Here is a 72089-nt window from a genome sequence, read left to right as displayed (position 1 = left end):
TCTCTGAGTCAAAGTATTCAGTCAGTTTTCAGTTCAATTCAGTGATGGGTGAGAAGAGAGCTGAGTACTGTTCGTGAGCAGTGCAATCTGTTATTATGTCACGTATCCTGGTAATGCAACAAGTAATTAATGGGTTCTGGATTAGATGAAGCATTTTATTGGATAGGGTGATTACAATTACTCAAAAATAACATCATACACACGACGCAACCTGATTAGTTTGTCGTCTCTTCAATTTCATCATCACTCTGCTATTCTGTATTCAACTGATATTCTCTCTTCCACTGCTATTCTTGTTGGCATGTCTTTGCTGTTTCTTCCTTAGTTCTTAGCTCTGCTGGTTTCTTCTGCTCTCAGCTATGCTCTGTTCGCCTCTGTTCAGTTCTGTTCTGTTATATATGACAGTCAGACAATCTAGAAGAAATGTTGTTCAAGGGTTCTGGTTTTCATTTCTGTGGTAACAGTCTGTTATGTATGCATTGTTGCTTGAATGTGTTTGTCACCCAGACAGTGATACGTTTACTGCTCTTACTATAGCAGCAACGTGACTACTGAGCCATTGTCTAGCAATGGACGCGTCATGTCACAATAATTTTCATGATTCCTTGCTTAAAATATTAGTGTACCTATTAACAATGTCATGAGACTTAGGGTTTTCACATTGTTTAAGATTAAGATTAAGATTGTGATATTGTGGGTTATGACGCTGTGTACAAAGTGTGACAATTCCCAGAATGGCCGCAGCATGTCGCTGGGGTGTTGTCTCAGGCATACTCATGTACCGAAGCACATTTGGACATGTTCCAACTTGCATTTATATGAGCCACAGATCAAATGAGTCATTTGTTCCAAGCAGGAGAGGAAGTAGTACGTGTCCGTGGTATACTATTGGCAGAAAACTGAGTAACATGAATCTGGAGCAATTGATGAATATCAAGTTTTGTGTGAAGATTGGCAAAAATGCTAGTGAAATGATAGCCCTACTAATTGTGGCTTAAGGTGAATATGCTATGAAGAAATCAAGTGTTTTTAATGGCATAGGGGGTTGAAGAAATGGGCAGCAAAAAATGCAAAGGACAGATGCAAATGTGTAATGACCTTGATGTGCTCAGATCGAAGATTAAATGTGAGACTAATAGCAGAAGAATTGAATATGAATAAGGAAACATTGCGGCAGATTACTATGGATGATCTGGGAATGAGAAAAATTTCCACAAAGATGGTGCCTCAAATCTTGACAGATGACCAGAAACAATGTCAGCTTCACATTTCATTTGATCTTTTACACAGTGCAGAGATGTTTCATAGGGTTATTACTGGTGATGAAACGTGGTGTTTTCAATACAACCTGGAAACAAAATGCCAGAGCATGCAGTGGAAAAAACAGAATTCAGCTCAGCCGATAAAGCATGTGTGTACCACTTGCAGTTGAAGACTATGCTTGTGTGTTTCTTTGAGCACAAGGGGACAGTTCGCTATGAATTCATTGCACAAGGACAGACGGTGAATCAGGAGTGTTATTTGGAAGTGATAACAAGGTTACAGGAATCTGTTCTGAGGAAAGTACCTGAACTCTGGCCTGACAAGTGGATTCTCTAACATGACAGTACCCTTGCAATTGATGCGTTAATATTTCGCGAGTTTGTGGCTAAGAAATCCATTACAGAAATGGACTGTCCACCTTATTCATGTGACTTAGCCCCCTGTGATTTTTGGCTCTTACCAAAATTAAAAAATGCCATGGAGGAATAAAGATTTGCTGACATTCCTGACAATATTACAATATGACAATGTTACTGCAAGGTATTTTGGAAAATGGTTTTAGAGACTTTCTGGCAGTGGCACCCTCATCTCACGAAGTGCATAGCTTCAAAAGGAGAGTATTTTGAAGACGACAGCAGCCACTAGTGCACAGGTGAGCAAATTTTGCTTTCACAAGGCCATTCCGGGATATAAATTGTCACACCTTGTAATTTGACAGGTGGTTACCAACATTTGGGAGGAAATTGCTGCCTCCATGTTTAGGGTGGAAACCAAATCTAGATCTTCATCACTGTGGATACTTGATCTTATGTAGGTAATATCTGTATAGAGGCAACATTACACAATCTGTAAATCACTTCTGCCATGAAGATGGAGGTGTTATGTAACCACTTACTAGATTACATGGTGTCAGTACTAAGTGAACTGCAATCCAAAAGAACACAATTTAATACTATTGTTTATGTCATAATGCTGTAAGATAAGGTTATTAATATAGTTGTGTAGATGGAATAATTGATACTCAGTACTGACTGCATAACATCACACCCTCAGGAAGTAAACTAGGGCCTTGTGATTTTTGAATTGCTGCATACTCATGTTCTTCTGAAAACTCTGACTTCTTTTAGATTACCCAGTTGAAGTATGTCACAACATTAATAGATTGCTGTAGCACTGACATCTGTTTTTCTGTTACAGGTTCCTGATTATCATCTAATTATAAAGAGGCCAATGGACTTTGGGAAAATGAAGTACAAATTAAACATGTTGGAGTACAGAAACAACAGTGAGTTCATTGCTGATGCTCTCCTGGTGTTCGAGAACTGTCAGATGTATAATCAAGTGGATGCTCAAGAATATAAGTAAGCTATGAGGCAAAATCATCCAGCGTTCTTTAATTTTTTAGTAATACACTCTGAATAATTTATTCATATTATATAAAAAATATGACAGTACAATGTATTATTATTTACTGCCAGAATGTTATGTTTATGAGTAGTTTGAAGTCCTTGTTTAATTTGAGTTATGAACATTATTAATTAAGAATATGATTTCATAGAAGAGCAATAGTAAAGGAAAATGGGCCAAAAAATAACAGAAAACTTAATTGAAAACTGTAGTAAGTTTTATACTCCGACCATTTGCCTAATACCAGTCATCCCTTGAGTTGACAGCTCACACACTACAAGCGACAGTGTAATGGGTGGAGAAGTCTTGAGAATGCTGCTGGCTATGGTTTGCTGTCAACAGGCCTTTACATTTCTGAGGCTTTGAAACTGCTGTATCCAGAAAATTAATTTGGACCTACCAACTTTAAAATTGTATTTTGTGGTTCCTTGATCTTCCAGATTTATTATAAATGTATGTGACTACCTCGCAGTGAATGTTAGACTGAATGATATTGTTAAGTTCGTAGACGTCTTTGTTCTTGGCAGCAAGAATAGCTTGTTCACTCAGCCAATCGTTGATTCTTATAATTGGTTTGAATATTGGGAAATACTTTTTCAGCCAATTCTTCTTTTGACATCACTAAATTGCAGAAGTTATGAGGCAACAAAATTCGTCCTGAGGTCAGATCAACCGGCACCTTTCTGTTCCCAATTTCCAGCAATTTATGTGAGAATATCTCAGCTGATCAATCGTTTTGCAGCTGAACACACATATTTGTAGTTAATTTTAATGTCTTTACGTGTCGCCACAAAGTAGAGTATTTCAGGCAAGTATTTATTTCGTCCGCTGGTGTCGATCGAGGAATTACAGGTAATGTTTGCCTGAAATCTCCTGCAAGCAATATTAATGCATTCCCAAATGGTCTGATGTTTCCACGCAAATCTTGCAATGATCGATGAAGAGCCTCGAGCAATTTTTTGTGCGCCATTGTGCATTCATCCCAAACAATAAGTTTGCATTTCTGCAATACCCTTCCCATGCTTGATCCTTTGGAAATGTTGCACGTGGGAGTTTCAGTGAATTGCATGTTCAGTGGCAATTTCAAAGCAGAATGAGCAGTTCTTCCACCCGGTAGCAATGTCGCAGCTATTCAGGACGACGCAAGAGCTAAGGCTATGTGATTTTGGGATCAAATTGCTGCCAGAATCAATCTAATTAGGAACGTTTTACCAGTTCCTCCTGGTGCATCTAAGAAGAAGAATTCTGCAACCCCATTATTGACAGTTTGCATTATTTGATCGTAAATGCCTTTTTGCTCAAGTGTTAGCTTAGGAATATTTGATTGCACATATGACAAAAGATCACCTGTGTTGTAATTTTGTTCACGACGCAGTTCTACATTGAACGAAGCAGCAGCAGATCAATTCAGTGATGGCGTTTCCAATTGATTGAGAACTTTGTTCACGATTTCTAAGCACAAATCTTCAATCATTATCAACGCTTCGTTGCAGATTTCTGCTGTGAAATCCATGTTCATATTGGAATTTTCCTTGCGTATTCGACGGAAAATATCTTCAGTCATGTGCAATTTATATTTCTCCCATAACTCTGTTGGAGATGAAGGAGAGCAGGCGGTCAATATGATTGCAAATAATGCACGAATTTGTTGTGGATGTGACGTGTTGCACGAGTCAGTAATGCATGTAGCGTGTTTGGGTATGTCACACTACAGATAACTGTACGCCGTATTAATTATAGCGAATCTTTATTGTAATTCACTTGCACGCTTTACAATTATCGCCACTTGCAGTATTAGAGTCACTGGTTACACAATCTCTCAGCTAATACTTCGGTATCTCTTGGCGTCTAGGTTCCAACCTTCTTCAACGGCAGCTGTTCCAAGACTGACTGGGCAAATGAATTCAACCCCCTTTTATACCCTAGGCCGCTGCTATGCAAATGAGCCTTTGTCATAACCGCGGAAATGCTGCTTTGTTGATTCCGCGATTCCTACGCAACGACCCATTGTTATTGCATTGTCTCTGTAGGAACGCTCCGTGTATTCATCGTAACCGTGGAGATTCGATACAGTATCGCTATTGTTACTTCCTATGCAACGGTCTGTTCTAGCGTTTCCATGGGGGTGACTCTTCTGAATTCCAAATTCCAATTCTGTTTTTCACAGGTGTGACATCTGTATAATAGGTATATAAAAACGCGTGCATTCAAATGCAACGTTGTGTCAAAATTTCGAAGCAATCGGTGAAGAACTTTCGGAGATTTAGGATCCTGAACAAACGAACATTTACATTTTTATTTATATAGATAGTCACAGTAAGCCCTCCACTCCCCCAAGTCCATTGTGTCTTATAAAGCAGTTACTGTATTCAGTATTCAGTTGAGTGCCCCCTGGTAATTATTAGTATTCCATTTGCACATTTATTATCTAGAGAATCTTCATTGTTCAGTACTTGAAGAAAAATCTTGTCATATATGCTATAGATCATAAGCAGAACATAGCCTGAGTAACGGATATTTCCATCCTGTTGCTCTGTATATATCTGACTTTTGGAAGTTTTATGCCGTCTATATGCAATGTCGGTCACTATTCTTTCTTCGTATTCCTTTATTGGACACTACATGTTTCAATGTTTCAGCCTAACTGGCCATCTTGAGATGTACAGGTTGTTATGGTTAAGCATTCTGCTGCTCACTGCAATGCGTTTTTTTTTTCTTCCTCCTGTTGTAGTTGCCTGTGGTTATTTTGGTTATGTGGGTTACCATCAGTTTTATTTGGGTGTCCTTGGGTTGCACATGGTAGGTTTTGGTTTGTTGGTCATGGCTGCCTTGAAAGTTCTTGCTGGGGTGGGACCAGCACACAAGAGAACTCCTGCCTCTGCAAAATCATTCAAGGCAGCCACAACCAACAAACCAAACAGAATGAAAAGCAATCACATGCACCCCAGCAAGAACATTCAAGGCAGCCATGACCAACAAACCAAAACCTACCATGTGCAACCCAAGGACACCCAAATAAAACTGATTGTAACCCACATAACCAAAATAACCAGAGGCCACTTCAACAGGAAGAAAGAAAACTGCATTACAGTGAGCAGCAGAATCCTTAACCATAACAACCTGTACATCTGAAGATGGCCAGTTAGGCCGAAACATGTAGTGTCCAATAATTTTTTTTTATTCTTAGTTTGGGTAAGACTGAGTCCACTTGTACTGCAGCCACTACTGGCCTATTGTACCAGCCCCATATGATAGATGATGGTGACTGTGGAATGAAGATTGCCAGGGGAAACCAAAGTACTCAGAGAAAACCTGCCCCAGCGCCACTTTGTCCACCACAAATCCCATGTGACCAGACCCAGGCTGTTGTGGTGGGAAGTCAGTGACTAACCACTTGAGCTATGGCACAGCCAAGTGTCCAGTAAAGGAATGCGAATAGTGAACAACATTGCACATAGATGGCACAAAAGTTCCAAAACTGGATTAATGAGTTAATTATTTTGTAGTGCTAAGATCAGGACACAGTAGCTGAATATGAACTTCTTAATGAAGGGAAGGGTGGTCATGCAGCAGATGTGTATCCAAGTCAGATGTACTTCAGGATGCCAGTTCCCTGATCTTAAGAAAATCTGGGGGTTAAACTCTTCCTCGTACATAATTTAAAACATAAATAGCACTGTCTAAGTATGGAGGAACTGAGTGACTTAGAGAAAGAATGAGAGCGTAATGCAAGTTAAATGTAAAATTAATAGTTAGGAGCCAGGATATTGTAGTCAGTATAGTGATTGGCTACAGGCTGGATGACCAAGGGTTCAGAGTTTGAGTCCTGATAGGGTCAAGAATTTTCTCTTCTCCATGTCATCCAGACCAGCTCTGGGGCCCACGCAGCCTCCTATTTAGTGGGAACTGGGAGCCCTTCCTCCAGGGGTAAAGTGGCAGGGGCATGAAGCTGACCACTCACCTTCAGCTAGTGACAAGGTCAAGAAAATGTGGATCTCTATATCCACTCCCCCATATACTCGTTCATGGCATAATGCTTAATTAGTTAAGCACAGGGACAACTTTTAAGGAGTGCAGTTACAAGGATATGCAGGTATTGCTAAGTTTGTCATGAATGGTTACTGGATTAAATTCAAAGGCGAAGGTGTATATTAGAATAATTATTTATGCAATATTTGAAATGTTTTAAAGTTCATTAGTATTTATTATTACAACAGGAATTGATTGTTTGCAGAGCTGGTGTGCGGCTTGGTCGTTACTTTGAGAAGCGCTGCAGAGAACTTGGATTACAGCTGAAAGAAGAAGAACTTCGACCACCCGAAGCTAAGAAAGCAAGGTTTAGTTGAAGTGGTCTGCAGTAACAATGGAGTGCAATGATGTCTGGAGTAGCTGGGTGAGCAGTTACAGAGTTTGTGAACAATTCACCATTGCCTCTTGGTACCTTAGGTTTGTGTTGTGGACAACTGGTTGTACGTAACATGAAGCTGATAATTTTAGAATAATTTACCAATTATAAGTATGTGGAGGAATTTCCAGTGGTGGTAGCTACAAGTTACCACCATCACCACCACCGCCACCGCCATCACCACCACTGCTACTACTACTACTGCCGCGCGCCACCGCCACCACCACCACCACCACCACTACTAATAATAGTACTACTTCTACAATTTTTTTAATTGAATATTTTTATGTAGATGAAGATAGTCACACTTTCTGTCAAATGTCATATGGGAAGGTCTTCTATCTCAGATCATGCCTTCAAATTCAATATGATTATGTGATGGTGTACTTTCAGAAAACATTATCTGCTGTACTTTGGTGCTGCAGATACATGGTCCTGCACCTTGATGATCTTTTATTGGGAGGTACTGGTTGTTTTCCATGGGACCAGCCTTAATGCATCGATGTAATATTGGTATTACTAGGCTTACGTAATTTCAATATTGTAATAGTGGGAAGTATAAAAAAGGTATCCATGTAAGAGGTCCATAAATAGTGCTAAGCACATTAAATAGAAAGCTGGATATTTCACGTTGCTCCATTCTTTTTGTTCTTGGAAATGATGCATTTATAAATCCTTTTATCAGTGTCCTTCCTTAGCTGGTTCTCCTTTCATGATAAATCATAGTATTTTTGTGCATATCACACCAGTATGTTAGACAAAACTTTGTGATCCTGCATGTTTGCCCCATTGTTATATGACTTCTCAGAAGTTTAGTATTTTTACATTTTCTGTTTCATACAGGTTATGTTTTGCAGTGAAGGATGCTGAAGAGATGTTCGGCCATAAAATGATGTTCATGTGTAGCATATGTGAACTCTATGTAGGAAAGGAATGTGGTTTAATTGAGAAGTTACTTGCACCATCATGAATGCAAACAATTTGAGTTTGTATTTGTTTATGACTGAAGACATTAGATTCTTTCAGATTCAGTGGGTATCAGATATGTCACAGTATTAACCCTTTGCCCATTCTATTTAAAACACTAATGAATGGTGCTATCAAATCATTTTTGTGGTGGGGGGATATTTAAATTTGAATGACATATATATGGGAGAGCGCTGCTGTACACAATCACAGTATCTGAAAAACATGAAATTATTTCACTGTGAAACATATATGGCATGTTACTAAGATGCTATTTTTTGTTGTTGTTTTTACAATTTACTTTCTTCAGTTTTGCACTTCCCTTTTAGGCTTTCATATTATAAGCCATTTCTAAATTATGGTAACATTCGATGAGAGACGTATGGGTCATTTTCATTTGTAGGCATATTAATCATTTACAAAGCCTACTTTACATAAATTCAAAAATTAATTTTTTCATATATATGTTAAAAACTATTAATAAAAATTTGTTTTATTTAAAATGAAAGATCTGTGAATAATGTTAATCAACCATTTTGAATTTTACCCATATTGGACAACTGTAAAGCCTACTTCATGTAAGGCAATTAATGGATGTTTCCATGTAGCCCGTAAACTGTTTTGCAGATATCATATCATAATTCCATGTTGTGTAATGTCATGCTGTTGAAATATGACGTATGCTCATTCTGTGTAATACATTTTGTGTTTTGCTGAAGTGTCATTTATAAACCAATCACAAATAAGCTTAATAAACTGAAAAGAATGTTAGTGGGAATTATTTATACTACATTGTGGAGTACATTCTTTCCAATTTTATTGGATGATAAAGTGAGGAAGCAGTTAACATGGCATAACAACAGACCATATTGTTTACATGTGTAGGCTACAACTCCCACACCTCCATGGGGTTTTCACTTTCTTTTCATGCACTTGGCACAACTTTTTGGGGGCTGTGAAGTGTTTTGAATGATGTGTACCTCATGGCTAACTTCACTTGTTTCTCTTCACTGTCTTAAAGTGATGAAAATTCCCCTCACCAACTTATTAAGCTTATACTGGATTTGTGCGTTGTGACATGATATGCATGCATTTTTGTTGACTTTGTCATAGAAAGTAAAACTGTTCGCTATTGCTACATTCAGAATAAAACATATTTCCACCACTTGGATATCCACCAGAGTCCACAATACAGAGTGGTTATATTTTATGCAAGGGTGCGTTCCTGAATACCGCAACATAATTCAGGACAAGTTTTGAAACACATATGTGATTCTGGCTGAATTGATTTGGATTCACATTATTTCAAACTGTACATAAAGTGAGACTTTATTAACATCTTTATATCACGCTATTTCAAATTAGCATAAAATTCGGCTGCACTGTATTCTGTCTTGGTCTGCAAAATGAGCATCTCCCATCCTCCTTGTGTATTTTATGATAGGTTTTAGGCAAGGAATATAAATTCATTCCCTACCATTTCCTGTGGTCACCATAACATGAGTGAGAGGATCTGAATTGATGAAAATTAGTACAGTAGCAACATCCTCATTGCTGTTCTGCATTCATCCCCCTTCAGTTCTAGTGAAGCATGATTCTAGAACTCTTGGAAAATCATTTCTTACAGCTTGGGCTGTCCTACAGACCCCCGTGCCCCCGAAAGCATCATCAGTTTTGTGAGAATGTCAAAATGTATTTGGTGATTTTTTCCAGTGTAATCCTCGCACAACATCAAGAACTATTTGCTTTCCTAATAAATGTTTTCATTTCTTATCTGTCTTTTGCCTAGCTGAATGTTACAATGGGTAATAACCCATGAAATCAACCAATGACTTGTCCACTGCCAAGTCATGCCCTGTGTTGTAAACTTCCTTTTAGCTTGGTCCTATTTGTCATACTTTGTAAAGAACATCACATTTTTCATAATCCTTTACTGCCATATTCTTTTCATCATTGAGGTGCAAGTTCTTCATATTGTTAAGAGTTGTCCCTAGAATAGGGCATTAACAGATCACACAGCTTTGTCCTTCCATATGTTGGGTTTGTGGGATACCAATGTTGGGTGAGGAGAAGGTATGATGGGTGTTAATTTTTGTACACCAAGAGATGATGTCTTATTTAGTCCTTCCCTTCCTTTGTGTGTTGTGGTTACTCAGCTTGCATGTAGAACACTTGACACAATCTCAGCATATTTGTATTGGCAATAAATTGGGAACAGGAGACTACTAGTCATGTAACTGAATAAAGCAGGTCTTCATTAGAAGAACACTTACTTACTTGCTTGTTATTGTAAATTAATGGTGGTTAATTATGCATATAACAAGTATGGTCTAAACTGTTTACTGGAAGAGATACATTGTTTAGTTTGCGCAAGTTGCACTCTTAGAATATATCACAAATGTTTGAGAAACAGCTGATACTAATGTGTCTCTGACCCCAACCACTGACATATGACTGACTGCCTCATGACTTAATTTTATCTTAATTTAAAATATGTAGACCTTGCATCACTCAAACTCACACTACTTTCTAATTGGTTCATTGACATTATATGGGTGGATATGTGAACCGTGTGCAATCCAATCACCATGGACCCCGAACTGTCAGTTTTAAATGACAAGTTGTCCATCTCCACATCTGGACGCCTGGTGTATTGAGTACTCCTGGGAAACATTTGTACTTTCATACTGGCAGTGATAAATTTATGTCTCCTTAGTCCTAACTAACAGCATTTTTAGAGTAGATTCTAAAGGGTTCTGAAGATGGCATCCAAAACCCCAGTAATTCTGAACATTTTTAGAGTTTAGGAAAGTACTGTTATGTTCATACTACTCCAGGTGTTTTATAAACCAAGCCTTCATCTGTTTGCTACATCAGCACAGACCCTTTCTGAGTCTGCTATCTGCCTTAAGAACCTTCCGATATCTTAGGGGTAACTGAACATGTGTTTGCCTGGCGTTAATGAAAGAATTAAAAATCTCTATTAAATTATATATGAGGCATATGGATTCAACTGGCATAGCATACTTCAGTGTGTCCTTGATATTAATGATTTATTACAGGTGTTGCACTCAAATCCACATAAATCATACACCAACAAAGGCTTGACATTCCATAGCCTAACTACTCAATTTGAATCAGGTCTGTGTTTCTGGCAGTCAGGATGTCAAGGGGGGGAGAAGAGGAATGCATGTAGGATATTGATGGGAAAGACAGAAGGAAAGAGACCACTGGGAAGACCAAGGTGTAGGTTGGTGGACAGTATTAAAATGGATCATAGAGAGATAGGATGGGATGATATGGATTGGCTTGATCTGGCTCAGGATAGGGACCAGTGGAAGGCTCTTGTGAACACGGTAATGAACATTCAGGTTCCATAAACTTCTGGGGAGTTCTTGAGTAGCTGCACAATTGGTGGCTTCTCAAGAAGGGCTCTGTTCCATGAGTGAGTGAGTTTCTGGCAATAGTTTCTTGGATAAGCCATATATAAAACTTGTCATGAAGGAAGAGATAAAGGTAATCGTTTTCAATAATCAGATGAAATGTTATGAACAGGTGTGACAGAGGGCAATAATAATAAAATCCATGAGCTTTGTCTTACTGCCTAACTAGTACAGCTGGAGCATCTTAGGAATATATTGGTTCCTGTAACTCAACACATATATGGACATGATGCAAGACAGTGCCGTGGCTTTGGTTTGGCTTTGATATTGGAGTTGTGTTTACTACATCAGAAGAGGCGGGGTCCTTTCAGTTTTACTGTTCTGCTGTGTTTGGAGGAGTAAAGGGTTAATGGACTAAAAGATGTCTCAATAGTTAAGTATGTCACTGATTACAGAAAATTGATCACCTTCACTGAGCAAGAAACTGCTTTAATAGTTTGGTGCTGTCCCACATTCCGGATTGTGAGACATGAACATTACAAGACGTGGAAGTTAAAATAAAATATTATCATTGTGTAATCTATTTTAAATTATGTATGTGCTATTCACAAGAAGGCTCTTGGACAGGTTTATATGACATGGCACTTTAGTGCCACTCAGCAGTTACTGTAGAACTGAATTTTGTAATCACTCATACATAAAGTTTAAATATATTACAGATAACCTTGGCCTTTTTATTCCTCTGTAATGCTTAACATGCAGTGAAATGTCACTAAAGAACCTTTCATGTGATAAATGCAATGTGTGAAATTAAGCTTTATGATGAACTTCTGTCCTTGTCTCCTTTTACTTTGATATGACATGGACCTCATAGAAAATTAAAAAGTTTGGGGAATACACAGATATACTCGCTGGCTGGCTGGGCGGGACTGATGGTAAGCACCAGTACCGGTAGGATATAGAGACTGGTAGAAATCATAGAGGGAAGCACAATGGACCAATACAGGTCTCATTGCATGGGGAAACCCACCCTCTCCAATAACTAACTACACAGATATACAGCAATTGATCTCATAAGCCTCCTTTTATTTTTTAAAAATCAGGAAAGTAGGCTAAAAATAATAATATTCCAGTTTTAGATTGTGGTCTTCTGGGTTATGATGTCTATCTCACAATTCATGACTCAACATCACAGTCTGAATTGATCTCATAAGCCTCCTTTTATTTTTTAAAAATCAGGAAAGTAGGCTAAAAATAATAATATTCCAGTTTTAGATTGTGGTCTTCTGGGTTATGATGTCTATCTCACAATTCATGACTCAACATCACAGTCTGAATTGATCTCATAAGCCTCCTTTTATTTTTTAAAAATCAGGAAAGTAGGCTAAAAATAATAATATTCCAGTTTTAGATTGTGGTCTTCTGGGTTATGATGTCTATCTCACAATTCATGACTCAACATCACAGTCTGAATTGATCTCATAAGCCTCCTTTTATTTTTTAAAAATCAGGAAAGTAGGCTAAAAATAATAATATTCCAGTTTTAGATTGTGGTCTTCTGGGTTATGATGTCTATCTCACAATTCATGACTCAACATCACAGTCTGAATTTTCACCACCAGTTGAATTCCCATCCTTTCAGACATTTTGTGTCATCTGTTTGTGGGGGGACAGCCTGTGAGAGTTCTTTCTTCCATGTGTGTCTACAGGTTCTTTAATACTGTATAAAGTTTGTGATTGGTGAAATTTGCTATTCTGTAAATAACAAAGATCAGCCAGTTAAAACTGAAGAGACATTGAAAAGATTAATTCAGGAAATGTATTTTGTTATAGGCTGTTTTAATTCCAAAGGAAGATAAACCTTAATAAAACGATTTTCTACCCTAAAAGTAATGATATCAAATATCACAAAATTCTTAACAAATTAAAATGCTGCCAGATTTACAATTAATGGACTGTAAATGTAAAGGAAGACTAATCCAGAACATGTTTTCTTGAGATTTGTTGCCATGTAGTCGGGTAGGTAGGTACCAGCATTTTGGAAGAACCTGTTGCTTCAGTCTTTGGGTTATAAGTGAATCAGATCTTGTATGCAGGAAAGGCAGTTTCTGGTAGAGTCTGAAACGGTGTATTCTTTATTTTGTAGTGCAGAAATCCTTGCCAACTGTAGAAGTGGCATATCTAGTTTTTCCAGCATGGTATTTATTTTTATGTACTCGCAGAAAATAGTTCACACCAAGAGATCAACGTTTACTTGCTGTAGGGTTGTAATGACATTTGAAACCATGTTTATGTCTTCCAGCAGTTTTATTGTAATTTGTCTTTATTTTATTTTATTTTTTTGTTTTATTATATATATATATATATAGTGAAGGAAAAGGCAACTTGGATTGGTTTTGATTAGTGTTATCACTGAGTCACCATACCCAAAACTTTCAGTTTCTGATAAGGCTTTGTGGTCTTGCCAGCTATGAATTTTCCAGTCAGTGTGATTTTCAGGAAAGCAGCCCCCCATAGCTGAGTAGGGATTGCTGTTCTATTGAAGTGACCAGTGACACTGCACATGGTGCATGAATAATTGAGTATATTATTTTGTTACTGATCATGCATGGCACTCAGAAAAGGTTGGTTTGAACTTGTTTTATTACCTTCACCATTAAATTTTCTGAGTCCTATAAAAAATCACCTCTGCCATTTTTCATAAAAACTGCCCATGATGGTTCAGAAGTATAATTTTATTCAGACTGACTTGGATTGTTTGGTTTGTGTTTAAAATTCAAACAAGAAGCTCAGCTTCACAGTCCATGTACGTACACAAAAATGATATACTCAGATGACTAAATGATCATGGAATTGGCAGGCAACCATTTATAAATTGTTTTACATACCATAATTTGAGTGCACTTTGGATACTTTTGTCCCTGTTCTTAAGGAAGCATGACACCATGAAGATACAGGAAGGTGTGGAGGTATAGCTACACATATTCTTAACCTCAACACTGGATTGAGGTGAGTGGTTAGTTCATGCTCAGGCCACTTTACCCCAGGGGGAAGCCTCTGATAACCCTTGGTTAGAAGGCTTGGTGGACCTCAAAACTGGTCTGGTGACTGGAGAAGGGAGAAATCTCTGCCCTGAACAGGAGCTGAACCCTGATTCCCTAGTTGCCCATCCCATAGCCTAGTCACTATACTGATCAAGCTGTCCCAGCTGAAAATATAGCAAGGCTACATATGAGTACAAAGTTCCAAACCCTTCAGGGACAAAAGCCATTAATAAGGGAATCGGTACTGTAGTTGGTTGAGGCAATATGCTACAAACCAGAAGGTCATGGGGTTGATTCCCAATGAGGTCACCAGATTTTTCAGTTGACCTAATCCTTCCAACTGCATTATGGCCCTGGAGTTGACTCAGTTTCTAACAGAAATGAGTACCAGGAATTTTCCTGGGGGGTTAAAGGGTGGCTGGAGCATAAGATTGACAACCTCACCCCCATCTGTGAACCGACTGTCTATAAAATGTAGGAGCCTAGACTTTTCACAGCCCTATAGGCTTCCATGGTCTGTTATATAGCTTTTATCTTTCACAATTATGATCTTCCTGGATGTGGTGTTTAGTTCGGTATATGGATACCAACATTTCAAGGGAATCTGCTGTTTTCATCTTTTATGTAGAAGAGAGACTTCCATCTGGAAGGAGGAGGTAACATATTCCCTCTGAAACATTATGACCTAGAAATAAGTAGATGCTCCTAATGTGTAGAACCCAGGGAATAGCAAACGTGTCATAATGATATTATTATGATATATATTCAGGAACTCAAAACAGCTTCATTAAGAAGGATGCTCTGAAACTAAGTAGACAGTGCATACCTTCATCTACATCCATTCCTAGTCCTAGTACCCATCAAACTATACAGCATCACATCCCAGAAGATGGCAAGCTTGGTACAGCTGTGAGAACCTCAAATCTCCCAAAGTGTTCCATTTTTATTTCACTATAATTATGTTTAATGAATCGGAATTATTCCAGGCAACATTTATGCAAAGGGTATAAATGTTTTATGCCTACACATTTCTTCTGACTTAGATATGTAGAAATTTGACATATTAACGTTTTTAAAAACATGGTTGTTTCACTTTTCATAATACAGGCATTTAAACAAGTAATTTCACTTGAAATTACCTTGAGAACATTGTAATATTCAAAACTTAAAATGATGTTCCATAAATTTGTGCTGCTCCAGTACCAATTTGTGTAATACTGAAAATTAAGCAGGAAAGCTTTGATGAATAAAAGGACAATATGTCTTGCCATTTTAGAAATTCAGTCTTATAGGAAGCACACTGGGCATTAAAATGTGTATTTAATTTCTAGCTTCAACTTTTGTTTGAAACAGATTCTTTCAGACTACACAGAAATGCATGTGAACAAATGCTGGTAAATATTCCTCAATATTAAGCTTATTGAAAATATTATACTTTAACTCTGTTGCACTGATCATTCACTCAATGTTTATTCAGGGTTACTAATACGACTTGTTTTGGACTTTCCATATCTGTGTGGCTATGTCACATTCTGCTCACTTGTCACACTGTTCATATGACATGTTTCAGCCCATGTATACTATATATATGTATACACACACAGAAATGAGTGTCATTCAGTCCAGAACCGTTTGTCTTCTCATCTGCTCTCTAAAAACATAAAAATCACAATATATAAAACTATAATTTTTCCTGTGGTTCTATATGGGTGTGAAACTTGGTCTCTGACATTAAGGGAGGTACATAGACTGAGGGTGTTGAGGAGAATATTTGGACTGAAGAGAGATGAAGTGACAGAAGGTTGGAGAAAATTACATAATCTGGAGCTTCATAACTTGTTCTCTTCTCCAAGTATAATTAGAATGATCAAGTCAAGGAGGGAGAGATGGGCAGGACATGTAGGATGAATGCAGGAGAAAAGGAATGCCTATAGAGTATTGGTGTGATAGCCAGAAGGAAAGAGACCACTAGGAAGACCAGGACATAGATGGGTGGACAATATGGAAATGATCTTAGAGAGATAGGATGGGATGGTACGGATTGGCTCAGGATAGGGACCGGTGGAGGGCTCTTGTGAACATGGTAATGAACCTTCGGGTTCCATAAAATTCTGGGAAGTTCTTGAGTAGCTCACAATTGGCAGCTTCTCAAGAAGGGCTCAGCTCCATGAGTGAGTGAGTACCAGGAATCTTCCTGGGAGGTAAATGGCGGCCAGTATATAAGGCTGACGACCTCACCATCATCTGTGAACCAATTGTCTAGAAAATGTGGGAGCCTTGACCCTATGGGCCTCCACAGCCTGTGTTACAGGGATAGCTTTACCTTGCACTTGTTTATGTAACAGCAATGATACAAATGCCATCAAGACTTGTGTGTTTTAAAATACATATGAGAGGGGGCTAATTATATGTAGCTCAACTTTAGTAGTGAAGTCAGAATGCAGTAAACCTAGAACTATAGGAATGGTGAATTTTAAAGCCAGAATAACATCCAACCTGCTCCCCCCCCCCTGCAATTCTCTTACACCTTTTTCATGTATAATGGGGAGAAGTTTAAAAATCAATTTGAATCTAAATATATGCAGTACACACTAGGTTTGCTGCTTAAACTTATTTTTACTACTGCCTTTCAAATCAAATGCAAAGTTTAAAGTTGTTATATGAACTTTGCTGGAGAAGGGAAGCAATGTGGGTTTTTAACTTCATGTTCACAATATTTTAAGTAAGGAATTTCTTACACGCTTCACTTTCGAGCTGCCTTGGAGAAGTACAAGTATTTCTTGTCAAAGGAGATGCCATTTCTTGCTCTGATAGCATTTTTCCACTTCACTGCAATGTGCCTGGTGGTACTGAAAAACTTTCATAGCAGTGACTGCTTGAGAAAAGTTTTTGTGGATATCAGGCCACATCAAGCACATGACAAATGGTGCCATGGGGGTAAAACAAAATATATGCTACATTCTTAAAGTGCTTTTATTGACTCATGTCATTCCAATATTACATAAATCACATTTAGTATTTATCTTCATTACACGCAAATTACCAGTTTCCGAAATGTCTAGAAAATCTATCTTCTCCAAGACTGATGATTAAAGTCAACTTTCTAGTCAGTGGTGTTCTTCTGCTTCTCTCTTCCTTATTTCTGCCCACTTTGCTTTATTTGCTGGTGAATTCGCTATAATAAAGACAGTAAAATATAATTTGCAAAAATTCTAAGGGAAGACATGAAAGTGAAAATATAACTCTAAAAGTATACAGTAGACACAAAGAAGGCACATTCTGCTAACATCTCTGTTCTTCAGATTACTAAATAAACAAATACACAGGGACAGCAGTATTCTGTGATCCCATGGGTGCCTTATTTTCAGCAAACCCATAACAACTCTTCCCTTATGATAAAATGCATATAACTTCATGTGCCATCTGTTTGCTGTTAGTTAATATTTACTGAAACCAGCAAATGTCAAACTATATACTGACTGAATAAATGATCAAGAGTACGGTGTCACTGTTCAGTTTAATATACATCCATGCTTCAAGGCCATATTGCAATAGAGCACTACATGGATTGGAGGTGGGAGGCCATTTTTAATACAGTCAGAACAAAATGGGGACTTTCTTCTCTTTATCCTTTCATTGCCACGTTCAGCTGCAATAACTGAAGCATTTATTTTCTCGTACAGTGAACTATCGCCAATAAACAGCTTCAGTAACACAGCCAGTAATATTTTAATTCAGTTTATATTGTGACATGCTGTCTGAAAGCCAGACTATAAGACGTCCATCACTAGTCAACGGCTAGCAATTCTTAGGCAGTGAAGCCTAGGAAATTGTTGCCCCAGAGATGAAAGTCTAACAGTGGGGATTCTACCGTTCCAAATGAATTGTTTGAGGCAGACATGTATTCCCACATTCATTGCATAGCAGCGGGCGAAATTAACCCTACAACAAGGTATTCCCTATTCAGTCGAAGTGCAAGATATAAGAGTTCTCTGACAGGGGACCAAGGACAGTTGAGCTCCAAGTAGAGCAGAAGACGCTTCACCAAGATCAATGGTGCAAGTAATTGTAATAGGGAAGACAACATTATAAGTTAGGAATAATTGTACTTATGAGTGTAAAAGTGACTGTCCAATAATATATTGGTTCAAATCCAAGAACCCGCACATATTTCTTGTCGTGTTACCTAGCAAACACGGGACAATATTTATATACATACAGACCTATAAATTCAGTTGGGTGGAAGCTTCATTTAATTATTATTAGGAATAAGAGACTTTGGTAATCTTTGCATGCATCTGGAACACTGCTGACTCTTTTATATAAAAGACTTGAAATGTACACATACCATCACTTTTAATTATATAAAAAAAACTGGACTTGTGGAAAAACTGTATTGGGTATAAAATTGGTTTAATTTTCGTCTACAACTTTTGATTCACAAATGAGTTATTCTCAACATAGCAGAACTACATGTAGGTCTTCTGGTACGGTCTTTGTTACTTCTGTCCATATTTTACAGGAACTGGACCATGTTATTGACATTGCTGTATGTGTACAGATTGGCAGACAGAGCAACTTAATAGGAGCTCCATATGGTTGTAAAAATGCCTAAAAACTTAAGAATTAAGCAAAATCAATGACTATTAACCAACTTACCTAATTTACTAATAGAGTAAAAGACTGGTGCACACAATACCAAGGAAATGAAGTAATATCTCCAAATCCACTGATTCTGGAAGTAAAACTTGATTGGAAACTGTGCAATTTTTGCAGAAAATGTGTAAGGATATTTCATTGGCCGTGCTGGTGGATCAGATTCAGGCATCTATAAATAAAATAAAGTAACTAAATAAATAATTTGTTCCAAATATATGGAGAGTACATGAACAATTATTAAAAGATGCTGCCAAAATGTTAAATAAAATATATTTTCTGCACAATTACAAATTGCAAGTAATGTTCACAAAATATTAGTATGATCTGTTAGTATGTTTACACTCTCAGAAAGTAGAAATAGAATGAAGACCAGTGTAAATGGAAGATGTTCCAAGCTCAACGATTTAAAAAATTAATGATTACTAAAATGTCTTATTTGTTGTTGGAATGTCCTCTCAAGACAGAATATGATACCACAGTAGTAACAGGAAACTTATGTCACTCCAGTGAAGTTCTTAAATCTAACCAGAACTGTCTGCCAGAAATGCCACGGCTGCTTGTAATAAATAGCCACACAGTGAAATCTATTAACAATCACATTCATGGATAAGTGGAAAGCCTGTTATTTCCTCTAAACAACAGTATATCAAACATGATGCCCCATACTGAAAGAAATGCTGTGACTAACACTCAGCCAATCTCTATGGCTGTGGCAGTATTAATGCAACTATGCTGAATGAATATATCAAATTGTTAATATTCAGAATTAACTTGACTTGTCATATATCATGTACAATGATCTACAGTGACGAAATAAATCAATCAATCAATCGAATCATGTGCAAAGTGAAAGCTAAAACAGCATTTCTTGTTATACATCAATTGTCATGTGTCAGTCAAGCGGATGAAGCGCCCTGTCAATTCCTATAGTGTTCATGACGAATGAAGAAAAATACATATAATACACAGTTACAAGCATTAAGTAAAGTTTATTAAATACATGTGATATAAAACATAAGGAATTTCATTATTTCAAAAGAATTTATTTTCATAAGACCCAGATTAATGAGTACTTTTGCATAAATCACACTCGTAGAAACATACTGTATCACCCTGTGATTTATACTATCTAAACTTAAGTCACACCATTATCATCATCATCATGAACATTACAATCAGCATTTCATGTCCTAACGGTCTGTTACAGTCTCAGGCGAGCATTTGTAGGTCCCCCGAAGACCTTTTTGATTCAGACTGGGATTCCTGAGCAGACAACCAGAATAACACATGTCCTTCCAGTTACATTTGTAATTTTATGTAAATTCCATGACCAGTTGTGTACTCAATTCCTTCATTACTTATAAATTCATTTCATAGCCCAAAAAGGGTACCATGCTTTTCTCATGAATCTCATTTCTGCTGGCGTCACCATAAAAGCAGATAAAATTGCTGATTAGGACAGGCCTCTAAGCATGTCCATACAAATATCACAATCTACCTGTCTGTAATGAATTTCCCACAGAAACTGACAAAGGTTGAGGTATCTGCAGCTGTATATTTTAAACAATGCTCATACCTAGTGTATTTTTATGCATAACTTTCAGATGAAATACATGATACAATCATTTTGTTCAAGAATATTGTGGCAACCAAACACATTGTGCATATTTAACACTTGCAGAGTACACTGTTACATTATAGGAAACATATAGTTATTAACTACCTAAATGGTAAAGTTCTCCCTGTGCTTATCTAATTAAGCACTACACCATGAAGACATATAGGAGAGTGGATGTATAGATCCACATTTTCCTGACCTCAGCACTAGCTGGAGGTGAGTGGTCAGCTTCATGCCACCAAATTCACCAATATTATCTCAAAGGCCGCGCCACAGCTTAAGCCGTTAGTCGCTGGCTTCCCACCGCTGCAGTCTAGTCAAGTGGGATTTGTGATGGACAAAGTGGCGCTGGGGCAGGTTTTCCCCGAGTACTTCGGTTTCCCCTGCCAATCCTCATTCCATCAAATTCTCCATAAACATCACCAGTATAGGTACAATAGGACATATGAAGCTGACGTGCCGAGGAGACCTAATATGGATTCCACCTCACACTATGTGAAATCTTAACTATTGTAATCCACTGTAATCTACTGTAAACAATTTTAAGTATTGAAACTTTATTCTCTTATTGTAATCAACCAATGTACAGTAACTGACTTGACCTATATCATGTAACAATGATCTATAGAGACGAAATAAATAAATACATACATACATAGTTTACCCCCAGAGAACAAGACTCCAGTACCCATTAGGATAGGAGGCTGGGTGGGCCCCAAAGCCGGTCTAGATGATATGGAGAACAGAAAATTCTGACCACACCAGGAATCGAACTCTGACCACTCAGTCATCCAGCCTGTAGGCAGTCACTATACCAAATGCGCTACCCAAGCTCTCCCAAACTACCCAACATCTATTAAAAAAGACTGACCCCTCAAACTAATAACTTTTGTCCATGGTATCAGAGTACAGGACTATGTGAAGGCAGTGACCTACTGAATAAATTCATCCATTCATTTTTAACATAAAAGTGACTGTTCCCCCAACCTTCACCAACTGCTTTAAAATTTTGGTATTTTCTATAATAATGACAGGGTTTGGAGCAGAAGAATGGGCGGCTAGATGCATCATAAATGGACAATTTTAAAGTCTGGCATAGAGAGCAGTCACAGAAAAAAACTGGCTGGGAGGATCTGTGGTAATTATAAGCAGCCATTTCCTTACACAATCGCAAATATCTTAAGTTAGTATTCATCTTTCTTTATTACTACCTCAACTTCTAAATCATAACTCATCCTAATAGATTTTGCTATACTCAAGGTTAATTATTTATTTCGTCTCTATAGATCATTGTTACATGATATAGGACAAGTCAGTTACTGTACATTGGCTGATTAAACAAACGCACACACACAAAATTATATAAGATTTACAAAACACAACAGCTGCCTCCATAAATATACCTTCCTCATAAAATAATTCTTTTTTTTTTTTCTAAAATTAGCTGTTAATTATACAATTCTACCTCGGGAAGGGGTGCCAAAGTATCTGAACATACTAACGAATATTTTATTTTCAACCAGTACGGTTTTAGACTATTTTTCTTGCACGGTTCTCGTTTTGCCTTTTCACAATACTTCATCACGCAGACTCTCCGAAATATTTGTCGATCCACCCATAATATACCTTCAAAATTTTCGTCACATCCTATCCCCTTAACCTAGTATTTTTCGTCCCCGATAGCCGATACGTAATAAGAGTTTGCTTTCCCACGATTTTAGTACTTATAGATTCAAAATTATTACTTATCGCCAAATATACAAATATTTTTTTTACCTTGCAGCTCTTTCCGTACTACTTAACTACACGTAAAATTTCCGTTCGAGCAACACCTACTCCATCTATCGTCTGAAATTAACTCCTCATGCACAACCACTGATGCAAACCTAACTCTGGATAGACAACATGCAATAGTTGAATATCTTATGTAAATAAAACTTCCTTTATAAATGCACAACTGATATCTGAAATACTGTTTCTATATTCAGATTCCGGAATGTAACGATCGTCGTGATTGCATTTCAGTTGGTCATGATCGGTCATGATGTTTCCTGTGCAGACGATGAAAATTCCCTCCAATTCAGAGAATATCCCCCATTGTACCCAATTCACGATTTCTGTTCATTAGAACGGATCTCTAACTGTAGATGGGCAACGGGACGACGTACATGGATTACTAAAAGTTATACTCAGTGACAGATTAAACCCTCATTCAGGAGGAAATTAAGAGGAGATTAAACCCTGGTAATGCTTGCTACCATTCCGTCCACAACATTTTGTCTTCTCGTCTGCTGTCCAAAAAAAAAATAAAAATTTGAATATACAAAACTATGATTTTGCCTGTGGTTCTGTATGCGAGTGAAACTTGGTCTCTGACAGTAAGGAAGAACGTAGACTGAAGGAGTTTCAGAACACATGAAGTCTTCTAGGCACAGTCTAATCACCTTTGACTGCCATCTCTAGAAAGTACTCGTACCAGTTCTCTTCCGACTAGTGTTCTGTACTCCATACAACTGCCACTCCGCTGTTATGGCTATTATTCTGCTTCTCAGGGTCGAGTTACTTTACGACTAGCAGCTTACCGTCAATCAGTTCCCACGACCCGCTCAGCTGAACCCTTACGGTGATAGTCCTTATGTACATCCTCTTTGACGAGAAGATGCGTTTGTCTCTTATGAATATGCTCGGCCCTTCGTCAAATGTATATTTCGTATATATATATAGCATATTATTGAAAAATTATTTCTTTTGCACTACATACAAGTCGTCTGTCAGTACAGGCTTTGCAGAGCATGTCATGTCTAGCTTACATATATTATGCTACGACGACAGCTTTAGTCACTTGAACGCTTGCAAGCTTGACCACTGCAAAGTTTGAGCCTCTTATATATTTTATGTATGGTTTCACCTTGTCGTATATCACGAACATATCAGTTCTTATGATTTTGTGTGAACTGGTTTTCTAGGCAGTCCGCAATCACATTGACTTTCTCGTTCAGATGATATGTTATTCATAAAGGTCCATGTACAGCAGTTGGTACTTTTGGTCCATCCCTTTTCATAAGCAATTTCTTAACAGGTCACAACGCTTGAGGTGTGACCTCACAGTTCCCTACTTTGGTTCGTCACATTCTAGTGCCATCATACAGGTCATTCGTCTGACGATTTTCGCGGATCAATTAAGTGTCACTTTACATGCTGAATCCCAGGTTACTTGCCATAGTTTCCTGAACTTCCGCGTATGTTTTAACAGACTCTCCAGACCAGGTATTTCCTCATTTAAGTCCGAGAGTTTAAGTTGGCCTGTCAATAAGCCGACGCGACAGAGGTAGTGAAGTAGCGGGCCACTTTATCGGCATCTTCCCCGTTAACTAGCAGTAGACGTCCAATCGTTCCGCGTATTTGCTTCTGCTGGAGTTTGTTTACTACCCCGTTGCCTAGTAATGGGTATAAACGTTACAATAATATACCCATGAACCTTTGCGCCAGGAGCTGACGTCATGTACTAAACATCGTCACCATCGTCACAGAAGTAGTGTATCCGTGGAATAAGGAAGGTGCAGTTGATATGCGGACTTTATCCGATTAAGTTGAACAGTAAATTTATTAGTTAAAATTTAAGCGTCCTCCCGGTAGTGTCGGAGGGAGATTCTTTTCAGTTGTTCCAGAATTATGGATTCAGAAGAGGAGACACTTTACGACGATGTTGACTCTGGGAACGAATCAAGCGGGGATGATGTTGACTTTGCAATGGAAGTTGAGACTAGTAACCCAAGAGAAAGACAAACCGAAGTAGAGGAATATCCATTTGAAGTTTTGTCAACGGAAGAAATTGTACAGCATATGGTAGATTCTATCAAAGAAGTAAATACTGTAGTGGAGGTAAGATAACATTCAGTTTGTTATAAACCTACATGTAAATCTTGTACAGCTTTGAAGGGTTAGAAGGTAATTTGTCAAGGCCAGTTAAGTGAAGTTCTGAAGTAGATGTGACGTTAATTCTTGTGTACGGAAAGTAATTGTACCACCAATTTGACATACAGATTCCAGCGACCACGACACGAATTCTGTTGAACCATTTTAAATGGGACAAAGAAAAGTTAATGGAAAGGTTTTATGATGGAGATCAGGATCAGCTGTTCTCAGAAGCGCGTGTTATAAATCCTTTCCGGAAGCCAGCTGTAGTTAATAGACCAAAAGTTAAGGTATGTACAGTCGTCTTGTTTAATTTTACAAGAAATCAAGTTTCAGAGCTTATGCAGGCTATAATAAATTTTAAATGTTTCATTAATGATTATAAAATGTGTTTTATTATAGCCACCAAGAAGAACATCAGCAGCTGACACTGAAGAATGTGAAATCTGTTTCATGGTTCTCCCCTCATCTGTAAGTGAAGTGATTTGCTATATAACAATATGTGGCCCCCCAGTGTGTTTATGAAATAAATCAGCTTTTCATTATATTTATAAAAGTGAAACAGTAACACAAGCTTGTGTACCTTGGTTTAGAGCTCATTATGCTAGCACTTTAGAATGTGCCTAACAAATGTTTTCTAAATGGTGTCTCTTTTTGTTCGCAAGATGATGACTGGGTTGGAGTGTGGACATAGGTTCTGCACACAGTGTTGGGGTGAATACCTTACTACAAAAATTATGGAGGAAGGTGTAGGGCAAACAATAGCATGTGCTGCTCATGGATGTGACATCTTGGTTGATGATGCAACTGTTATGCGTCTTGTCAGAGATTCCAAAGTGAAGCTCAAGTACCAGCACCTTATTACAAACAGCTTTGTTGAGGTGAGCAGTAGTTTATCTGTGTCTCGTATATGCCTTTTATGTCTCCAATATGAAGCCCTAGTAAGTCACCATTTACTCTAGAATAAGTGCTTTGACAGTTTATCTTTATGGTTTAGTTAATGAAGCGTTCAGCTTAATGTAAAGTGAATGGTACTCTGTGGACAGAATTTCCAGCTTTGATTTCTACATGTAAATGATGTTCTTTTTTGCAGTGCAATCGGTTGTTAAGGTGGTGCCCATCTCCAGACTGCAATAATGCAATTAAAGTGCAGTATGTGGAAGCACGGCCTGTGACTTGCAAGTGCACTCACACGTTCTGCTTTGCCTGTGGTGAAAACTGGCATGACCCAGTCAAATGTCATCTACTTAGGAAGTGGATTAAAAAGTGTGATGATGATTCTGAAACTTCCAACTGGATAGCAGCTAATACAAAGGTCTGTAAAATATAGTTGATGCCCTAATTCTGTTGCAGTAATTTACATGGAAGAATGAAAGGAAATTAATTTGTTTAAGATTCTGATTGTCTGCAAAATGTTGCAGCAAAGGAAAGAATCAATAATTGTCCCTGTTTATGAAATAAAAGTGACTGCAAGTAATACCAAGTAATCTCATTTTTGTTAAATTTGTATGAAATTTCTTCTTTTCTCTTAATATTCTTTGGACAGTTGTCACTATTTGTGAATGAAATTATTTTTGACTGTCAATGTACTTCATAATAATTGTGAAGTGTTGCTCAGATCTTTTGCATTTAACATATATTAAGAGAGAAAATGAGAATGTAATGGATCAGAACATCAGCTATGTATAAATTTCAAGAAAGCCTGTAAACTAATAGGTGAGAGTACTGTACCATGTTGGATTTGACGTTCTCGTGGCTGTGATTGTGAATGGTACTGTCTTCTGGGATGTATTACTATGTGGTTCGGTAGTTTCAGAGGAACATACTGCATTCATCTTCAAGGTTGAAGAGTAAGCAAGCAAGAGCATGCTGGAAGCAGACCTCTGCTTACCATGTGCTTCTGGCTGGTTTCTTACATGCTTCATTCCTTCATTCATTCATTATTGGAGGGGGTGGGTTTCCCCATGCACTGCGACCAGTTGTTGATCTATTGTACGTCCCCCTTTGATATTCTACCACTTGCCACACCCTTCTGGTACTGGTGCTCGCTATCAGCCCCATTCAGCCAGCGAGTTCGGCCCCTCTACTGGCAGTGGTACCCAATACTTTCCCATCTACCAGAGGCATTGGAAACTACTTGGGCGGGAAACTTTTTACCTAATTTTGCTCAGAGGTCTCCTAGAGACATGAGGATCTTTACGTGCTGTAAATCTGTGACACGGGACCCACAGCTTAAAGTCTCTCCCAGAGGACTTGTTCCCTGAATTTTTCCGCCCTTAAAAATTTCATGACCTCCGCCAGATTTTAACCCGCGTGCCTTGAGTCATGAGGTGGGAATGTTACCCCTAGATTACGGAGGCTGCTTTCTTACTTGCTTACACTTCGACCTGGAAGATGGAGGCAGTATGTTTCTCACTCACGTTTTTGAACATCTAAACTACACAAGGAGCCAAGATAATATAGTTACTATAGCTATTAGCTGCGGGCTGGACAACCGAGGGGTCAGAGTTTGAGTCCTGGTAATGTCAAGAATTTTCTCTTTTCCGTGTTATCCAGGCCAGCTCTGGAGTCCACCCAACCTCCTATCCTAAGGGTACTGGGGGCTTTTTCCCTGGAGATAAAGCGGCCAGAGCGTGAAGCTGACCACTCACCTCCAGCAAGTGCTGAGGTCAAGAAAATGTAGATCTATGCATCCACTCCCCCATATGTCTTCATGGTGTAGTGCTTAATTAGTTAAGCACAGAGACAACTTTACTTTTTTACCTACTAAACTACACAGTGTTACAACCCCCCAAAAATATACTGTTCATATTTTCAAAATGAGTATGCGTAAGGTTCCTAATATTTCATATAGGGAACCTCTGATTGTTGTTCTTTGGCTTTCATGGCTGATTTTGGTACGTACGAGTAGCTTTGTCTCTGGGGACTAGGCCATGTCAAATGTTATGGATTCTCCAGTATTAAGCTGACCTTGCTGTTGCTGTCCTCAGGATTAATGATGTGGAGTGTTTTGGCAGTTCTCATATAGTTCTTGCATTTATGCAGTGAGTAGGAGGTGAAGCCTTGATTGGTTGAAGAGAGCAGCAAGGTGCTAACCAACAGGGAGCTACCATGTGGTTAGTGAAACATGGTGATAAAGTATATTTCTGCTGACACATGGTTAATGAAAAGAGGTGATTAAAAAAGTTCTGGATCAAGTGATCCTGAGAAGAGGTGGGGGAAATGTTTTGGTGGTATGATGTTTATGATGTGGTGTTGAAATATTTTTTATTTTATTTTCCCTTTTCTTATTCTTTTTCTCCCCCTCACCTGGATAGGAAAGGGATAAAAGCGGTTCAGTGGTGGATTTTAGAGAGAAGAGGTGAGACCTCCTTTACTACATCTATATTGTGGTTAAAATTATGGAGGGTGATTTATTACTTCATGGGCTTCCCTGATGATGAGCGGATGGTACATTTGGATTTTGGCTATGACCTCTGTTCTGGGTGTTTTTGGCTACCAGCAATTGATGATTCTCCAGATTGGTGTCTTTAACGCCTTCCAAAATCCCGGTTAATATATTGTCACGTGTTTAGTGTATAACGTGACAAATAACTTCACACCTTATTGGATATAGCGAATTTATTGCACATTCACTCTTACAACCACACAGTTTACAGATTCACAACTACTGCTATCTACAGTATCACCAATACTAGACTGCATACTCTTCCCTGGCCAACTTGTAACTCATAACTTGAGAACTGTCTTCGGCGGCTGTGTAGTTCCCTTATAAAGCCTCAGTTGGACAACGGGGAAATGGTTACGTAATAGGCACCACTGTTGTCTGGCGCCATGTTTACAGGTGTTACTGGCAACACTGTCAGGAGTTGTTTATGGCTGCATAGCAACCGCAGCATCCCTTGACCACGTCACTGCTGGCGGGGTAGGGGAAGGAGTGTTGACTTGCCTATTACCCTAGTACCGACAGCACTCCAATGGTGTTATGTCACCGCTGGCGGGGGGGGGTGTCTGCATAGCGCAACACGTCACAATATATTGGCCTATTTTTCTGATGTATACCTTGCCACATGAGGTGGGGATCTTGTGGGCTCCAGATTTTTGGGTTGGGGGTTGTCTCCTTGGTAAATCTGAAGTGGGATGTCATTTCATTTAATTGTTTCTGGATTGCATGAATGCCATTTTTCTTCAGTAGTCTGGAGATGCTGCTAGTGATGAACACTCATTGTTTTTACACTAGTGCTTTCTTGACTTCATGTCACATTTTGTCTGCGATGGATAGCAAAATCAAGGAACATGTATGCATCAAGTTTAGCATGAAGCTCGGTAAATCCCCTACCAAAACTCCTGAAATGCTTCGCATGGCTTTTGGAGAACATCTTTTAAACTGGACTGCGGTTTTTGAATGGCATTCACTTTTCAAGGCCTTCAAGTGTCATTTGAAGATGACAAATGTTCAGGGCGACCAGACACCAGCAGAAAGACAGAAAATGTTGAAAAAATACGAAAACTCATTGACGAAGACCGTCACCGAACAATCCATGAGCTTGCAGACACCGTTGGATCAGTTATGGGATTTGTCAGGAGATCTTAAAAGAAAATTTGAACATGTGCTGCATTGCCACAAAGTTTGTTCCCCAACTCTTGACAAAAGATCAAAAGCAGCAGCGTGTTAACTGTGTCTTGAACTATGAGAGATCACTGTATATGTGCCAAAGGAGATGACAGCAGAAATGGAGTAAATGAAGCCAGCATTTCTTTTTTGACCTAGTCCAGGAACATTCCAATAGCATCTCATAGTAAAGCCCATATAGGTAAATATTTGTCTTATACCTTTCCTGTCCAGGATAGTTTAAAACAAGCCACTTTATTGCCATTGATTTTCAGCTTGGTTGTAGAATGTGCCATTATGAAGGTCCAGGAAGATCAGGTGGGTATGAAATTAAATGGGACACATCAGCTGCTGGTCTGTGCTGATGATGTGAATCTGCTGGGTGATAACATAGACACCATAAAGAAAAACACACAGACTTTAATTGACGCTAGTAAGGATGTTGGTCTAAAAGTAATCACAGAAAACTAAGTATATGTTGCTGTCTCATCACCAGAATGCAGGACAAAATCATGACATAAAGATAGATAACAGATATTTTGAAAATGTGACACAGTTCAGATATTTTGGAACGACTATAACAAATCAAAACCTGATTCAGGAGTAAATTTAGAGAAGGCTGAATTTAGGTAATGCTTGCTACCATTCCATCCAGAACCTTTTGTCTTCTCATCTGCTGTCTAAAAACATAAAAATTATAATATCCAAACTATAATTTTTCCTGTGTCTCTGACATCAAGGGAGGAACATAGATTGTTTGAGAGCAACGTGTTGACAATATTTGTATCAAAGAGAGATGAAGTGAAGAGAGGTTGGAAAAGACTGCATAATGAGGAGCTTCATAACTTCTGCTCTTTACCATGTATAATTAGAATGATCAAGTTGAGGATGAGATGGGCAGGACATGTAGGATGAATGTGGGAGAAGAGGAATGCATATAGATATTGGTAGGAAAGCCAGAAGGAAAGAGATGACTAGGAGGACCAAGACTTAGGTGGGTGGGTAATACTAAAATGGATCTTAGATAGGTTGGCTGGCCACGCCATAGCTCAAGCGGTTAGTTGTTGGTTTCCCACCATTGTGGTCTGGGTTCAATCCTGGGTCTGATCAAGTGGGATTTGTGGTGGACAAAGTGGCGCTGAGGTGGGTTTTCTCCGAGTACTTTGGTTTCACCTCCAATCATCATTCCACAAAATTCTCCATCATCATAATCGCCCGGGGCAGGCTACAACAGGCCAGTCAGTGGCCGCCGTGGCAAGTGGACCCAGTTGGACTCCACCCCCACTAAGCGAATTAAAAAAAAAGGATAGGTTGCCTGGTATATACTGGCAAAGATCATGGGTTTGGGCCAGAAACATCTGCACCTGAGAGAGAAGATTATTATGATTTGATTGTGGCCTTATGCAGTGTGAAAATGAAAAGATATTTTTTGTAAGGACAATTTTCCAACAGACCTGAAGACAAGAAGTCTCACGCAGACATAAATTAGCAGGCTGCAGGAAAAGTGATTCTGAGAATTGCAGAAGGGTTTGTCCAACTAACGGTTTGTAAAGTTCATGAAGGACAAACTATTGTATTTCAGAAGGTTAACGCACTAAAATCCGCACAGCTTCACCACCCCAAGTATTTCCAAGAATCCCTTTTGGAGGCGCAGTAAGAATACAAGGAGGGTGGCAACTGACAGACAAGTGCAAGTGATTTCTACCTTCAAAACTAGCTTGCAACCCCAAGCCATTGTCTAATGGGCTGCTAGCAAACTTTCACTTTTATGACCATTGAGACGAGATACACTTTCCTACTAGTCCGGTAGTTTCTTGTACATTGTCATTCAGTTCATTTTCACACAGCGACAGGTGCTGATGTTACATTGTGATGAATGTATAAAGGTTATAATTAAACATTAAATTATTAAGAAAGCAGTCTTCTGGGATTTGGCACCGTGTATATGTGGTGTTAACCGACGTTTCGGAGGAACGTATCGCCCCCATCTTCAGGGTTGAAGAAAAAGTATAAGTAAATCTGCAAGCGACAACACCGTGAGACACGGTAAATTATTAATTACGAGTATCAAAATCTAACATATATTTCTATTTTGAAGTGTGGCCCTGGAGTATTATTTACAGGGCTTAGGTGGCCCTCTGTACAAGATGAGTTTGACATACCTGCTTTAGATGTAAGTATGGGAAATTGGTGGTGTACTAAATTGTGATTTGGACTTAACTATTTGGGTAATTGCCACCATACACAGCATTGAATCTCATATAACACAAAGAAACTAAACTAGTTTATGAGCTGTAAAGGTACTAAAAATTGGTAAGATTGTCCCTGTGCTTAAGAAATTAATCACTATCCCATGAAGGTATATGGAGGAGTGGATGTATAGATCCACATTTTCTTGACCTCGACACTAGCTGGAGGTGAGTGGTCAGCTTCACTCCCCAGCCACTTTACCCCCGGGGTAAGAGCACCCATACCCATTGGAGAGGTGGTTGGGTGCACCCCAGAGCAGGTTTTGATGACTTGGAAAAAATAAAATTCTTGACCCTACTGGAACTCAAACTCAGACCCCTCAGTCATATAGCCTGTGGCCAGTTGCCATACCGACTATGCTATCCCGGGCTTCCACTAAAAATTGGTAGGACAGTTTATTTTATACTAACCTCTATTTTGGTTACAGTCTTCTGTGCATAATATCCATTAAAAATTATAATTACTGAATTTTCAGGAATGTCCAAAATGTAATGTGACCATTGAAAAAGATGGTGGCTGCAATCATATGGTGTGCAAAAATCAGAATTGTAAGGCCGACTTTTGTTGGGTTTGTCTTGGTCCGTGGGAACCACACGGCTCATCTTGGTAAGTATATGTGCATTAACATTTATCTTAGTTTTAAAACTTGATCACAAATCGCACATTCACTCACATGAAAGCTACCAGCTGCATAACTGTGCTCTAACACTTTACAGTGTTCTTTTAACTTTTATCGTCTGGGAATAGGGGATTAAAATCTCTTGCTACTGCAGTGTTGCCACGGGGTATTACATGAGTGGCAGTGGGATTTATGGGTATATTGCAAACATTGGGATCCTACACCAGCCATGGTATGCTAGACCTGTGCATGTGCCATCAGTAGTACAATGTATGACCATTAAGGTTAACCTTTAGAGGACACTAATATAAAAGTATTTATGTTCAGTTCTGTATGCCTCTTTGCAGAGGCCATGTCTGCAAATAAATTTATTCTTATAAAGGGTAAACCTGCTGTTATATAGCCTAATGTGGGACCCTCATTGTCTGCAGCATCATAAGAGAACAGAAGTTTTGTATATAATTGGAGAGTAACATGTTTTGTTCTTAATCCTTACTGCTGTATTGAACGATGTTTGCTCATATGTGAGATATAGATGACATACGGATTAAAGGTTACAGGATAAGGAGCAGTACTGCTGAAAATAATGGTTATGAGGTAGAGAAGAGAAAGGCCACGCCATAGCTCAAGCGGTTAGTCGCTGGCTTCCCACTACGGCAGCCCGGGTTTAATCCCAGGTCTGGTCAAGTGGGATTTATGGTGGACAAAGTGGCACTGGGGCGGGTTTTCTCCAAGTACTTCGGTTTCCTCTGCCAACCTTCATTCCACCAAATTCTCCATCATCATAATCACCCAGGGCAGGCTACAATAGGCCACTCAGTGGCCGCCGTGCCAAGTGGACCCGGTTGGACTCCACCCCCCCACTAAGCAAATTTAAAAAAAGATAGTGAAGAGAATGCAGCAAGGTCAAGGAACCTGCTAGATTAAAGACCCAATTCTTCATCGTTGTTCAGAATTTCAAATTTGTGGCTCTGTGGGTGTCACAGTTTCAAAAGTATTAAATTTTTCATTCGGGCAAACTCTGTTTCTAGTACTCTTGTAATGTGCAGTTTCCATGGAATACTAATTGTAACAAAATTCTGCAGATTTTCCTCCAAATGTTGAAAATGGGAATATAAGCTTTTAGTAAGATAGACAGCTGTTTCATTTTATGTTTCAGCATTGAAATGAAAGTAAATCAATAAAATTAAAACAAAATATCTTTGATTTCTGTTTTGAATAATGAAGTTTCTGTCTCTAACCATACTTTATGGTGACTGGCTATGGGGTGGATGACTGAGGAGTTGGGAGTTTGAGTCCCAGTAGGGTGAAGAATTTGCCTTTCTCCATATCATCCAAACTGGCTTTGGGCCCACGCAGCCTCCTATCCAAAGGGTACCGGGAGTTCCTTGCTGGGGGTAAAGCGGTTGGGGCATGAAACTGACCACTCACCTCCAACTAGTGCCGAGGTCAAGAAAACGTGGATCTGTACATCCATTCCCCCATATATCTTCATGGCATATTGCTTAATTAGTTACGCACAGGGACAAGTTTACCTTTTATTGAAATATAAGAAGTCAGTGTAGTTTCATGAATGTAAGTAAAAAATAAAAAATAAATCTATCGCTGTACCAGGCTGTGAAGGCCCATAGGGTTGTGAGACGTTGAGGGTCCCACGTTATCTAGGCAATCGGCTCAAAGATGGCGGTTAGGTTGTCAGCCCTACATGCCGGCCGCACTTTACTCCCCAGGAAAATTCCTGGTACTCATTTCTGTTAGAGGCTGAGTGAACCCCAAGGCCATAGTGTGGCCGGAAGGATTAGGTATTATCCTATTTACATAAATTCATGCCTGTGTGTACCTGTGCACATACACTCGCACATTTACATATACTGTATACAAGCATCGTGACAGTTGAACTGCCTAAATTGTTGTAAATATAATCAACTTGAATATTTTGTTTCTTTCTTTCTAGAACATTTGTAATTCTGCATCTCCTGTATTTCAGAATTTTTAACTTTTTCTTATTGTGTTTCATAACATTCTACAATTAACATTAACGGATTTTCCTTTCTTTCTTAGACCATCTCTCACTATCTTGTAACTCTGAAATAACACCAGTAATACTTCAGCCATTATTTTCTGTTACATTACAGTATTGCCATTCTAGCATAATTTTCCTTTCTTAAGAAAAGAAAGGTTTAGATCACCATGCAGTTTGTGCGTCTCCATTTTGAAATCTTGAACGAATTGGTCAGTTTTTAAGAAACTTGGTATGAACATTATGTCATTGGAGGTCACCAAAGTAGCCATACTTTCTAACATCCTACAATGGGTGGCAACGACACTGCAGGCATATGAGCTTGGGAGGTGGGAGCACCACTAGTTCATGTAGTTGAGGGTCCTAAGATGATGTATGATAATAGATGTTGGAAAAACATGCAGCCTTTGTTAAGGGATTTTTTCTTTTTTGTGAAATGTAAATGTTTACATGAAAAATATATAGAAATATACAGAAATTTTCTTTAGCTTTTGACTTATCTAATGAACTATAGGGGCTAAACAAACAAACTCCATGATTTTTGTCCGCAAGCGAACTATACCAACCGAGCGACAGCTGCGTGTCGGCGAAGTTTAGTGCCAACTTTTGCGGATAGAGGGTGTCGCATGGTCAGCGCAACAAATCTCCACAGCCGTTTCTAGACCTGAGCTGATATTTCCTTGAAATAGCTCCTCAATTATCCTCATGAGGCTGAGTGCACCCCGTGCCAGAGCCACTACTTCTCAGAAAAAATCTGGTAGCGCCGGTAATCAAACCCTGACCTCCGGATCTGTAGCCAGGAAGGCTGACTACTAGACCACAGAGGCAGTCCAAGAACAGAATATTGCTAAGCATGTGAAATTTGATGTGGAGATTGTAACGCCGGGTCTACGTTACGTCAGAGGGCGTCCCCCCACCCCCTTTCTTACTACTTACCCCTTCCAATGTTCCACTTCCTGGTTCCCGTCAGCTGAGGTCCAACGCGAGTGATCCATTCTGTTGTGGGACCCTGAACTGTGCAGTCAATTCACCTTTTCTGGTCGGTACAATTGTGATTGTCGGAGGCTTATTACCTGCAGGTACTTAGGTTGTATTTGTATTTGTTATTTAATATATTGTAACGTGTTTCGTTACTGAAGACGTCGTAGAGATTGTTAACTGATTTATTTAACAATCTACAAATAACGGCTACAATTAATTATCACAATGTTACGGGTTTCCACACTTTACAAACCCTACAACAAAATCTTCTCGTACTAATAACGCGGGAGCTATGCAAATCTCCCTGAATTACACACTCCAGATATAACTGTACTACAGCACTCACTAAGTCTCGAAAGCACACAATAAGTCTTCCGCTCGATGACTTCTTAGTTATTGCACACCCGCGGGCTGCTACCTTGAGAACTGTTGATAACACACTCGGCGACTGTCGCATTACAACTGACTGGTAGCTGCTGTGCAGTTCCCTTATATAGCCGCAGTGGTGCCTGTTGCATGCCACGTCACAGTAGGAATTTGATTATGGGTACGTAGCGTTGCACGTTACGTCACCGCGGGGAGAGTGGCGGGGTTATGACTCACCTATTACGCGAACGCTATGTTACCGCTATGTGTCGCTGGGGAGGTAGGGGTCAACATGTCACAATATATATACATATTCATTTGATATATTTGTGATAGTCTCTTTAATTTGGTACGTCCTGCCCAAAAACCAAATTTCGGTCTTCAAGACCTTTTAACGTTTCAAGATGAATCATAAATATACCTCTACATTGAAGGGTATGGTCTTCTGGGTTGCAACACAGATTAGTTCAGAGTGAACGAACATTTTTGGAGGAACGTATTGCCTCCATCTCCAGGGTTAAAGAGTAAGCCGAGCGTGAAACCAGTAGAAGTAGGCAACAAGCTAAGCCCTCTTTGAACTACATTCTCTTACAGCCCATTCACTGCCATATAACAGTATCTGTACATTACACGTGAAATATTATTTGTAAGTCAGGGATTGCATGATTGATGCACTTTTAATTTATTATACAAAGGTAAGTGTGAATACAGTTCTAACTCATAACATTTGAATGACAAAATCTGAAAGTTTTTTGAACCCTAAAGATGTTCCATTCATGATCCATCAAATGTCTAGTCTGTAATCCAGCCCATCCCATACTGTCTAACATTTTGTGCCAGTTGTCAGTTGTCTTGATAGCTATGGTAATTCTCAACTTCATTTCATCAATATGCAGTGGTAGAGGTGACACAAATAGTGTTTCCTTTACACAAACCCCCATAAAGAAGTCTCATAGAATGATATTGGGAGAGTGATGGGGCAAGGTCTGGCAAAAGTTTTCCATTCAGGACAATCCTCAGGTTCCAGTTTGTAAATCATGGTAAATTTGTAAGGTTTCGTGCAAATCCGTGTGTGTAGAACTAGCCACAGGGTCGTTTTTGGCATCTGTAACCCACGGCTTCTCTTCCACACACGTTTCCTTGGACTTCGATCGAAAGTGCTTCCACCTGCCGTATAGCCTCTTCACTCACATAAGGATGGCCACTGCTTTCCTTCTTACAAATGCATCCCTGGTTTTCGGAGTTGTCAGACCACCTCTGTATTGATGCTTGAGGCGGATCAATATGCAACCGTTTTCTGAAGGCCTGCTGAACGCTGGTCCATGAATTTTATTTCGCATACTCTATCACACAAAAGCTCTTCCCTGTGGGAGATGTCATTTCTGAAAATTATAGAGCCTGGCGGTAAAGATTGATAATATGGAGATACACTGCCAATTTTGAAATCTCTGAGAATTTTGACTTTCTGCTGATGACAGGTATACTTTGTAGTTTCCTTTTATTTTATCCACGAAAGTGTATCAGTCATTTACAGACACCCTATACAAATAATAGAATTGTATCCCTATTTTCTTCCTCTTAAAATGGCAGTTGCTGTACTTTGCAATGTAATCACGTGGATCAGTAGAAGTTTTCAGATGAAGTTGTTCAAAGTTACAGAACTGTTATAATATTGTAACATGTTTTGTTACTAAAACTTGTTGGTAATGTGTGTAAGTCCAATCCCACTGCTGACACCAGTGTAACGTGTTTCGTTACTGAAGATGCTGTTCGGATTCTTAACTGGTTTATTTAACAACCTACAAGTATCAGCTACAATTAATTACAACAATGTTATGGGTCTACACACGTTAGAACCCTACACACAAATCTGTCCACTCTATCACGATTCACTCGTTACAACTAAACTTGGTGACTACCACAATTCAATTCATAACTCTCCGCTGTCTAGATTCCAACTCAACTCGTAGACAGCTGCCTTGAGAACTGTCTTCGATGGCTATGTAGTTCCCTTATAAACCCTCAGCCGGACTACGGGAAAACAGTTACATAATAGGCACCACTGTTGTCTGACGCCGTGTTTGCCTGTTACATAATGGGTACCGCTGTTATTACCGTCGTCTCTCGCAACCACTGTTTACCCACTTTGCTTAGCAACCGCTGTTTACTCACTTTGCTTAACAACCGGTGTTTACTCGCTTTGCATAAACATTTAACAATATTTGGAGGTGGAGGTGGGCAGGTCATGTAGCACGAATGGGGGAGACGAATGCGTATAGGATATTGGTGGGAAAGCCAGAAGAAAAGAGACCACAAGGAAGACCAGGGCGTAGGTGGGTGGACAATATTAGAATGGATCTTAGAGAGATGGGATGGGATGGTATGGATTGGATAGATCTGGCTCAGGATAAGGACCAGTGGAGGGCTCTTGTGAACACGGTGATGAACCTTCGGGTTCCATAAAATGCTGGGAAATTCTTGAGTAGCTGCAGAATTGGCGGCTCCTCCAGAAGGGCTCAGCTCCGTGAATAAGTAAGTAAGTAACAATATTTGGAGCAGTTATTATTCCTACCATCCATAACCTCCTATGCCCTTAAGACCATTTCTTTCTCCATTTTGATTTCACTGCAACCCCGCTACACTTACCATGTCTCTCTTCTTTTCTCTTGTCACTGAACTGAGCTGAACTGATAATTGATGTACTCTACACCTCATTAACTGAATCATTAACAGACTGTACTAACTGAACACTGACTAACTGCAGTCTCTGAACCTCCTTGAACTCTGGTGGATTTGTAGGAAATTGTATGAGTACAGCTACTTTTTATAGACATGTCACCTTTTGAAGGACAGATGACAACCCCTCTCCCCATTACATGCAGTGTGATAGACAAGTTCTGAATGGATGTGGAATACAGTATACAGGAGAACCTCGCTTAACGAGCACCTCTCATACCGAGTAATTCGCATAATGAGCAAAACAAATTGTAAAAAAAATGACTCGCTTAACGAGCAATGTTTTGCATAATGAGTGACGAGAGGGGAAGGCCCGGACTGTGTGCTTGCTACATCAGTCTGTGTTTAGCACTCGTTCCGCTAGCATCTTAGTGTCGCTTGTGATCACACATTTTTCCAAACTTGTGTTCAGACATATTATTTGTGATTTTTTCTGTGCAAAGTTTAATAACCCTTGCAAAAATGTCCCTGAAGAAAAAGCCACAAAAAGACAGCCATAAGAGAATAAAAATAACGTAGAAATGAAACGTAAAATCATTGAAAAGCGAGAACGAGGTGTGAGCATGGCTGATCTAGCACGCACATACAATCGGTCTACATCAACGATTTGCACGATTTGGAGTTGCATTGTGTTTCACAGCAAGAAGTTGTGGAGGAGAGTTTGTCAGAAGAGGAGGAGGAGGAGGAGGTAACAGCAAAGCAACAATCTTCTGGCGCAATAAGAGAAATGCTGTAAGCATGGGAAGCTTTTGCATCATACATTGAAAAGCATCACCCTAATAAGGCAGTGGCTATGTGCACTACAAATTTATTTAATGATAATGCTGTGTCGCATTTTCACCAAATTTTGAAACATCGGCAAAAACAAATGTCTCTAGACAGCTTTCTAGTAAAAAAGAATTAGATGTGTATCATAAATAATAAACTAATTATTTCGATTTTTTTTTTCTGCAAATCGAATTCGCATTCCAGGTTGGTTCATTCCGCACAGAAGAAAAGATGAAGATGATTCATGCTCCTTAACAATGTATATATAATTTTCTTTGAATAAACGTTATGCATAAAATTTTTTGAGTATTTTTTTGGCATGGAACGCATTATTGTATTTTACACTAATTTATATGGAAAAAAATGTTTCGCTTAATGAGTGTTTCGCATTATGAGTAAGACTCTGGAACGAATTATGCTTGTTAAGCGAGGTTCCACTGTATTTTCTGTTTTATTTCATTGTCTGTGTGGGAATGAAATTAGCTATATTATTCTTCAGCCTCTTTTCTTAATTATAGATTTGTTGCTCTAATGACTCATTATTGAATCTTCTGTAAATATTTGATATAGGTACAACTGTAATCGGTATGATGAGGAGGAAGCCAAGGCAGCCAGGGATGCACAGGAAAGATCACGAGCTGCACTTCAACGATATTTGTTCTACTGTAATCGGTATATGAATCACATGCAGTCACTCAAGTTTGAGCACAAACTATATGCTTCTGTTAAGGAGAAGATGGAAGAAATGCAGCAACATAATATGTCGTGGATTGAGGTAATTTTCATTTTTTACTATATATACTATAGTGCTTCAAGTTTGAGGATGCTTAGCTTTCAGCAGCAGGGTTAATAGAGTAAACCAGCCACGGAGTGCTTCAGAGCTATATTCATGGCTAAATCCCCCATCCCACAGGATTGGAACCACTGGCTTAGGCCATATCCTTCAAACTTAAATAGCCAAAAATTTGAAATCTTCTAACATCTTCAGTTCAGTGTAGGTCTTGCTAATTCTAGTTAATGCATACTATATCATTTCTGTATTTGTACCTTCCATGACACAGAAATGTGTCTGTTATTTTATTAGCAAAGTTTTAGGATTTTTATAGGCTCCTATACAGCCTGGTATCATTTTATTGGTATTAACATATGGCTGGTAAAAAAAATGAGATTTTAGTGTCTGGTATTGTGTGGCATACCCCTCACGCACTCTCCTTGGCCAGGATTAATAGGAAGATGGATGAATCTCTGAGAGGAGTGGCCTGCACTGTGCCACTGATTGAATAGATTAAAGTACTGATATACGTATTGTCACGTGTATTAGTGACTAAAGGCAGGGTTTGTATTGGTAAATCATTTTATTGGATATTCACCAGTCATAACTACAGTTAGTTCTTACACTCTTAAGATTACCGTAACTATAACACACAAACTATGAACAGTCATCACACTTGAAATATTACTGTAACTATAACATTCAAAGCAAAGTCTTCAGCATCTGCTTGCTTGGTAACACAAATCTTGAAGAATTTGTAGTCTCTATAATTGCTTGTTCCACTCACACTTACCTTACACTTCACGCTTACTCGAACACTCTCTCTCTCTCAAAAGCACACCAATTCACTTCTTCCAAACTCTGAGTGTGAGTCACACTTACTCTCTTGTCTGGCAAACTCTTTGTGCTTTGAAGAAAGCAGTCTTCTGGGATTTGGCACCGTGTATATGTGGTGTTAACCGACGTTTCGGAGGAACGTATTGCCTCCATCTTCAGGGTAGAAGAAAAAATATAAGAAATCTGCAAGCGAAGACCGTGAGAACCGGTAAAAGCAGACTTTGTGCTTTATTATCTTTGTCCGACTGTGTACTGAACGCCTAATTTAAGGGTTCAGTTTCTTGTATCTGTTGTAACTGTTTATGTACATGTTGTCTGGGAAATGTGTATGTGCCATTGCCTTGCAAAATAGGTACTTCCATGTCTGGCCCCACTATTCCGGCTTTTAGGAGGTGTGTACCTAGCCGTTGCCTGGCAATGGACGCCTGGCTTCAACTCCACTGTTGCTGCTTTTAGGCATCATGTCACAGTATATTAAAATAAATACCACATGTACCATAAAAGAAACTGCTACGCTCAGAATAGATCAGTAAATGAACTTAAAATAAACTGTGTTATCCAAATCAAACAACTAACTTCACGGTTTATCAAAATTAAAAATTACCAAGTAACACATTTAGGTATCATATTACCTAAATGTTACCACAAGATAGCACACCTAAAAATCATTTTAATTGGAATCTGAGCTAGAACAAGAACCTTAAGAAAAAATGTACTCATGCGTTCTGTAGCTTCAGATTAATGAACACAGGAATGATCTTGGTACAAAGCAAAGTGGAGTTTGATAACCACATTCCCCACAAGAAAATCACCCAGAGTCATCAAACAGTGGGAATTCATACCTTTCTGGAAGAGTAAACAGTGATGCTAACCTCTAAGCAATGCCTAAAATCTAGAACTTTCCATTGGTCCTCGGTGTGTGTCCTAACATTTTGACCAAATATGGTTTGCATCTGGCTGTAGGGCTTAAATGATTAAAACTGCAGCCAGAGCTTTTAATTTATCCATGCTGCAGTCACTTTACATTACCTGCTCTCAGACCCCACACACATATGCCATCAGTGTGGAGCCATATTGGTGCTGGAAGATGTCATATCACACCTACAGAAGGGTTAACTTATATATCAAAGAAGAGATGGATCTCCTTTAAAAGCTAGCATAAGACTGGCCTTCTTTCAGTCTGACATGAATATATTCATTTTAACATGTGTTGGCTTATTTTATATATGAAACTTACACAGGCTCAAATATCCTTGATCCTTGGCTGCTGATGTGTCCCTAAACCCACACACTTCAGTTTCTGAATGTGCAGGGTTTTAATTTTTAAAATGCAACACTTTGGAACAATTGAAAATTTCATGATTGAAGTCATATCTTCAGTTGAAATATTTATGCTGCCAAACCATACTTATAAGTTGGTCAATTTTTTCATTCAAATTCTGCGACCCCATCTTTTAAAATTAAAATTTGAGGATGGATAACTTCACTTAACAGTCCTTTAGTTTCGCATTACAAAACTTGCTCCCCATTTTTAAAATATGAGTATATATTTTTATTTTCAGATATATTAGTATATTAGGCTTACAGAATATTTTTAACAATAAATGTTAGGCTGATACTTTGGTTTTCATATGTACCTGAAGGGACAGTTAGGTGAATTTCCATTAATGTTAGTAGAAACATTCACACTCTTTCTGTTTCAAAATATGTAAAGGTGAAAGACAAAATGACAACATTAATACTGTCACGTGTTTAGCAACTGAAACTTGTTGGTAACGTGTGTAAGTCCAATCCCACTTCTGACACCAAATTGTCACGTGTTGGGTGTATAACGCGACAGATAACTTCACGCCTTACTGGATATAGTGAATTTTATTCCACACTCGCTCATACACTCACACAGTTTACAATGTGACAACTACTGCTATCTGCAGTATTACAATTACTTGACTGAATACTCTTCCCTGGCCAACTTGTAATTAACTCTTGAATAGTCTTCACTGCTCCGTATTTAGCCCCGTTACGGACAACACAGAAAACAGCTACGTAATAGGCACCACTGTTGTCTGATGCCATGTTTGCCGACAGCCTAGCAACACTGTCGGGAGTTGTTTACTGCTGAGTAGCAATGGTGGCATCCCATGTTACGTCACCGCTGGGGAGGGAAGGGGTGTCCTCCATAGTGCAACATGTCACACTGCTCCCTCCTTAAGGCTGTTTGTCCCAAATAGCCTAACGGTATATGATATATGAGACAAACTCTGTCTTAAGTGCAACAATTTAATTGTAGTTCTTTCTTCTTTCCTTCCTCTACACTACATGTTTCAGCCCTAAATGGCCATCGTCAGGTGTATATTCTTACGTAGCTGCTACACTGCCCATAGTTTAAAATTTAAAACACCAGTCTTTCCAGACGTGTGTTAACCTACACACGTCAATTTGATTTCCAAAATTGGTGCCTAACGGTGCACCCCCATTCCTCTTCTTCAAAGGATGGCTTTCTGTGTCTCATGTTATTTCAGCTACTCCTTGCAGCGACTATTCTTCTTCCATTACAACCGCTCCCCTCTTAAGACCAGCTCATCTCGAGCGGTTTCCTGGTAAGTTGCCAGAAGATCCAGTTTTGTCACACTCATTCATTGCACATTCACTCTTTCTCGGGAGGCCGGTTCTTCTACATTACTGGTTCCTCCTCTACTTGAGGTCCCTTTCCGTTTTGGAGGGGGTCGTCTCCTCCACAAGGTCCAATCCTTGCCTTGTCGTAGGCCGACAGAAGATCCATCTATTCTCTTCACGATCTTCTCCCCGAAAATCTTGTAGTAGGTCTTTTTATGATTTCTCCCTCCAGAGTGAGATCACTGTCCTGATATACACCCTCCAATGGCGTTCTCGGTTGGGTCCTTCAATAGGTTGCTGACTCGTCGCTGTTTCAGTCCTTTGTGCCTTATGCCAGTGTTGCATTCAGGATACTTTACGAAAGATCTCTTGCGCCGTGTTACACCTTCACGGCTAGTCATATACCTGTCGGCAGCGAATTCCTGAGGATGTTCCTCTTGCGCCATGTTGCTGTTGCATGGCGGGACACCTTCCTGCAGGGGGCAGCCAACTTCATTCGGGGTCCACAGTTTTCCCATGTTGAATTCTTCATATTCTGCTTCTTTCGGTCCCTACGCCTTTCCAACTTTGGTTCTCCGACCAGCATTACTTTGGCATCTTCTACGGGTACCTCTCGTTTGTCGGCCGCCTCGGGTTTCATGTCCACTGAGGCTGGCTCTTTTTCTTCTGGACATGCCTCCTTCTCTTGGCAGGCCAACGTCTCATTGTGGTTGGCATTCACCCTATTGTCTCTCATGGTGGCCATCTCTTCTCGCTATGCTTGTCTGTCAGCCTCCCATATTGCCAGGAAGTCTTCATTGTCTTTCTTTCTCTTGGCCTCCATTTCTTCCAGTATTAGGAACAATTTTTCCATATCTTGTTTCTCCGTTTTGTAGCAGTATAATTTGTTGAGGTGTGTTCAAGTTTGTAAACCAATTCTGACACCAAATAGTCACATGTTTAGCGACTGAAACTTGTTGGTAACGTGTGTAAGTCCAATCCCACTTCTGACACCAAATTGTCACGTGTTGGGTTCGAAACTTGGTAATGTGTGTAAGTCCAATCCCACTTCTGACATCAAATTGTCACGTGTTATTACTACCTTGGACTTGAGTTGTACCCATATTGTATTTGTCATTAGTTGGCCACAGGCCTAAAAATGATTCTTCTGAAGTGCTCCTTTTATCATAAATTTAGTTATGGCATTTGTATGATAGAAAGTATTTCAGTCCTCATCACCAGGACGAGTAAGTTTTGTTGTATTTTCAATTAAAGGCCCCCCCCCCCCAGCTGTTGTCTGTTTAAATGCCTTACTTTTACAGCCGGGTTTTTGAAGATATTTTCTCAAGGTGGCATGTTTTTTTTTTCTTTTTGCTGTGTGTGTATTTTAAACTTTGGTCCTGGTATAGTTAGATAATCCGTTGAAACACCATCATGACATGTTGAAACAATTAGAGATTTTCTTTTATGAAGTTCATGCATAATTTCCTATAGAAACTTAATGAGATAGGTAGTCCGATTTTGGGGGTATAAATCGATCCACCTCTGCTATAGTGGACTAGCATTGTAACTGAGTCTCAGTGAACGAAATCTTCACTTTCTCTTCAGCTATTAGAACTGTCTGCATATGTATTCAGTTTAAGTTACAATTCCCATCTTCAACAGAGAACATTGCTAATTTGTGAAACATAATTTCCAAACAGCAAGAGATGCTAAAAGAAATTACAGGTGTTACAAACTATGATGTATGCACATCTAGAGATAATTTATTGGCTATATCCCAGAGTTGTAATATAACATTATGAAATATATGAATTAGTAAAATAAGTATTACTTTGTTTGAAGTCAAAGACTACATTTTACATATAATCATTCTGAGAGATACATAGTCTCAGTTGTTATCTTGTTCTTCCCCTTTCTTGCTCCTCAGTACCCTCTCTTCTGCTCTTTTGTTGCGCATCCATTATCTCTCCAGTGCAATGACATATAGTTTGTGATTCAGGGTAGTATGGCCAAACTTCAGGAGGTAATTAGGAGCAGAATATGTAAATAAATTGATTCATTACTCCTACTGAGTTATTGTATGCGAGATGTTTCCTCTGGAGACAAAACAATCTGGAGGTAAACTATTCCCCCAGTTGGATCTCCAGGGGGAAGTGTTTCTAGAGGAAATGTCAAGCAGGCGTTACGACAAGAAAAAGTGCGAAGATCAGAAGGAACATCACGGCTACAAGATTGGAACATGGAATGTAAGGACCTTGAATCAAGCAGGCAAATTGGAGAATTTGAAAACAGAAATGCAGAAGAATGAGGTGTCTGTTTTAGGTGTCAGCGAAGTACGGTGGAAAGGACAAGGTGATATAAGAAGTGGTGATTATACAGTGTATTCTTCTGGAGGTGAACGGGCTGAAAGAGGTGTGGCAATAGTGGTGCATTAAAGTGTAGTGAGGATTGTTTGTAATGACAGAATTATTGCTCTGAAGTTAAAGGCGGAACCGGTAGGTATACTGATTATGCAAGTGTACATGCCAACATCAGAGTATGAAGATGATGAAGGGGAAAAAGTGTATGACACAATTGAAGAAATTCTTCAGGAAGATGGAAGAGGTGACACAAACAGCATCATATTAGGAGACTGGAATAGCACTGTTGGAGATGAATCATACCAGAATATTGTTGGATCACATGGACTAGGAAGACGGAATCACAGGGATCAAATGCTTATTGACTTTTGTGAAAGAAATGGACTGATTGTTACCAGCACCTGGTTCAAGAAGCCAAAGAGAAGACTTTACACAAGGAACTCACCTGGGGATTGGAGGCAGCATCAGCTGGACTACATCCTTGTGAAATATCGATTCAGAAACAGTGTGAAGGATGTGTAGACGCTGCCTGGGGCAGATATTGACTCTGACCACAACTTACTGGTTGCCAAGTTTCAAACCAGGTTGAAGAAAATTATAAGATTCCAAAAGTGCAGACCTAGATAGGATTTGGAGAAGTTATATGCTCAAAGACAAAGCATGCAGGAGATCGTAGAAGAGAAACTCAGTGCAATTGAAAGTGAAAGCAGAAATGTTGAAGTGCAATGGAACAATATAAAAGAATGCATGCTAGATACTATTAGCAAATTGGTTGGTAAAGTTGAGAAGATAGCAAGAAAACCATGGGTTACACAGGAGATGATGAGTAAAATGGAGGAGCAAGGAAATGGAAGAATGTAAACAATGAAGAAGGCAGGAGGAAATACAGGAGACTGAGGAATGAATTGAAAAGAGCCACGGACAGGGCCAAAAAGGAATATCTTGAGAAGATATGTAATGAGATTATAGAATTTCAAAGGACAGGACGTTATGATTTGATGTACATGAAGACAAAAGAACTAGGATGGAAAGAGAATCATGGGATTCAAAATACTGGCATTGAAGACTCCCAGGGGAGTAGAATAGTAGATCAGAGGCAAGTAGAGTGCGACTGGACAGAGGGGAGACAAGAAGTGTGAAGACTGGAAGAGGAGTTCGACAAAGATGCTGTTTATCATCTATTTTGTTCAACTTGTACAGCGAATGCCTTACCAAAGAAGCTCTGGACGGGCTTGGAGACTTCAAATTAGGAGCGCAAATTATTCTAACTGTTAAATATGCAGATGACCTTGTGTTAATGGCTAAGGAAGAAACTGCTACAGTGTATGATTGATAGAGTAATCGAAATTAATGTGGAAAAAACAAAAATAATGAAAATTTTTAGACAACCAACCCCAGTCACAATAAAGATAGACCAAAAACAACTGGAGAATGTGAAATGTTTTAAATATTTGGGTAGCTTGTTAACAGATGATGGAAGGTGTACGTGTGAAATTAAATCTAGGAGTGCCATGGCAAAAGCTCCATTTAGCAAGAAGAAGAATCTTTTTACCAGCAGATTGGACTTAAATTTGAGAAAGAAACTAGTGAAATGCTACATTTGGAGCATTGCTTTGTATGGGGCTGAAACTTGGACACTTAGGGCAGTAGATCAGAAACGCCTGCAAAGCTTCGAAATGTGGTGTTGGAGAAGGATGGAGAAGATCAGTTGGACCGATTATGTGAGAAATGAAGAAGTATTATTTAGAGTCAGTGAACAGAGGAATCTCCTAAATGAAATAAGAAAACAGAAGGCTAATTGGATTGGTCATATCTTACGCGGTAACTGCCTTCTAAAAGAAGTAATTGAAGGAAAGATAGAGGGGCGGATAGAAGTGACAGAAGATGTAAGAAGCTGCTGGATGACCTTGGCGACAGAAGAGGATATTTTCATTTGAAGGAGAAAGCTCTAGATCGCATCAAGTGGAGGCACTGTTTTGGAAGAGACTGTGGACCTGTCGTCTTGACAGATTACTGATGAACGAATATATGTATATTGTCCCATCATTACGATGTTAGTTTCCATGTGTCTTATCATATATGGTAGATGATGGTATCTTCTGGGATTCGTTGTTATGTTTTGTGTCTGAACGTAAATTAGTACGTATTGTTATAATCTAAGTTTTGAGTTATATGTATTTATATTGCATGGTGTGGGTGAATTACTTACAGGTTATTAGTGATGCTTGCGTACAATGTTATTGCTAGTTTTATTGTATGTATTTCTCCTTGATTTCCTTATGTGCTGTCATAATTGAGTTCTGTAAATATGAATATATATAATGTTATATTTTAGCGTCCTGTTGCACTGATTTAAGTCCATGATTTATTTCAACCGTCTTCCAGTGCATACACTCATCTGTCTCACTCCTCTCTCTCGCACTACATGTTTCGACACAAAAGTGCCGATGAAAAATCCTGAACAATTTTAATATTTTTAACATTTAATATTTATCAATATATATGATAAATATATATTTTAGTTACTTTAATATGAAGACGGCAAGGCATGCAGTGAACTAGTTTAACGTAAATCGAATAAGCACTTGAAGATGGCACTTTTGTGCCGAAACATGTAGTGCGAGAGAGAGGAGTGAGACAGATGAGTGTATGCACTGGAAGACGGTTGAAATAAATCATGGACATGAATATATATCTTAACGATTTTAACAGTTAACATTAATATGGATCTACATTAGGATAATTCAGTAACGAGTGATGTATTTAAGAATACTGCCTGGTGATGATCCAAATATGTATCAGAACATGTAGCAGTCACAAAATAAAACCAATCCAATCCAATAATCCGAACTATTACCCATTATTTTCATTACTCGTAACCCACTACACATGACAGTATAAACAGGTTAAAGTAAAGTAAGCTTGTTGGTAAAGGTTAAAACTTACATATTAGGGATTAATTAATCAAATTAAATAGAGGATTACCTTGCAAAATTAGAATTCAATCAAGAAAAAGCAAATATCATGCTGGCAAAATTAGACGCCGATAGGAAGGCCGAGAAGGACGAAATGGAGGCCAATAGAAAAAAAGACAGGAAAGATTTCCTGGCAAGACTAGACTCCAACCAAGAAAAAGCGGAGACCAGCCACAAGGAACTCCTAGCCAGATTGGAAGCTGACAGATAGGCCAATATGGATGCCTGGCGGAAAGAGATGACGGCCTGCCGAGAAACGACAGAGGTACGTCTAGAAAAAGAAGTAAAGACAATAGCCTACCAAGAGATGGAGGTACGTCTAGAAGAGGAAAAGCCGGCCACAGTGGACACGAAACCTGTGGCGGCACAACAAGAAGAGGTCCCAATAGTGATACCAGTCGGAGTGACGATGGCCTGCTGAGAAATGGAGGCACGTCCAGGAGAAGAAGAGCCGGCCTCAGTGGGCATGAAACCTGAGGCAGCCGACCAATGAGAGGTACCCGTAGAAGACGCCGAAGTAATGCCGGTCAGAGAACCGAAGAAGGAAAGGCGTAGGGACCGAAATCAGCGAAACATGAAGAATCCGACACGGGGAAGTTGTGGACCCCAGAAGAACTTGGCTGCCCCCTGCAGGAAGGTGTCCCGCTGTGCAACAGTGGCATGGGGTCGGAGGAATATCTTCAATAAATCTTGGACCCGAGGAGATTATAAATCCCGGATGAAGTTGGCTGCCACCTGCAGGAAGATATCCCGTCGCGCGACAGTGGCATGACATTGGAGAAATGCCTTCAAGAAGGAAACTCCCCAGGGAACCTTCGGATGCCAGAGACAGGACTTGGCGCCACGGTCTCATGCCAGCAAGTGGCGGGAAGACCAGGAGGAACGACGATGTCAGCAAGTGCAAACAACACTTCAAGTGCTGTTACGTCGACATAAGGAACTTCCGAAGAAAGACATGATCAAGAATTGGACCTTGTGGGGGGGTCGACCCCCTCCGAAACGAAGAAGAAGCATAGCACAGAAGAGGAGCCGGTAACGTAGAAGTACCAGCCGCCCGAGCAGTGATGAAAGTGATGGATGAATGGGATAGAACTAGATCTTCTAGCAAGTTGAAAGGAAACCGCTCAAGACGAGCTGGTCTTAAGAGGAGAGCGGTTGTAATGGCCGGAGAACAGATGCTGCAAGAACAGCCTCCAAAGCAAAGGAACGGGGGTGCACCGGTAGGCTATTCGGGATGAACAGCCTTAAGGAGGACCTCTCCCTCCCCAGCGGTACGTGGCGGCATCATAGCGCTGTCGTCACTACGGTAATAGGTGAGTCAACACCCCTCCCCTCTCCCCACGGTGACATAACACGCAACACAGCTGTGACACAGGTAACAGGCAACAGCAGTACCCATTGCGTAACAGGCAGGCACTGCGACTATATAAGAGAGCTACACTGCCTATGAAGACAGTTGAGTTGGAATCTAGCCAGCGGCAAGTTACGAGTTAAGGACGTGTGTGTGAGAATCAGTGATAGTTCATGATAACCGAGTAATAATTGGGAGTGTGTGTGATACAGTTGCACTTGTATAACTCCCACGTTATAAAAACGTGTAGACTACTGACCATAGAGTGAATTGAATATTGAATAGGGGTTGTAAATTGTGAAAACCCGTAACAGTGTTATAATTAATTGTAGCCGAGACTTGTAGGTTGTTGAATAAACCAATTAACAATCCGAACAGTGTCTTCAGTGTCTAAACATGTGACAATATCCTAAAACTGGTGTAAAAGTTAAAATGCAGGTTACACCTTGTGGTGTTAAATGTTCATTTCAAGTAATACCTAAGTGTGTTACAATTAAATGCAGTTTTTATTGGCATTATCTTGGGGTCATGGATGTTACAGGATCATGTGCGAATGCCCTGTGTGAGGGTCTTCCTTGTATCTTCAGCATTGTAGCTTCTTACCAGTTATCCTGTGAATGGTATACTCATTTCCCACATACCTTCTGGGATGAGTTGGATTAAAGTGTGGAGAATTGAAAGTTAACGACACAGATCTTGCCATTAAATGAAAAATACACCACCGTGGGTAACCTTCACTTGAAAATATTTACCATCTAATTCTCCACATTTTGATCATCCACCACAACATCTATTTTGTCTTCACCTTGAAGATATCCTTCTTTATGTTGTGTTGACAGTCCACTTCACATAACTAAAAATGTGATTTTGTACAAAAATGTTCAATTTAATGTTCTCACACCAGCAGTTATGAAATGTTATATCTTTTGGGATATAATACTGTGTACTCTGGTGATAGTTAACTACTTCTCATTTCTTGCTTGGCTTACTTTTCTACCCTGAAGATGGAGGCAATATGTTCCTCCCAAACACTGTTAGACTTTCACTGGATTACATGGTGTTAAATTTGAGATGTTAGGATTCTTGTACAAAAATGTTTTGTCATACAGCCATGTGCATGCCAGTATTCCTGACAGCACTTCATAATTTATGTTATATCCCAAGCAGAGGATGGAATTTGATTTTTCACTTGCTTGCACAACATGGCATCAAGATTTAAAATCTGTTTGTGTCTGTAATACAGGTGCAGTTCCTCAAGAAAGCTGTTGACATTCTGTGTCAGTGTCGGCAGACATTAATGTACACCTATGTCTTCGCATACTACTTAAGGAAAAATAACCAGTCTGTAATATTTGAAGTAAGTTCTTTATTCTAGGTTTTCTTACATTATAAATGTTCCTCACCAAAGAAAGAGGTTGACAATATGCAAAGGTCACTTTCATTATTCAAGGAAGAACCTAGTAAAGCATCAGAATAGGATAGTAGGGAATTGGTGCAGTTCTTATAAGTGGAAGATATCTGTATACAGGGTGTCCCAGGAGGAATGGACCAAACTTCGGGAGTGTGTTCCTTATGTTAAAGTATGCCAATATAACCCAAAACACCTATGTCCAAAGTTGAACGGTTATGGAGATAATGGCCCAAGAAAAGTGTGGTCTTATGGCAGGTCCATGCACTGTACCTCTCAACTGAGAGGACTTATCTATGTTTGTCCTTGAGTGCCGTGATTCACCCTAGCCATACGTATGTAGTTGGCTTTATCATAACGCGCAGTCAGCCACGTTACGTCAGCGCTTGCCATTCATGTGTCATGTATAGTGCTTGGAAACCCTAAGGACAATTATGACATGGCGAGCGAGTATTTTGTACTTCAATTTTATGGCATTATGTCACTCACAAGTTAGTTTGATGTTACGTACATTATTAACATTACAGAACCCACATATTCCTGCCAGTTTTAATATGTATTTTGTAATCAACAAGTGTGCAATGCCGGTCAAAGTTTGACACTTCTCTGGCCATTATCTCTGTAACCGTTCAACTTTGGACATAGGTGTTTTGGGTTATATCGGCATACTTTAACATAAGGAACACCCTCCCGAAGTTTGGTCCATTCCTCCTGGGACACCCTGTATACACCTGTGACTTTGAAATAAAGTGAAAATTATTAAGTAGATTATACTGTACTCCACTTAGCAGAGGAGTTTTGTCTTAACTGCAGTAATGGTCATATTGTGGCTAATCTGAAAACTGATTGATCTGACCACATACTTTCAGTTACACACAATTTTCTTGTATTGCCAGCATTTGGTAATGTTAAATTTATGCATATAATCAAGATTAAATAGCATGAAAACATCCTTGAAGATTTATTTGATATGTTTGTATACTTAAGAAAACTTAAGAAAAATTCTTTTTCATTATGTTTTAGGAAAACCAAAAAGATTTGGAGAGTGCTACGGAGACTTTATCAGAATATCTGGAGAGAGATATTACCTCAGAAAATCTGGCAGATATTAAACAAAAAGTGCAGGATAAATATAGGTGAGAAATGGTTCTTTAGATATCAGTTACTGCTGGTATATTTTAATGCTGAAGAATGTGTGAATTTCCCAGAAATTACCTCATTTGAATGGAATTATGAAGATGAAAATGAGATCTACTTGAAATATGACAGAATAGGTATTGTTAAATGGTAGAGTGATATTTGAGAAGTACCTGGTTTGAATCTGAGCTGCTTGATTGTAGATAGTAAGGAGCAACCTCAGTGGAGATAAGAGTGTAAGTCAGAGCATCAGGAAGTCCCTAAGGAAGAGGATGTAGTGAAACCTGTCAGCACTGAAGAAGTGGCATAGGGATTGGAATCTAGCCGTAAGGCACTGTGGAAAGCTGAGGAAACAGACCCAGGGCAGTGGTAGGTCCTGGAAGAAGTTTACCACCGCCTGCTGAGGGCTAACAGGACACGGTCATCAGGGACAAGGCCAGGGCAATGGAATGCAACAGCGACACAAAGAACCAAGACCTAAAGGAGAAATTATGTCTAGGAAGTAAGGGAAATAAAAATGTTAGCAAAACCTTCAGGGAGACCCTAGGGCTGGAGATCACAAAGAGAATAGCTGGATATTCTGTCAGGATTCGAAAAATGAATGTCAGGACATTGTGGAGGGGTCGGCCCCCTGAAAAGAAAGAAGAAACCACTAACAACAGACTGAGAGCCATGGATGTAGGAGTATTGACCACTCTTGCAACTGTTGCCCTCACCAACTGGCAGAAGCAAAATGATGGTGATACACCTGGATCGACTGGCACCCTATGAGTGAGTCACTTGGGAGGAGTGGCCTTAAGGAGGGAGCAGTGGGAGTGTTTGGAAAGTAAACACCATGGGAAGGAAGGCGAGACCAATCACAGACGTTCCAAGTACAGCCCTTGGAAAGGAAGAAATGGCAGTTTGCCTGTAGGCCATTTGGGATGAATTATCTTAAGGAGGATGCAATGTGACATATGCCTGAAAGCCGGATTAGCAGAGCCAGAGTAGACATTCATTACTAGGAAAGTAAGAAAAATCAGCGCTAAGACATTGCATATACTTTCTCATGTATAATTGACCTTGATTGCATTGCCATGGAAATGAAATCCCACCAAAACTGTTTTAATTAAGGATATGATTCCATAAATTATTGAAATTCAGTCAAAATCATTGGAGCTGTTTTAAGAAAGTGTTAACAAATTCTTGTTTTTGAGCCTGTCTGAAAGGCTCCCATTTTAGTTGGAATGTTCAGATTCACTGGCCACTGATGTAAGATGGATAAACTTTTGAATAACAACTAACATCACAGTTCATCCCGTTCATAACAAGGGGTGCAAAAGTTGTGACTCTGTAACAGTCTCAAGAATGATTTTTTTATAGTCACCTTACTTTCTCATATATACTCCGTATGTATGCTCATATGTATATAAGAAAGTTAAAAACATTGTTTTGGCAGTGACAGCATTAATAGGTAAAGTATCATGTTATAGACTGCATGGCTGAAATTGTAGGAAAGTGAATTTAAAATATTATGATGTATAACACTTCTCTAAGCATTTGTGTAGTATGAGTTTTGGGTAATAGATATTTATAAACAATGTGTTTTTAATTCCAGATACTGCGACAGTAGGAGGAAAGTTTTGCTGGAACATGTCCATGAAGGTTATGAGAAGGATTGGTGGGAGTACACAGAATAAATGTGACTGAATGCATGTGTGGAACACTTACATTTGTTATTAGTTACGACAAAGAATTTACTGCTTGTGATCGTGCGTCCGAATAGCAGAAAGGAAGACTTGTGTAGTTCTCTCAGGTTCAAATGACTGGCGGTGTACATTGCTGGGTATTAGGTCTGTTCCCAATTGAGTCCCTGTAGTGGTTCCAGACAGCAGTATCCAGCTTCAACGAGAATATAAACAGGGCACCCGGTGAGCTTCAGCACACTCATGGAGTGGAAATTTTTAACAGTTAAAAGCAATATACAACGTTAATTTCTTATGGGAATTACGAAGAGAAGAAAATTGGTGTAATGAACATCAGATTAGCTCATGGACTTGTTAATATGATGAAGTGACACAGTCTCACTGCATGTTAGTTTTCATCATGGATATTCTTTATTCATCCAGACATACCATGTACCTTTTCTTAGGTATTAAATTGTACATAAATCCTCTGTTTACAATGAAAGTTTTGATTGACTGGCACCACTAATATTTTTTCTTGAAAGGTTTGTTACATTTTTGTGTGGTTAAACATCAACCTACCAGGCCCTGCCTTGATAAATGTGATTTTAACAGCCATTTGGTTGTAGACTTAAATAAGAACATATGATTGATGCTAGTAAAGTGTTCAGAGCTTTTAGTCTGCACCTTGTATGCAGACTCAAATATGGCTGCAACAATTAGTTGTGCGCAGATGAAAGTGAGTTAGGACTCAGACATACTATCTAACAGATTTGTAATCTGTTGAGAGAGTACTGCTGTATTGTCCTACTTAGTATGTGATACTGCAGTGATTTCAAGTGTTTGTTCCAAACTATTTATTTAATTTTACAGATACAGTAGGTTTTCTGATTCACTGAGCGCAAGTTGTAAACATGGATCTGCACACTTTCTGTAGAAGTATTTGATATCATTTGAATTAACATTTACTTGCAGAAATAAATTACTGTCAATACGCAAATAAATTTTAAGAGTTTAGAATTATTCAAATGCCGTCTGACTGATATTCAGAAAGAAAAAGCAGGTTTAAACAAATTCAAAGGCAGATTAGGTGCAAAGCATCTGATCATTTAGTGACGATTCTTTTTATGCATATACAGAGCATTTAAAATAATGTATATAAACTTTTCTCTTTAAATTATGAACATAATTTGAACTTCAATCAGGAATATTTTGAATTTTATGCAAAATCATGGAGCTGTGAAACAAACCAATTATAATACTGAGATGCTTGCTATTTTGTGTTCTGCATGATTTAATTTATGCTAATATAATTGTATATCATTTTTGCATAATTATTGCTAAAGATGCTCTGTTTGAAGTACCTTACACATATATTGCATCCAGAGGAGTAAAGAAGAACGAGTTTTATGTGGTAACAACAGTACAGAATTACATCCAGTGATGGAACTTTCATTAATTTTAAGTCCAGTGTCTGATTTTTGACATTTACCTGTGACGTATACTAATTCAAAGTTATACAGTGTCAGTCATAACTTTACATAAAATATTAAATAATTTGGCACTTTCTCTGGGTTGCCTACCAATGCCTAAAATTTAGTACATTCGGTGTGTAACTTTATTTGTTACAAGAGAGAGTATAACACTTTTGTAAGTTTATTGTAACTGGTGCGCCATTGTTTGTACAACTTATTTCTTTTGATCATATATTTTTTATCCATATTTTTTAAGCAACAACAAATCCACATGAATAATTCACTCCAGAAAGGACTGAATGAGTATAATAGAGGTCTGCGCTCTGGGTTTTCAGTTTCAAAAACATATGCTGTCTAGATATCCCTCAATGCAGTCATATTTTGTAGCAGGCTAGAGCCTTGAGAAAATATGAAAAAGTAAAGAAGTTATATTGTAAATTTGTAAAATTATTAATTATAGATTGCCGTTTAGTTTGTGTGTTCTTTAATTCATAACTCCTTCCTCATATGACTGAGTAATGTAAATATAGGGCTAAAATATCAAACGGTGCTTTCTGATAATTTGTTCACACATTTCTCTTCAACAGTATGCCAGACTTCTTTGTTTCTGGGTCATTTTCTCATATATGCTGAAATATGGAATGAAACATATATTATTGGATAAAATATGGTCAGAATATACAGTGTGATTCAGAGTCCTATGCCCAGACTTTGGGAGCCGGTTGGGGAGATAATTTGGAGTAGAAAATGTAAATAAATTATAACAATTATTGAGTTTTTGGACATTGTCCATCATCATGTTTATTTTAAACAACATTTTGGAGACTGGATATCTGGAGATAGGGAATAGCTTTGTCAATATGTATATAGGAATTAAGTGAACCGTCAACACAACAAATATACTTGCTTTTAATGTTTTACAATTCGACTTTTATATTCCTGCTACATGTTTCAGTCATACAAGACCGTCATCAGGGAGTTATATATAGCAATATGTTTAGTTATTGAACTACCGATATAGATCCATACCAGTGCGATGTGTCATATATGGCATATGTGTTTTGTCTCGGCGTACATATGTCCGGTGTGTTCTACACTATGCATTGGTTTGACACACACAAAGTGCAGAACGCACTAAACATATACACCCAGACAAAATACATGTCATATTTTATGATCATATAACGATACATATCATGAAGTATGCACACCTAATATACCACACATTAACAACCAGTACATCATACTCGTTCTTGCAGATAGATACTTGTCTCTGGGCTCCACAAGCAGGCTTACTACATAGAAATCTTCTAACACCAAAGACTACAAATGACATAGCATGCCCAATTCTACACTGTAGCACTGGAACCTTAGTAATAAATTGGCATACATGTTTCTTAACTTCCCATACTTAGTAGTTTAAATATATATTTTTTTAAATATTTTTTAATATTTTAATATTTCCATAATATGTGGTTGTTCATAAGTCCGTTAAACATTTTGAAAATTTACAATAAATAAACTACACAATGGATACCAAATGTTATTACACTGAAATAGAGATAAACTCACCAAGTTTTTTTACATAGTTCACAGATGCTCAGTGTGTCTACCTTTGCTGATACAGCAGACATCTGTGCGATAATTCATGTTGTCCCACACCTGTGTCGGCATATCACAGGTGACCAGAGCCACAGCAGTGGTGATACGGTTGCGAAGATCCCTGATATTAGCAGGAAATGCAGGCACAAAGACAGTATCCTTCACAAATCACAAGAAGAAAATGTCACATGGGGTTAAATCTGGGGACCAGGGTGGCCACCGCATTAACATGTCATCTTTTGTCCTGTGTGCCCTATCCACCTTTGTGTCAAAATTTGAAAGAGATACCCTCACACGTAGTTGTTGTAGTGAACCGGACAGCCATCTTGTTTAAAGAGGTCATCATTACTATCTTCATTCAACTGGGGCATCAGCCAGTTTTCCAACATGTCCAAGTAAATCATCCCAGTGACTGTGGGCTTTGCAAAGAAAATTGGTCCATAAACCTTCTTTTTTTAAATTGCACAGAAGACATTCACCATAGGCGAATCTCACACATGCTGTATGACTACATGGGGATTTTCAGTCCCCCAGATGCGCACATTGTGCCGATTCACCTTTCCAGACACCTGGAAAGTTGCTTTGTCGCTAAAGATGAATGAGTCTAAACCTTCAACTTCAAATCTCTCTTGCATTTCAGTGCAGAAATTAAGACGCACAACTCTGTCATTATTGCTGAGATGCTGATGCAGCTGAAGCCTGTAGGGTTTACACTTGAGTCTCTTACGGATAATTGCCAAACTGTTGATTGCGAAATGCCAAGCTCTAAACTTGCACATGTAGTGGACTTGCGGGACCTGCACTCATAAGCTTGTCTAACATGATTCACAGTTTCTTCACTTGGTCCTGGACATCCCTGAATTTCTCATACCATTTCTTGATACTGTTGAAAACTGGTGCTGCCTTTTGGAATTCTGCTCGAAATCGTCAGTGCATAGTCACAACAGATAAGGTTCTTGCGTATTCAAAAACACAAAGTGACTGCCCACGTTTACTGAACGCCATATTTGCTATTACTGTCTTCTAGAGGCAGACCATGGCAACTATATGCGCAGGCTTTAAAAAAAAACTTGGAGAGATTCATTCTTTATCGGCCTAAGAATTACCATGATCTGATGTATAGTTTATTTGTTGTGAATTTTTAAAATATTTCACGGACTTATGAATAACCCTGTATTTTCAACACTGTTACTCTTGATATATGGTATATATTTTTATCTTTTATCTTATTTTATATCTTCTATTTTAATTGTAACACCAATTTGAGGCAAATTTTATGTGTTAGTGTATAATATTGTGACGCGTTTAGTTACTGAAGACACTGTTCAGATTGTTAATTGATTTATTTAACAACCTACAATTATCGGCTGCAATTGATTATAACACTGTTGCGGGGTTTCACACTTTATAACCCTATTCGCAATAATCTGTTCACTCTGCGGGGTTTCACACTTTATAACCCTATTCGCAATAATCTCTTCACTCTGCATGGTTTCACACTTTATAACCCTATTCACATGTTGCACTGGTATGGATCCATATTGGTAGTTCAGTAACTAAACATATTCCTGTATATAACTGCCTGATGATGGTCTTGTATGACTGAAACATGTAGAAGGAATATAAACGTCAAATTGTAAAGCCTTAAAAGCAAGAATATTTGTTGTGTTGACGGTTCACCTAATTCCTATATATATCTCCAACACACAACAGGATGCAACCGGTGAAGATTTATTGATTGAGCCAAACTGAGTAGACTTTACCTAAAGATGGAGACCGAATCCAGTCTCTGAAATGTGTTTTAAGTTAAAGCAGGACAATTGATAATGTCCACAAACTCAACATTTGTATTTATATGCTGTCATCACAGACTTTTAAATAAATTGTTGATTGATCACCCTTGTCTTAATGATGTTTTGCTACTATTGAAGAAAGGGAGGTAATTGTCCATTCATGTATAGAGCAGTTACTTATATTTAACATGTGTATTTATTATTTTTTATTACAATGAATTAAAAGCTCAAATTCTGAGGTTATTAGCTTTTTTCAGTTTGAATTTCACATTACATTGAACACAAATGTCTGGTTATGTAGTGGCACACACATATAGTCCATGTACATCAAAAAGAACTGCTCAAAGTTATCCAGCCCATATGCATGCTTCACAGTGATGTCAAATGACAAAACTAGTTGTCTAGGATGGCTCCCAACGTTTCCTGCAGTATCCAAGATGTGATTGATCAGGTCATTGTGATCATCTCTTCCATAGCATACATGTTTTCTGCGATACATCCACATCAGAAAAAATCAACAGCATTCAGATCAGGAGAATATGGAGGCCAGATTTTGGTTGTCTTGACTAATTTCATGTGTGGAAAGTGGTTGTTCAGTCAATTATGAAGTTGGTATAAAATTTGAGATGGGGTTTCTTCGTGCTGAAACCACATGCTCTTGCAAAGATTAAGGAGTACACAGTGCAGTAAGAGGGGTATTTCAAGGAAATCACCATACTGTATTTAACTGCTGTTATTTGCTATCACATACTGCCATATTAGGAACTACTTGTATACAATTCTGGTTCAAACATTGATGCTAGAACTTGGATGAAACTAAGAGCATTCAGTAGCATATTCTCTTTTGTCCATTCTTATGGGTTGTGGAGATTATATATTAAGTGTTCATGAATGTTTCCTCATCAGTTCACAATACAGGAGCACTCAAAAAGTCTTTGTCTATTAGATTTTTTGACTATACCATTTGTTAGAAATTTACATCTGGTATCACACACCAAAGTCAATGTGCTAAGTTTATCATATTACTCTCACAGCTCAAACATGACCTTAAGGTAAAAGGTAAAGTCTGTGTGCTTAATTAAGCACTAATGCCATGAAGATATATGGGGGGTGGAGGTATAACTCCACCATTTTTTACTGGATGGAGGTGAGTGGTCAGTTTCACACCCGAGCCACTGTACCCCATGGATAGGAGGCCAGGTGGGCCCCAGAGCTGGTCGGTACACGATAGAGAAGAGGAAAATCCTACCTCTACTCGGAATCACACCCCAGCTGTCCAGTGCATAGCCTGCTGCTATGCCAACTGAGCTATCCTGGCTCTTAAACATGGCTTTATGGAGAAACAATCAGATCAGTGTGAAAATGTGCTCATAAATCTTGATTGCATTTCAATTAACATTTTTTTTACATATATTTTCTTGTCTATCATAATTTGTTTTGTAATACTGTAGGATGCCTCCTTGGAAGTATCATCCCTCTCCAATCCAGCAGTGATTTTGTTTCACAAGGACAGTTGAATGATACTGTCTCAAAGATGTCCCATATTTCCCAGGCTTCAGTAACCGATATGTGTGCTAATTAACTTGTTCATGGCACTATACACTACTCTACAAAAGCTAGAAGATTACTACTGCCAAAAATGATGAAATGATCCCAAGAATACAGCTGTTGATATTACTGCCAAATTAAGGAAAACTGCAACTTTACTGAGTATCTGGACAACCAAATAATGTCATTACAAGGGGGGACCCAAAAATAACCGGAAACGACCTGTTGCGCGCACATGCTTTGTAGTTACGAGTTGTGCTGCTAGATGGTGTTAGCTGGGGGTCGCCCGCGACTGTTAGTGAGGTGGCGTCAGTCTGAGTTAAGTGGTTTGTCTGTGGTGCTCTGTTGTGTGCATTCCTGTTTCAACCCTTTGGCGATTAGTGAGATGGCCGACCAGAAGGAACAAAGAGTATGCGTGAAATTGATGAAGATCGTCGAAAGACCATTGACCAACTTTCTGAGGAAACGAACATCTCATGGAGCACGGTCCAGCGAATTTTAACCGAAGGTTTGCACATGAGATGGGTGTCTGCAAAATTTGTTCCTCACTTGCTCGGAGATGACCAAAGAGAAAACCGCGTCAATGTTTGCCGCGACTTGAAGAGTGAAGTGCAGTTTTCCCTAACAGAAAGCAAAATTTCACACACTCTTTGTTCCTTCTGGTCGGCCATCTCACTAATCGCCAAAGGGTTGAAACAGGAATGCACACAACAGAGCACCACAGACAAACCACTTAACTCAGACTGACGCCAGCTCATAACAGTTGCGGGAGACCCCCAGCTAACACCACCTAGCAGCACAACTCGTAACTACAAAGCATGCAGGTGCAACAGGTCGTTTCCGGTTATTTTTGGGTCCCCCTTCGTATGATGCTGATCTCTGTTAAACATATACTGTGAAGGAGCCACATATATTTGTGAGAAATTGGAAGGTTTGACTTCAGTTTGCTAAGGATCATAAGCATATGAACAGTAATGAATGAATGGGTTACAGTGTTGTGGACTGATGATTCAAAGTTGAACATGTGCAGTATGTTGGACATCCAGTCAATAAAAGATCTGACTTAAAATACTGCTGCCCACATTTAAATGTGGAGGCAATATTATGGTTTGGGCTGTGTTTATTCAAGATGGTATTTGTTTTCTGCATCTCATTGATGGCATTGTGAAGGAAATGCAACACAAAGATGTCCTCAAGAATATCATACTCCCCTATTCAAAAACGAAATCCTTGTGGATGGATTTTCAAACGAGATGACCCAGAACACCCATCTTTGCTCCTCCAAGACTAGTGGACCACATAGAAACTGTTTTTGAAATTATCTTCACAATCCCTGGAACTCAACCCTATCAAACACTTCTGGGGAAGGCTTAGGAGACATATTGAAGGTCACCTGCCATCCAACGTGCGAGAACTCTTCAATATCACGCACAAGAAGTGGCAGAAGATTCCTGTCAGCATTTTCATGGAAATGGTTGACTCTGTGCCTCACTGGTGCCAAATAATTATTACATTAAGAACTTTCAAAGGAAGTGTAGTAGTATTGTTTGTAAAGTTCATCATTTGTTTTTAGGAGCTTGTTGAAATAAACATTTCTTATAACGAGAAACAAAATGACATGACTTTTGAGTATGTTATCATTACGTTTTTGCAGTTGCTTCTCAACAAGTCACATTTGATCAGCTGGGACCATATTTGGTATTAAATGAAAGTGTCTAACAAAATTTACAATCAAGGAATCTGATGGATGAAGGTTTGAACACTACTGTACATGGCACAAAAAGAAAGGTTCATCTACAGTTTTGTATAGAAGCCATTGTTGGAACTGGAGGAAAAGGCTCCTAATGCCAAACACTAAACTGCCCTTTGAGAGAGGCCTGTTTCCATGTGACATGACAATTGATAGTTAATGAATTATCATGTTCGCCATCTAACACTTCACTTCAGTCTGTACACTGCATCTGCTGTAGGCCCTCTCTGCAGTATCAATGCTCTGTTTCCTTCAGATTGCAAGGTACTCTTATAAACACATGTCTATTGGGTTGCTTTCTGTCTAGATATTGATGGTGATATTCACTGGTATACCCTTGACGAAGCTCTAGACCAGTTGTGTGCAGACTGTCTAAAACAGTGTCTCTCAACCGCTGGGCTGCAGCCCAGTGCCAGGCCCTCGTCTTATAAAGAAAGAATTTACTGGGCAGCGGTCTCCCAAAGGTTGAGAACCACTGATCCAAAACACCATAACTCTGAAACAGTGGTGAACTGGATAACTCTTGTTCATAAGTACATGCCACTGATGTTTATTCAGTCCATAATATATATTTTCAAGACCTGGGATAGTGATAGGCTATGGGCTGGAAGACCATGGAATAGGGGTGCAATTCCCAGTTGGGACAGAAGTGGTTGGGTCTGAAGCTGGCCACTCATGTCCATCTAGTGCAGATGCTAAGAATATGTGGATCTATCCATCCACCACCTTATGGCACGATGCTTAATTAATTAATTAATTAATGGTAGGGACCTTACCTTTCACTTCAGTTGCATTGTCATATCTATGCATATGCCTCCTAAGAGGGTTTCTTGTTTTAGTATTTCCAACTAAAGTTTATATGTGTATGTTCTCACTGCTTCCATGCCCTATCCACCTCTTCTTGATTTGACTGCCCTAAAAATATCTGGTGAATAGTGAAAGTATGAAGCTCCTTGTTATGTACATGTAATTGTCTCTATCCTCCTATTCTCTCCAATTCCAAATTTCTCATCAGCATCAGCATCTTAAACACCTTAAATCTATATTACACTCAAGGTTCTCGAGGCAGTGATTATGATGAGTGCAGCTTTCTGAGATGAGATGCCATGCAGCCTGCTAGAAGTTTACTCTTGTCCTGAAGGAATGTACTGCCTTTCTGTTCACTTTCAAAGAGTACAAGCAGCAAGCAAAATGGAAGCAGTGCATTCCTCTGAAATATTGTTAACATTATACCAGATTACATGGCATCACATCCCAGAAGATACTATTATTCTCCTTTAATCTATGACGGGTGAGGGCCCAATTCCATGACCATATATCTAATAGGTAAAATGATTTAATATTTAGTTTTTAGATAGAGATTTTGAAATGAATGGTAGCAAGAATTCCTCAAATTTAATCAGCTCTTTACTTCACCACAAATGTAATTTTTGGTCTACTTTCCTTTTTTATGGTGGCATGTCATAGCATAGTTGGTTGAGGCACTATGCTACAAGCTGGAAGGTCGCGGGTTCGAGTCCCGACGAGGTGGATTTTTTCAATTCGCATAATCCTTCAAGCTGCACTATGGCCCTGGGGTCAGCTCAGCCCCTAACATAAATGAGTACCAGGAATCATCCTGGGGGTAAGGGGCAGTGGGCACATAAGGCTGACAAGCTTACCACAATCTACGAGCCTACTGTCTAGAGAAAATTTGGAAGCCTCAACATCTGATAACCCTTTAGGCCTTCATGACCCCTTAAAAGGATAGCTTTGCCTTTTTTTCCCCTTACTTGTGGAAAAAGTGAGCTTGTGGTATCACCAAGCTGTGTCCCTCCATTTGAACTAGTAAGTTCACCAAGCTGAACCTTTCTTAAGTAATTGCAGTTGTACAGCTACTCAAGAATTCCCAAACATTTTATGGAACCTGAAGGTTCATTAGTGTGATCACAAGAGCCCTCCACTGGTCCCCATCCTGAGCCAAATCAATGTAGTCCATACCATCCCATCCTTTCTCTCTAAGATCCATTTTTAGTATTATCCACTCACCTATGTCTTGGTCCTAGTGGTCTCTTCCCTTCTGGCTTTGCCACCAGTATCCTATATGCGCATTCCTCTTCACCACCATTTGTGCCCTGCCCATCTAATCCTCTGCGACTTAATCATACTAACTATACTCATACATGGCAAAGCGTACAAGTTATGAAGCGCCTCATTATGCAGTTTTCTCCAACCTCCTGTCACTTCATCTGTCTTTGGTACAAATATTCTCCTCAACACCCTCAGTCTGTTTTCCTTCTTTGATATCAGAGACCAAATTTCACACCCACAGTCAAAATTATAGTTTTGTGTATTATAATTTTTATGTTTTCAGACAGCAGACAAGAAGATAGAAGGTTCTGGACTGAGTGAATATGCCAAGCAAGAAACCAGCATGAAAGCAAGTGCCAAGTAAAGCTTCTTGAATCATCTCTTGTATCAATGAGTAGCAGAGCTGCCCTCCTTACACCCTTCTTTCACGCTTGTTTCTTGCTTGGCTTTTTCTTCAGCCCTGAAGATGGATGTGATATGTTCCTCTGAAACGTCAGTTGACTTTCAACAGACTGCGTGGTGTTATATACCAGAAACCAGAACTTTTCATAATCACCACTGTGAGAACCTCAAATCCCATGTATTTTAAGTTTATAAATCATGTTAAATTGAGTTCCAAGGAGAACTCATAAAGCCCACTTTCTCACTGCATCGTATTCTAACCTTACAGCTTTATCAGTATTATTATAGTGATTTGATTTTATTTTTGTGCAGAGTGTATTATTTAAGTACATTAGATCTTCTGAATGTGTCCTCTTAGTTTTGCACATTCGCAATATTTCATGATCTGTGTACACACCAAACTTCACATTTCAGTGGTTCGATAGATGTTGCATCTTGTAGTATCTTGCATTTAAAATCATCATACGTACATCATGTTGAACTTAAATTTTTTGGTATCCCATATTCTTTCAGTGTATACCATGTAATTCTTCTATTTATTGAATTAAATGCTCTTTCAAAATCTATGAAGGTCAAATATAACGTAGTTTGAAATTCATTACTTTGTTCTAGGATAATCTCAGTGTATTAATTAAGTTGTGTTGTGACTGTTGTAATAAAGAGGTTGTATATTGTAACACAACAGGATGCATGAAATGAAAATTAAGTCAACACAACTACGTTGGCAACGAAATGCAGCCTGTTCTTTACGAAGGCGTAGTTCAACTACGTTCGTAATTCTATTCAAAAGTATCCTAGAAAGCAATTTATTTGGAATACTTAGCAGTATTATTCCTCTCCAGTTATTGCATTTTATTATATCTCCTTTTCTGAGTAATTTGATTATAAGACCTTTCCAATCTGTTGGAAACTTCTCTTTTTCCCATATTACAGTTAGTAGAGGGTGCAGCAGATTTACTGGCGGTCAGTCTGTCTGTCTTGGTGTCTAGCCCCGGCCGGGGCTCATGACCAGATTTCTTTTCTTTTCGTTTTTTTCCTTATACGAAATTTACTGTCCCGTCCATTTGGGGTCCCCTCTCTGACGAGAGGTCGGGTCTATATTTGTCATAGTCCGTATTAGTAAGTCCATTGTCAGTATTTACATATATTTACAAATTTAATCATAATTTCGTATTTCTATGTGCAATATATACAATGCTTCTGTCAATCCAGGCTCAGTACAGCAGATTATGCCCTATTTCTAGTAGTATTCGTTTCCACGGCAGTCTAGTCACTTGAACGGTCGTATGCCTGACCGCCGCCAAGTTTAAGCCTCTTATACTTTCTGTGTCGCGCTTCGCCTTGTCCGATGTTGCGAACATTCTCATTTTCATGATTTTGTATGACTTCTGCTTGTTTCCTGCATAATTTTGTTATATGGTTGGCAACCAATGATTTTTTTTTGTCTGTGGGTTCCAATTCTCAGCAGTTAAAAGAGGAAAGTAGGAGTGCGAATTGCTGTTGAAACACCAGCGTGAAGTGCAAAAACGCAAACGAGATAAAAATGTGTCTTTAAAGCAATAACTATCATTTAATATTGCACAGTAATTGGATTACTGTATATTACAGCCACAGTTAGTTGAATGCTTGTGGAAGTGAAATGTAGTAGACGTTGAAGAATTTTGTCTGCAACTACAACGATGTCACTACCGCATGTTAAGGACTATACACTAGTCGAAAAGTTAGGTTCGGGTAGTTACTCAGTTGTTTATAAAGGCTTTAAGAAGGTATGCAAAAAAATCGTTTCGAACTGCGTGCCTTTAGCGTTTCATTTCAGAAGAAGGCAGCATGTCCGTGCAAAACATTAGTAACCAACTACTAGAATACAGTTTCATAACCCCAAAAATAACAATCTACATGTTCTGTCTAATTTTGGGAAAAGGAGGTCTGCATATGTTTTTCATTATAGCTTATTTTCATCTTAGTTGCATTATATTAGTTACAGAGTGTATGAAGTTTGTTTTATCGAAATTTAAAGTAAACTTATTCTATATGAATCTGTTGATAATTCTACATGACTATTAATGTCTCTGTGGTATAGTGCTTAAGTAATTAAACACAGGGAGAACTTCACTTTTTTTACCCTTACATGATTGTTCAAATCAAGTTCAGAAATTTTATACTCTTTATCATTCACAAATAGATGTACGTACATGAGATTTAAGGTTATCACAGCGGTAGTTATGGGCTAAAACGCTTTGTAGTCAGTTGAAAGTTAACCAACGTTTTGAAGGAACATTCCCCTTCCAATTTTGCTTTGCCTGGCTGCTTCATGGTGGTTTCTTGCATGGCTTACTCTTCATCCCTGAAGATGGAGGGAACATATTCCTCCAAAATATTAATTGACTTTCAGTATACTGTGTGACATATCCCACAATATTGAACTCTGAGATATACAGATAATTGAGTGGTCAGTCTAAGACACTAAAAGGAATGGATCCAGTATTGAGCCTTGGCAGATTCCATGTTGAAGTTTACCCCAGTTAGAATAAGCATTTTTGTGAAAATCTGGACATCTGATCACGACTTTTTATTATTTATTCATAAGGTATGATCTAAACCACTTGCACAACTATTCCATAGTAAGCTAGTTGCATCAGTATTCTTTGACTAACACAGTGAGAACCTTTGGCAGGATTGTAGAAAATTATACCCAATACATAAGTGCTTGCAATTTCATGAGTAAGTTTGTATGGAACATATAAATATTTTATTATAGCATTATATTGTGTTTATTGTTATTATGCTTCCATATACACAATCTATTTATAGATATGCAATACATTAAAACTTTACAACATGTTTCAGCCTTTTGGTCATCATGAGGTATTGTACATGTACCTTTGATTTATTTTTCTTCTCCCTACATTGGCCAGTGTTTACATATGTGTGAATTTTGTGTCATGTTATTTACATTATTTACATATTAGTGCAATGACCTTGTACTCATAGTTGCAATATTGGAATGTCAGATATGTGGTTATGACACTTCTTATTAGTTAAAATGCTTAAATCATATTCAACAAATATAAAATTGTTGAATAATGTAGTTTTTGTGCCATTCTGCTATCGTGTTTTATCATTCTTTCACTTGTGATCTGAAATATATATTGTTTTGTTATTGTGAGTGTATTATGGGCCATATATTGGGGTTGGTGTATTTGATGAGTATATTTCTTACTTTGTGTTTGTGATTGTCAGGCATGATGATATTTTCTGGTGACTCAAAGCACAGAATACATCTGTAGAGATAAGCAGTTAATTCAAAGGCTGAAACATGTTTTGAACTTTTAATGAATAGACTGTGTTGATGGAAGCAAAATAATAAAGAAATTGTGTGTAACTTTGTTATTGGATGGGCCATTTCTAAAACCAGACTGTCCATTAGCCAAAACCATTGGCTGATTCTGTGAAGGTAAAGTGGTTGTGGCATAAGCTGACCACCTAATTCATCTAATGCTGTGATTAAGAATGCATGAAGTGATACATCTATTTCCATATGTCTTCATAATATGGGGTCAAATTAAGCACGGACAGTTTTGCATTTTACCTTTACCATTACTGTTGGAAAGTAAATGAAATTACATTTTATGTTGAATATACAGTAGCTACCTGTTCATAAGCCATATAGACGTAATTTCCTCAGACTTAGTATGTAAAATATGCACCACAAGGTACATAAATCAGTTCTCCACTTGTTTGGTTTTGAATCATGATTTCTTTGAAGGAAGAACATGCATTAAAATTGCTTGGAAAATATTTGGTTCTGAGAAGGGCAAAGTGAGTAGGTAATTCAGGATCATACATTCTCAGGAACTTAATGATTTGTACAGCCCACCTAGTACTAATAACTAGGGAAAGTCTTTGGTATTAGCAGTGTTAAACCCTTGGATTATGCTACCAGAGACTTACATTGAGTTCTCTAACAGAACTGTAATTTTGCTTGCATCATTTGCAGATTTAAATCAGAATGTGTTTTCTTTTAACAGAATGGTCCAAGAGAGGTAGTTGCTGTAAAGTGTGTGGAAAGGAAAAGATTGTCAAGAACAGCAGTGAACAACATTGTGACAGAAATCACATTACTTAAACTGTTAAAACATGAAAATATTGTGCAGATGAAAGATTTTCAGTGGGATGAAAGGTTTGTATTGCATACAGAATTGCAAATAAAATATAGCAGTTCCCCACCAACTTTGGTTCCCCCCCCCCAAGTCCCTTGTACTGTGGCCACTTCTGGCCTATTGTACCAGCCCCAGATGATAGGTGAGGGTGATTGTGGAGCAATTAGTGGAATGAAGATTGGCAGGGGAAACCAAAGTACTTGGAGAAAACCTGCCCCAGCACCACTTTGTCCACCACAAATCCCACTTGACCAGACTCGGGATCAAACCCGGGCCACCACGGTGGGAAGCCAGCGACTAACGGTTTGAGCTATGGCACGGCCTTGGTTTTTTCTAACTACAGACTCCAAATATATATTGTTTCTCCTTTATATGTAGCGTTTCCAGTTGGTTTTGTACACACATAGAAAAGAGAGAGGCGCAATAGCTGTGAGCAGGGTTGCAATGGGATCCAAAACTACTGTTCTAGTTCCCATATTGCCATTGCAGTTAAGTTATTCTGTGGTATTTAGTTTTGCTTTCTTTCCTTTTTTGGAAAAATAAAATTAGGTTTATGGGATCACCTTCCTTCCTGTGTGTTTTTGTGTCTGTCCCCAACTCCTGAAAGATGGAATAGTGCAGTCAGAGAATCACCACGGAGATGGCCATTGCTAGACAACAGCTTAGTAATTAGGTCTTTCAGCTTAGGATTTTGCACACTGTGACTGACTGCTAACCATGGTTCTCAGTCAAAGTCAGAGTTACTTTACAACTGGCTGTTTAACACCAATCAGTTCGTCTTGACGTCAAGCAACTTCAGACCCACGACTAGCGATTTTTTCCCCAGCTGAACACACACGATAATAGTCCTTATGTACATCCTCTCTGACGAGTAGATGTGTTTGTCTTTTTTGAATATGCTTAGCCTTTTGTGAAATGTACATTTGTGCATATGAATGCACCATGACCTACAGTGATCTGCTAGTAGCATGTTACTGAAATATTCTTCCTTTTGCACTACATACAAATCCTCTTGTCAGTACAGTCTTTGCAGAGTATGTAATGCCCATCTTACATATCTTATGCTACATCAGCAGCTTGGGGGCGTGCGGTAGCCATCATCTATGAGCAGATTGTCTAGAAAATGTGGGAACCTCAACATCTCACAACCCTACGGGCCTCCACGGCCTGTTTCAGGGATACCTTTACTTTTTACTTTTACATCAGCAGCTTAGTCACCTGAACACGTGTAAGCTCGACCATTGCAAAATTTAAGCCTCTTATATTTTCTGTGTATGACTTAAGTTTGTCCTATACCACAAAGTGTTCATTCTCATGATTTTATATGACTTCTGCTTATTGCCTGCACAATTTTATTTATAATCATAAACATACAGAAGGTTTAAAGCTGTATGTAAATCATAGACCGGTGTGCACCATGGAAAATTTCCAGTGGTGCGCAGAACCTTATTTTGCTGCTGCTGCAATATGTTCTGAAGGCCTTGGCTTCAGTCATTGCTGTGTACAGTCCCCATGTAATCCTCTTATCGAAGATGACGCCGAGATATTTTACATGATTGACAGAGGGGATATTCCATCCAGTCAGTGTAAGATGAGCCTCAAGGGGACTAAGTCTATGAGAAAAGAAGATGGCCTTAGTCTGTTTTCATTGATTTTTGTGTTCCACTGCTCACACCACATCTCGATAGCACTGAGTCATATGATTACATAAATAAGAGGACCAATCAAAATGTCATTGATCATACCGCACCACACATTGGTAGAGAAACGATGCTGAAAACTTGTTTCCACAGTACCAAGTGGACTGTAGTGAGGCCATCGATGTGAGTTACGTGTGTCGTTGATTCCATTACGGGTTAAAGTAGCTTAATCAGTGGGTAGTATTAATGGAAGCAATTGGCAGTTTGTGTGTAACCAATGACAAGATTCTAGACACATGGCACTGTCCCCTGTGTATAGATGTAGCACACATTATGGGGGAAATGGATACAAGCCATCATCATGCAATATTTGCCATACACATGTTTGTGAAACACTGAGATGTGTAGAAAGTCTTCATGTGCTAGTTGTAGGGCTATGCTGTACCATTTTAAGAATGTTTTCCTGTTCTTCCACATGTTATTGATGTGCTTGTTCAGATGAAACATGAGCACCGGGAAGCATACGACACTCACAAAATGTATTGGACTCCTTGGAAAGCAATCTACGATCCAGAATTCTGAGCGTAGGAAACCACCGATGGTATTCTTTAACATCAGCAATGGTAATCCCATTGCAGAAGCCATAAATATACAGCATATCAGCGTATTCAGCATTTTTGTGCAGCATTTTTCACAGTACTCCTACAAAATGTGACTATCAACAGTCACAAAGGCCAACTGATGCTTCAGACGGATGTGCAGTATGGCAGGACATAATTGGGTGCCAAATCCATACTGCTGTACAGTGAAATAGCTCTGTCTCGGAAACCGTTCGGAATAGGACACATGTACATGTACATTTTTTTGCTTAGAATGACCAATAATGTGACCTCCCAGAATATATCTGTATATTAGTCTGGAAGAAAGCTGGACCATATGGAAAGCATTAGCTTTCTTATATCTATAGTAATTGTTCGCATTATTTGCGACAAAGTGAAGAAATGTCTCCTTCAGTACACATGGAGTTACTGACAGACAGGACACTGTACATGTAATGCCATCTTCATGGTTCATCAGGCTTTGGAACAGTGGGCAGGTGTACAGATTTTTGTCAGGATGGTTATGTTTATATATGCATATATTTATAGTCATGTGGTAAGTTAAAAGTTTGTCAGTGCAGTTTTGTACAGAATTAATGGAAAGGGAAAGCTATAGTTTGTGAGTCTAGACATTTCATTTTCTATTTTTTCAGATATATTTTTATTATTATGGAGTATTGTGAACATGGAGATCTGTCACATTTCATACGCAAACGACGAAAGTTACCTGAAGCAACATGCAAGAAGTTCTTGCAACAGCTTGCCTTAGCTTTGAAGTTTCTTAGATCTCATAATGTGTGCCACATGGATCTTAAACCACAGAACTTACTACTAACCTCCACACCAAACCTGACGCTAAAATTGGCTGGTAAGTATCTGAAGTTTGTTGTATGGTTTCAGTTTTTGGGACTAGGCCTTATTGAATGTTGAGGGTTT

General features: G+C 38.8%; 3 protein-coding genes across 7 annotated transcripts in view; all 3 read left to right on the top strand.

Moving 5' to 3' along the window:
* The window catches only part of LOC111863868 (bromodomain adjacent to zinc finger domain protein 1A), an 81114-nt gene extending 71906 nt beyond the window's left edge, over positions 1-9208 (top strand). Inside the window, exons 24-26 of one of the 2 annotated variants that reach the window (XM_023850638.2) lie at positions 2461-2624; positions 6905-7063; positions 7919-9208. In XM_023850638.2, coding sequence (XP_023706406.1) covers positions 2461-2624; positions 6905-7016 — 276 coding nt within the window. In that variant the 3' untranslated portion in view covers positions 7017-7063; positions 7919-9208. Of the gene's footprint in view, positions 1-2460; positions 2625-6904; positions 7302-7918 lie in introns of those variants that run through there. The other variant, XM_023850640.2, reaches the window with a different exon arrangement.
* Positions 9209-24273: 15065 nt separating this feature from the next.
* On the top strand, positions 24274-57925 carry LOC111863847 (E3 ubiquitin-protein ligase arih1l). Its single transcript, XM_023850592.2, has 10 exons — positions 24274-24627; positions 24789-24950; positions 25063-25131; positions 25326-25541; positions 25754-25975; positions 31998-32128; positions 39583-39787; positions 51149-51262; positions 52337-52449; positions 54048-57925. The coding sequence occupies exons 1-10, from the start codon at positions 24418-24420 to the stop codon at positions 54127-54129; spliced, it is 1524 nt and encodes a 507-aa protein (XP_023706360.1). The 5' UTR covers positions 24274-24417; the 3' UTR covers positions 54130-57925.
* Positions 57926-66142: 8217 nt separating this feature from the next.
* The window catches only part of LOC111863862 (serine/threonine-protein kinase ULK3), a 20376-nt gene continuing 14429 nt past the window's right edge, over positions 66143-72089 (top strand). Inside the window, exons 1-3 of one of the 4 annotated variants that reach the window (XM_023850616.2) lie at positions 66143-66520; positions 68783-68934; positions 71807-72021. In XM_023850616.2, coding sequence (XP_023706384.1) covers positions 66434-66520; positions 68783-68934; positions 71807-72021 — 454 coding nt within the window. In that variant the 5' untranslated portion in view covers positions 66143-66433. The other 3 variants (XM_023850612.2, XM_023850615.2, XM_023850613.2) reach the window with 3 other exon arrangements.

Source organism: Cryptotermes secundus, unplaced genomic scaffold (assembly GCF_002891405.2).
Source record: "Cryptotermes secundus unplaced genomic scaffold, Csec_1.0 scaffold46, whole genome shotgun sequence".
Taxonomy (NCBI): Eukaryota; Metazoa; Arthropoda; class Insecta; order Blattodea; family Kalotermitidae; genus Cryptotermes; species Cryptotermes secundus.
Note: the sequence above shows the minus strand (reverse complement) of the source record. Positions and strands in the feature narration are given on the sequence as shown.

Excerpts from the sequence above, each read along its gene's own strand:
- LOC111863847 (XM_023850592.2), top strand. The coding sequence starts at position 24,418 with ATGGATTCAGAAGAGGAGACACTTTACGACGATGTTGACTCTGGGAAC. Across the intron at positions 25,132-25,325 it reads TCATGGTTCTCCCCTCATCT|ATGATGACTGGGTTGGAGTG; the intron begins GTAAGTGAAGTG and ends TTTGTTCGCAAG. Across the intron at positions 25,976-31,997 it reads GGATAGCAGCTAATACAAAG|GAATGTCCAAAATGTAATGT; the intron begins GTCTGTAAAATA and ends CTGAATTTTCAG.